General features: G+C 44.6%; 4 protein-coding genes across 4 annotated transcripts in view; all 4 read right to left on the reverse strand.

The window, feature by feature from the left end:
• Positions 1 to 11,484, reverse strand: part of LOC136168791 (pregnancy-associated glycoprotein 2-like) — a 12,764-nt gene extending 1,280 nt beyond the window's left edge. The window contains exons 1-8 of the mRNA XM_065936493.1: positions 11,399 to 11,484; positions 9,943 to 10,084; positions 8,870 to 8,987; positions 8,651 to 8,769; positions 3,497 to 3,690; positions 2,457 to 2,573; positions 776 to 917; positions 592 to 690 (exon numbers count right to left, since the gene is read on the reverse strand). Coding sequence (XP_065792565.1) covers positions 592 to 690; positions 776 to 917; positions 2,457 to 2,573; positions 3,497 to 3,690; positions 8,651 to 8,769; positions 8,870 to 8,987; positions 9,943 to 10,084; positions 11,399 to 11,451 — 984 coding nt within the window. The 5' untranslated portion in view covers positions 11,452 to 11,484. The remainder of the gene's footprint in view (positions 1 to 591; positions 691 to 775; positions 918 to 2,456; positions 2,574 to 3,496; positions 3,691 to 8,650; positions 8,770 to 8,869; positions 8,988 to 9,942; positions 10,085 to 11,398) is intronic.
• Positions 11,485 to 16,975: 5,491 nt separating this feature from the next.
• Positions 16,976 to 24,828, reverse strand: LOC136169271 (pregnancy-associated glycoprotein 1-like). The gene is made up of 7 exons (XM_065937064.1): positions 24,664 to 24,828; positions 23,595 to 23,712; positions 23,377 to 23,495; positions 22,013 to 22,206; positions 19,043 to 19,184; positions 18,857 to 18,955; positions 16,976 to 17,128 (listed from the first exon to the last, which is right to left on the reverse strand). The coding sequence occupies exons 1-7, from the start codon at positions 24,826 to 24,828 to the stop codon at positions 16,976 to 16,978; spliced, it is 990 nt and encodes a 329-aa protein (XP_065793136.1).
• Positions 24,829 to 50,943: 26,115 nt separating this feature from the next.
• Positions 50,944 to 59,935, reverse strand: LOC136168792 (pregnancy-associated glycoprotein 2-like). Its single transcript, XM_065936494.1, has 9 exons — positions 59,847 to 59,935; positions 58,390 to 58,531; positions 57,319 to 57,436; positions 57,100 to 57,218; positions 55,704 to 55,897; positions 54,672 to 54,788; positions 52,996 to 53,137; positions 52,812 to 52,910; positions 50,944 to 51,090 (listed from the first exon to the last, which is right to left on the reverse strand). Exons 1-9 carry the CDS (start codon positions 59,897 to 59,899, stop codon positions 50,944 to 50,946), a joined length of 1,131 nt encoding a protein of 376 aa, XP_065792566.1. The 5' UTR covers positions 59,900 to 59,935.
• Positions 59,936 to 65,767: 5,832 nt separating this feature from the next.
• LOC136169272 (pregnancy-associated glycoprotein 1-like) overlaps positions 65,768 to 70,849 on the reverse strand; it is a 7,774-nt gene continuing 2,692 nt past the window's right edge. Inside the window, exons 4-8 of the mRNA XM_065937065.1 lie at positions 70,757 to 70,849; positions 69,741 to 69,854; positions 67,836 to 67,980; positions 67,652 to 67,750; positions 65,768 to 65,920 (exon numbers count right to left, since the gene is read on the reverse strand). The exon at positions 70,757 to 70,849 is cut by the window's right edge and continues 101 nt beyond it. Of these exons, the coding sequence (XP_065793137.1) occupies positions 65,768 to 65,920; positions 67,652 to 67,750; positions 67,836 to 67,980; positions 69,741 to 69,854; positions 70,757 to 70,849 (604 nt within the window). The remainder of the gene's footprint in view (positions 65,921 to 67,651; positions 67,751 to 67,835; positions 67,981 to 69,740; positions 69,855 to 70,756) is intronic.

Raw genomic sequence — 70,849 nt, forward strand, 5'->3', positions numbered from 1 at the left:
GGCTGAGCAGTCACTGTTCACCCTTTATTCACCTTCGTATCCAACCACCCCACAGAAGGGTTGGGTAACCCGACTCACAGAGGGGGAACTGGGACTTAGCAAGGGGAAGTTGCAGGCAAGGTCTAAGGTAGCCATGGAATTTATTGTAACTGGGAAAATTTCAAGAAGGAAAGGGAGACTGTTAGTCATTATGGTGGGAAAGCACACAGCGCCGCCACCAACCAAGCCCCCTTGTCACATGTCCTATTTTAGGGATCACTAGAGCTGACTTTCCATGTTCCTGCATCTGAGGGCTCTAGTTGAACTGAAGATCGATGAGGGCAGAAGACCTTAGTGTTCCCCTCTCCCTGTGACTCCCACCATGCCAGCACCGAGTGGTGTCTCCACATTTACTTCAGGAGGATGGATACCCCAGACTGTCCTCTACTCTCAAGTGGTTGATTTTGTGGGAGGTGCTGGCCCAGCCACAGGGGCTCAGCGGCATCTGCAGTGGTGTGGCTTGGCCTGCAGAGGGTGCCCTCCTCCCAGCAGTAGCCCAGGGTTCCTGCAAACCCCAATTTAGAGAACCAACCCTCAGGGGTGGCCACTCACCTTAATGATGTAGGCTTGAGGGGGCAGTGGATAGTCGATGCCATTGATGTTGAAGATGACAGGAGGCAGGGTGTTGACTGCATCACATGAAACCACATACTGTTAGAGAGAAGGAGAGAGGTTGGCCCAGAGGATCCTTATTATGTGGGGAGACTGGGAATGACCCTGTGGCATGAACCTTCACCTCAGAACCCTTGGGCCTGGCGTTCATGAGCTTGTGGATGTTGGTGACCATTTCTGTTGAGCCATAGATCGATGCTGATCCGGTGTCCACAAAGGCCTGACATCCACGAGAACAAGCAACAACTTCCCCGTTCATGGTGGTGCTGAGACAGTAGGGCAAAGCGGGCATCAGGGTCATGCAGAAGGCTCCCTCCTTGAGGGAACTGAGCTCCCTCCCTCACAGCTGCCCCCTCCCTGACAGTGTCCAGAATAGTGCGTGATCTCTTGCCCTGACTTTTCTTTTTCTCTGATCACAGCACCTTTCGTGATATCCTTGAGCAGTACTTGAATACACCAGGCTCTTTTGTACCTTGACACAAGCTGGTCTTCCTTCCTAGAAGAGCACCCTCCCCTTTGACTAGATGATTTCTTCACATCTTCCAGATTCCAGCTTAGCTGTCATGGTTTCAGGGAAGTCTTTCCCCCGGTGTGTATGAGTCTCCTTTCTTGGTCGCTCTCTGTAGACCCTTGCTCATGTCTAGCGTGTACCAAAGTGACAATTCACTGTGTGTGTGTGTCATTTCTTGCAATTTGCCTTCTTAGATGTGAGGGCGAGTTTTATTCTCATTGTATCCCTAAAGTGCCTGGCACACAGTGGATGCAGAATATTTGTCTGGTGGATGCGTGAAAGAAGACTGTGAAAATAATGAATGGAGATCATCCAGAGAGGTATATCTGATGTCTCACCAACAATGGGTCAAACACACAGTGAAGATGGAGGTTCCTGCAGCAGCAGATTCTCATAGGGGTTGGAGAGACTGGCTGCCCTGTGAGAGGGTGTCTCTGAGCAGCACCCCCTCCCTGGGCTCAGACGCTGAGACCCTGACCAGCCAATACCTGACTAGACACAGAAACTCAAAGGACAGGTAAGATTTTATCTGAGGGTAAAACACAGAATCTCATCAATTATTGCCTCTTGTTCTCAATCCATTCCTGGATCCCACCTTCCAGATTCTCTCAGTTATAGCCCCTGCCCCACCGTGTGCCCTGGGATGTGGCATGTCTCTTTTTATGAGTGGCTTTCAGGTCCCAAGACTGTGGCCATCCTCTCTTTACTGCTGGCTAGCTTCTCCCTAAGGAGACCAGTTTTCTCCATTTCTTCAGGCCTTTCCCTGTTTTTAAACGACATTTCTCTGTAATGAGAACTTCCTTGGTCCCTTGTAGCCCTGGACAGTTGGTCATCTTATCACAACTCTGTTCAGGCTGAGGAAATTCTTCCTGATCCTGTTTTCACCACACTGAAAAGTCCTGTAACCATGCTCCCCACCTCACACTCAGGGGTGCAGTCCTCCCGCAGCTGCACAGGCCTCTCTGGACCCTGTGAGGGACCCTGTTCTGAGGCCTGGCCAGGAGGCCTGGGGCGATTACAAACCCATGTGTGGTTTGTGTATCTATGAGTTTCTGTGTTTGTTTACGTGTGTGTTAATACGTGGCTCTGTGTGTACTTGTGCCTCTAGCTGGGTATGCATGTTTATCTGTGCCTGTTGTATCTTTGCATGAGTGTCTGTGTGTCTGTCTGTGTCCTTGTGGGTGGTGTGTATGCCTGTTGACTGTGTGTCTGGGAGTGCATTTGTGTGTCTGCCTGTGTCTGTGCACAGATAGGGGAGCATCACTTGAGGTGACCCTCACGGGGAGAGGCTTACCGGTTCATGCTTATCTGCCAGCGGCGAGTTTGTGACACTGGTACCCAGTTGAGCTCTCCCTTGTAGTAGCGATGGTCCACCCCACCAAACATCACCACACTGGCCTCCGGCTTGCTTCTTCAAAGAGAAGGGAGGGGGATCCTTGGAGGAGAGTAACAACAGCACTGCCTGGGAGCTGTGCTTGTCCACCCATCGAGGCCCTAATAAGATCCCCATCTACACATGCAGAAATCGAGGCTTGGAACAATTGAGAACCAGACCAAGGTCAGTCGCTGGCTAATGAGTGGCACAGAGGAGCTGGGCCACCTGGCTGGGCTCCACCCACTCAGTGTTCAGACGAGGCCCTGGACCTCCTGTGACCTGAGTGCTCAGAGATACCCTCAGAAGACAGAGTGCTGAAGGGTTTTGGCTTCCCCCTTGTCCAGCCTGTAGTTTTTCAGAAACATCAAGGCCTGAAGCACTAAGGGTGTGGCTTCAAGTCACAAAGGGTTGGCTTCACTGGCCTGTGACCTGTGCTGTCCTTTGGGCCCCACACTCAACAGGGCCCCCACCTCTGCTCTCGTTGTCTTGAAATTCCCAATACTTGTTTGAACAAGTGGAGTCCCACACTTTTGTTTTGGATCCCACACTTTCTTTTTGCACTGGCTCCTGCAAATTGTGTAGCTGGTCCTGGGTGCTCAGTGAAATGTTAGTGAGGAAGGAAAGATTTCCACCATCCCTCTCTTTCCTTCCATGTCAAATTCATCAGCATATCCTGTTGCCTTTTCTTCCAACTCGTATCCTGACACCTTGCATTAGTCTTCCTTTTCACTCAAGCCCTACACCAAGCCCTGGCTCTTGCACCCAGGAGCATGGTTGTGTTCCAATAAAACCTTATTTATAAAAGCCAGTGGTGAAGCCAGGTGGGGCCCTGGGGCCATAGTTATCCTGGATTAGTCTATCTCTCAGGATACTTCTGTATCAATTGTTGCATCATTTTCATACAACTGAAAGGATCTGACAACTAATTTGGAGAGAGGGATTGTCCAGCTCAGACTTACTTGCTCAAGTAGAAGGCAAAGACAGGCTCCAAAAAGGCACCTTGGGACCACAAGTTGTCAAAGATGGGCCTGGCACCTGTGAGGCTGATGGAGGGGAAGGCCAAGCCCAGGATGCCATCAAAGGGCATACCATCAAACCCGAATTCCTTCACGCTTAGGCCAAACGACTGATTAAGGCTAATGAAGTTCCCGATCTGTGGGCGAGAAGAGTGTTCCCACATAAAAGCTTGTTAAGTGAGTCTAGGCTTGGGCTGATGAAGAAATGTGTTAGCTCTGCAGAGAAGAACTGAGGACGTCCTGTGTCCTTGGTAGAACTCAGATGGTTAGAGCGAGCAGGGAGGGGAATTTGGGTTCCATTTATGTGGGTCCGTGGATTTTAAAACTTCTGCCCCTCTGAAAAACACCTTCTGAGTGAGTCAAATTGACCTCAAGGCTTCTGTACCGGTGGGACAAATTCAGGCCAGGACCCAATGGTGCCCCCTTATGGACAAAATGAGTAAAGAGCAAGAGAACATTCTCTGGCATCTCTATGAAATGATGACAGAAATGGACTGGATTGATGGTAACATATTTTGGATTCTGCATCTGGCCAGAAATACAGAAGTCCGTTGTACAATGTTTCTGGCAGGGTTCTTATGAAATTCCTGCCTGGGAAATACCCTTTTGGGGGTATCTGTGTGTTTGTGTGACTGTGTATGAGAGAGAGAGAATAAGAGAGAGAGGCGAACTACTCAGGTACTTTGGGGGAGGAGCCATAGGTTTTATCAGACTCCCAAAGGCTCCATATTTTGAGAACACACTTATCAGGCCCCCCTACGTTTCTGGCCTCCTGCTTACTGCACTGGATATCTGAAGTTCCTGACTTCACCCAGGGTCCCCGATCAGTTTTTTCCTTTCCCCAAATACCCACCACCAGCTTCGGTCGTGACAAGCCAGCCCAGCTCCACCGCTTACCACAGGTGTGACCTCACCAAAGCTCTTGCTGTCTGCACCTCAGTTTCCTCATCTGTATCATTAGCTAATCAATGCATCTGCTGTGTGGGGTGGTTGCAGCTTTAAGGAAGTTATTACCACGGCAGTGCCTGGCACAGTCTGAGAATATAAAATCCGGTGCTTTCTTAGCAGAAGAAAAGAAATCTTAAAAATTAGGGCAGAAATAAATGCAAAAGAAACTAAAGAGACCATAGCAAAAATCAACAAAGCTAAAAGCTGGTTTTTTGAAAAAATAAACAAAATTGACAAACCACTAGCAAGACTCATTAAGAAACAAAGAGAGAAGAACCAAATTAACAAAATTAGAAATGAAAATGGAGAGATCACAACAGATAACACTGAAATACAAAGGATCATAAGAGACTACTACCAGCAGCTCTATGCCAACAAAATGGACAACTTGGATGAAATGGACAAATTCTTAGAAAAGTATAACTTTCCAAAACTGAACCAGGAAGAAATAGAAGATCTTAACAGAACCATCACAAGCAAGGAAATCGAAACTGTAATCAAAAATCTTCCAGGAAACAAAAGCCCAGGACCAGATGGCTTCACAGCTGAATTCTACCAAAAATTTAGAGAAGAGCTAACACCTATCTTACTCAAACTCTTCCAGAAAATTGCAGAAGAAGGTAAACTTCCAAACTCATTCCATGAGGCCACCATCACCCTAATTCCAAAACCAGACAAAGATGCCACAAAAATAGAAAACTACAGGCCAATATCACTGATGAACATAGATGCAAAAATCCTTAACAAAATTCTAGCAAACAGAATCCAACAACATATTAAAAAAATCATACACCATGACCAACTGGGCTTTATCCCAGGAATGCAAGGATTCTTCAATATCCGCAAGTCAATCAATGTAATACACCACATTAACAAATTGAAAGATAAAAACCATATAATTATCTCAATAGATGCAGAGAAAGCCTTTGACAAAATTCAGCACTCATTTATGATTAAAACTCTCCAGAAAGCAGTAATAGAGGGAACATACCTCAACATAATAAAAGCTATATATGACAAACCCACAGCAAGCATCACCCTCAATGGTGAAAAATTGAAAGCATTTCACCTGAAATCAGGAACAAGACAAGGATGCCCACTCTCACCACTACTATTCAACATAGTGTTGGAAGTTTTGGCCACAGCAATCAGAGCAGAAAAAGAAGTAAAAGGAATCCAGATAGGAAAAGAAGAAGTGAAACTCTCGCTGTTTGCAGATGACATGATCCTCTACATAGAAAACCCTAAAGACTCTTCCAGAAAATTACTAGAGCTAATCAATGAATATAGTAAAGTTGCAGGATATAAAATTAACACACAGAAATCCCTTGCATTCCTATATACTAACAATGAAAAAACAGAAAGAGAAATTAAGGAAACAATACCATTCCCCATTGCAACAAAAAGAATAAAATACTTAGGAGTATATCTACCTACAGAAACAAAAGACCTGTACATAGAAAACTATAAAACACTGATGAAAGAAATCACAGAGGACACAAACAGATGGAAAAACATATCGTGTTCATGGGTTGGAAGAATCAATATTGTCAAAATGTCTATTCTACCCAAAGCAATCTATAGATTCAATGCAATCCCTATCAAGCTACCAACGGTATTTTTCACAGAACTAGAACAAATAATTTCACAATTTGTATGGAAATACAAAAAACCTCAAATAGCCAAAGTAATCTTGAGAAAGAAGGATAGAACTGGAGGAATCAACCTGCCTGACTTCAGACTCTACTACAAAGCCACAGTCATCAAGACAGTATGGTACTGGCACAAAGACAGAAATATAGATCAATGGAACAGAATAGAAAGCCCAGAGATAAATCCACGAACCTATGGACACCTTATCTTTGACAAAGGAGGCAAGGATATACAATGAAAAAAAGACAACCTCTTTAACAAGTGGTGCTGGCAGCCTAGATGCCCATCCGCAGATGAATGGATAAGGAAGCTGTGGTACATATACACCATGGAATATTACTCAGCCATTAAAAAGAATTCATTTGAATCAGTTCTAATGAGATGGACGAAACTGGAGCCCATTATACAGAGTGAAGTAAGCCAGAAAGATAAAGAACATTACAGCATACTAACACATATATACGGAATTTAGAAAGATGGTAACGATAACCCTATATGCAAAACAGAAAAAGAAACACAGAAGTACAGAACAGACTTTTGAACTCCATGGGAGAAGGTGAGGGTGGGATGTTTCAAAAGAACAGCATGTATATTATCTATGGTGAATCAGATCACTAGCCCAGGTGGGATGCATGAGACGAGTGCTCGGGCCTGGTGCACTGGGAGGACCCAGAGGAGTTGGGTGGAGAGGGAGGTGGGAGGGGGGATCGGGATGGGGAATACGTGTAACTCAATGGCTGATTCGTGTCAATGTATGACAAAACCCACTGAAATGTTGTGAAGTAATTGGCCTCCAACTAATAAAATAAAATGTAAAAAAAAAACAAACAAAAAAAAAACAAGTGGTGCTGGGAAAACTGGTCAACCACTTGTAAAAGAATGAAACTAGATCACCTTCTAACACCATACACAAAAATAAACTCAAAATGGATTAAAGATCTAAATGTAAGAGCAGAAACTATAAAACTCCTAGAGGAGAACATAGGCAAAACACTCTCCGACATAAATCTCAGCAGGGTCCTCTATGACCCACCTCCCAGAATATTGGAAATAAAAGCAAAATTAAACAAATGGGACCTAATGAAACTTAAAAGCTTCTGCACTACAAAGGAAACTATAAGTAAGGTGAAAAGACAGCCCTCAGATTGGGAGAAAAAATAATAGCAAATGAAGAAACAGACAAAGGATTAATCTCAAAAATATACAAGCAACTCCTGAAGCTCAATTCCAGAAAAATAAATGACCCAATCAAAAAAATGGGTCAAAGAACTAAACAGACATTTTTCCAAAGAAGACATACAGATGGCTAACAAACACATGAAAAGATGCTCAACATCACTCATTATTAGAGAAATGCAAATCAAAACCACAATGAGGTATCATTACACGCCAGTCAGGATGGCTGCTATCCAAAAGTCTACAAGCAATAAATGCTGGAGAGGGTGTGGAGAAAAGGGAAGCCTCTTGCACTGTTGGTGGGAATGCAAACTAGTACAGCCACTATGGAAAACAGTGTGGAGATTTCTTAAAAAACTGGAAATAGAACTGCCATATGACCCAGCAATACCACTTCTGGGCATACACACCGAGGAAACCAGATCAGGAAGAGACACATGTACCCCAATGTTCATCGCAGCACTGTTTATAATAGCCAGGACATGGAAGCAACCTAGATGCCCATCAGCAGATGAATGGATAAGGAAGCTGTGGTACATATACACCATGGAATATTACTCAGCCGTTAAAAAGAATGCATTTGAATCAGTTCTAATGAGATGGACGAAAGTGGAGCCCATTATACAGAGTGAAGTAAGCCAGAAAGATAAAGAACATTACAGCATACTAACACATATATATGGAATTTAGAAAGATGTTAATGATAACCCTATATGCAAAACAGAAAAAGAGACACAGAAGTACAGAACAGACTTTTGAACTCTGTGGGAGAAGGTGAGGGTGGGATGTTTCAAAAGAACAGCATGTATACTATCTATGGTGAAACAGATCACTAGCCCAGGTGAGACGCATGAGACGAGTGCTCAGGCCTGGTGCACTGGGAGGACCCAGAGGAGTCGGGTGGAGAGGGACCTGGGAGGGGGGATCGGGATGGGGAATACGTGTAACTCTATGGCTAATTCGTGTCAATGTATGACAAAACCCACTGAAATGCTGTGAAGTAATTGGCCTCCAACTAATAAAATAAAATTAAAAAAAAAAAAAAATCCGGTGCTTTCTCTCCCCCTCTTCTGGCTCCCAGCAAAATGAGCCCTGAGCTGCTCATGGGCAGAGGAGCTGTAAGTCCACAACCCAAGCCACTCTCTGGGTTAGCTAATCCATTTGTTTTTGTGTCATTACGGAGACGTCTCCCCAGGGACAGGATCCTGTGGGTCAGATGGCCAGTGTCTATGGGAGTTAGGGTAGGATGGTCCTGTGTCTGTTTTGTAAGCAGCGGTCACTCCATAGTCAGTCCTGACTCAGCTTTTGTTTCCACATTACCCGAACTGTGTCAGAGCCAAGAAATCCCTGAATTAGCCCAGATCCATAGACGATGGTGACAGGCTGGCCTGCTTTCCTGAAGTTGGAAGAATTTTGAGGATTGAAGGTGTTGTGTGTTTCTGCAGACACAAGAGATGAGTGTCAGTCAGGTGCCAAGGGTGGAGAAGGGAGAGTCAGGGCAAGGAAAAGGTGGGTGGGTTGGGGGGTGTTTGTACTCACTACAGGCTGGACTTTCACAAGTGATGGAAGGCACCCACAAGTCAGCTGAGCCTGTGTCAAAGACGACCCGGAACTCCTGAGGGGGTGTTCCAATGGTGATGTTCCCCACGTAGGCAATCTATGGGGACCAGGAGGGGTGGGTTAGTGCAGATCTGGCTCCCCTCGATTCCCCCACTGCGGCCTCCCTCTGGGTGTCACATGTCTCCTGAGATCACTTTCCAACCACCATGCAGCTCACAGCCTTTGTTCTCAGAGGATTTGATATTTATCTCTGCGCTACACAGTATCTGGGACATTCTCTCTATGACCAAGGGTTGAAAAAGTACCTCCTGCATTCGAAGCCCAGACTCATAAGCACTGGACCTCCAGGGAAGTCCTGGTGCCTTCATTTGAGAAGCTCTCTAGTCTCTTCAAACCCAGCCTGAGCACCTCCTTCTCCAGGAGGTCCTCCTTGATCAATCCCAGCCACTCCCTCCAAACTCAGACCACATCCAATCAACACCACACATGTGACCCTTTCATTTGACAAATATTTACTCTTTGCCTTTCTCTCAGGCTAGCCTGCACAATCTTGAAGACAAAATATGCCCTTTTTTGTAATCTAATAAGAATAACCACATTGTCAGATTCTTATGCCTTACATGGATTAGGTAGTCAGTGACTTTTTACTGCTGTGATTCTTGCATCTGTGAAAGCTGAATTCTTTTGCCTGGGGATTCACTCTTGCTTTGCAGTTGGCTTTATCCTTTGACCAGAGATGGCTCACCCTTCATCAGTAACTGAGTGGCTCACCTATTTCCGAAGGAACAATCTCCCTCAGACTAACGACACATCTTTGACACAGAAATGAATGCTTACCTGCCACCTGGCCATTGCTGGGCCAGTCACCACAGACCAAGAGTTGAGGATGAGAATGCCTTCTCCTCTGGAGTGGGGTCTCTGTTGCCCAGTGTTTCTGCCTCCTGCAGGAGCCCCAGCCCCAACTTCCCCCCTGCCACCACCAGAAGAGGTAGCAGTGCCTGCCCAGAGCACCAGGGGGGCGATGAGGAGAACCATCCTCCCAACAAACTCACATCCAGAAAGTTCCTCAGGGGGTGAGTGGCTATGTTGGTGTCTCTCTTGGACAGTCTGTAAGCTTGTTCCTCCAGGAAATTGTTCAGTAAGTTTTTTTCCCTCAGGGTTTCTCGCAAGGTCTTCACTTTCCTTAGAGGCAAACTTTCACCGAGGATTAGGAAAGAAACAAAGGAGAAGATGCGATTAGCTGTCCGTGTTAAGGTATAACTGTCATTGTCATGGCACTGTGGATTTTCTAGCTTTTTAATGAGTGTCACCTTATTATCGGAATGCATTGCAAATGCCATTTCAAAGATGTAGGTTTGAATACAGGTTGTGTTGTGTAACATTGTGTAAGACCATTTGGACTCTCAGCTTACTCCTGGGTAAAAGGGTGGAATGTAATGATTACCACCCTCCAGATAGAAAATCTGGGAGATAAGTGAAGTGATGGATATAATGTACCTGATGTATTGTAAATGCCAACAATGACAGCCATTAGTATTACTATTGCCAAACCACTGTATCCTTCTCAAGGTAGCTCAGGGAGGAAAGTTCTAGAAGAGGATTATTATCCTATTTTTACGGGGAAGGAATCTGAAATTCAAGGAGTTTGTGACTTGGCTCTGGTCACACTGCTTGTCAGATGTACAACAGCGTAGAAGTAGCTCTCCCAATCTTTCTCCAAGTAGAAACAGAACAGAGGGTTAAGAGAAGAATCCAGGAGATAGGAAACAATTTAGAGAAATTAAGAGGCTAAAGAAGCAAGGATGAGTCAAATTGAAAAACTAAAAGAAGAGAAAACAACACGGAGAGATCTGCACTCACAGAGACTTCCAAAGAGATGGAGAGATAAGTGAGAGAGACACAGAGATGCAGACATAGACATATACACACTGAAGTAGAGAGAGAACAGAGAGGAGACCTAGAATAAAATGTAGAAAAACGCTATTCCACAGGACCACACATACATCTGTACAAGTTGTGCACTAAACAATTGCAATGAGTTCCATTTTCAGCAGGTCACCACATGATGGGGTCCCAAGAGTTGTGCAACCATGCAAAGCTACACCTTGACCCTTGGGACCCACAGTTTCTATAGCAAGGTGCATGCCTGCGTGCTAAGCTGCTTCAGTCGTGTCCAGCTCTATATGACTCTGTGGACACAGCCTGCCAGGCTCCTCTGTCCATGGGGTTGTCCAGGCAAGAATATTGGAGTGGGTTGCCATGTCCTTCTCCAGGAGATCTTCCCGACCCAGGGCTCCAACCTGCATCTCTTATATCTCCCACATTTGCACGGGGGTCCTTTACCACTAGCACCACCTGGGAAGCCCAAGGCTAAATAAGCAAGGGTAAGTACCTATAGCAAGATATTTATCAATAAGTAAGGGTTGCACTTTAAGAGTATCAGGGAAATGTTCCATTTCTTTCTAACCCAGAAAGGAAGATGATGCGGCTTACAGTCCCCATACTTACATGACTATGCACTCTGAGAGGGCCACCAGCCCGAGGAGCACAAGCCACTTCATGCCTCTTTCCTGGCTCCAAGTACTCAGGGAAGCTTTCGTTGTTTAGCATGCAGTGGCTTCTGGTTATATGTGCTCTAACCTGCCCTAACTCTATATGTGCTCTATATGTGGTTATATGTGCTCTAACTGTCCCCTTTAGGCCACTAATGGATCTGATAAAAATACAAAGCTCTTGATAAAATTTTTATCTTCATTCTTGACCTTGGGGAATGGTCTTAGAAAATTCTCAGAATTCAGAGAATTCTACTGTGATCTCTTCCTTGAAGCTTGGCTGGAAAACCAAAGTGAACCGCATGGACATCTAAGGCATGGAGAAACTTGCCATCGTGGAGAAAATAACGCTAAGAACACCATAAAAATCAATACTAGGGGCCATGCTAGACATTCATGATCTCCTGTGGTCTGCCTAGCAACTTCATGAGGTATGGTTTGCTGTCCTCATTGGAGAACTGATTGCTATAGGAAAAGAGGTCAAATGGACAAGTGAAGTCTTCAGAGGCAGCCCAGGGACATATGAGTGACTTTAGGTAGTGGGTCTACGAAAAGTTTACAAATCCACATGGAGAAGCGAAAACTGGGGTAATTTTAGCAGTCCACTCTTTAATTAGAACAAATTAAATGTATAAAAAGTATATAAAACAGAAAAAGAGACACAGATGTACACAACAGACTTTTGGACTCTGGGAGAAGGGGAGCATGGGATGTCCTGAGAGAATAGCACTGAAACAAGTATGCTACCAAGTGTGAAACAGATCACCAGCCCAGGTTGGAGGCGTGAGACAAGTGCTCAGGGCTGGTGCACTGGGAAGACCCAGAGGGATGGGATGGGGAGGGAGGTGGGAGGGGGGATCGGGATGGGGAAGACATGTAAATCCATGGCTGATTCATGTCAATGTATGGCAAAAACCACTACAATATTGTAAAGTAATTAGTCTCCAAGTAATAAAAACAAATTAAAAAAAAAAAAAAGAAAAAAAGAGTCAGAAATTCAAACTACTAATAGAGAACATTTCATTTGTCACTGTGACAGATTGCTAGGGTACTAACACCATTCTGAGAGCTGAGAAAGGAAAATAATCATCAATATTTATGCCATATTTTGGTATGTAGCATATTCCATGTAACCAGAAGTAGTTTGAAGAATCTTAATTTTATTGAAGAGTTCCAGAAATTAAAACAGAAGGAGTGGTAGAAACGGGAAAGCACTATTTTGCAGCATCCTCATGAAACAGTGGAACTGGCAAAGGTCATCAATGGATGCTAAAACCATGCGTGAAAGGTAGAAAAGGGAGTATACAATGGATGCGTGAGGGTGGCATCATCAGAATCCACTGCATTTCAGCATCTGTCAAAGTGAGGCATCTAGAAATACTGAGACTCCTTAAGTATCACCTTAAGATATATATATCTGCATATGGAATATTGCAATAAAAAATTTTGAACTGAAGTCTAGATCTGCCTACCAGTCTCCAGGGATAAACACAGATCAAGATACAGAGAAGCAATCCTCTAAACCTACAATCCCCCACCTTTTGTCACAAGGGGCTGGTTTCCTGGAAGACAATTTTTCCACAAAAATTGGTAGGGAAATGATTTCGGGATGATTGAAGGATATTTCACTTATTGTGCACTTTATTTCTTTTATTACTACATTGTGATATGTAATGAAATAATTATACAGAGCATCATAATGCAGGATCAGTGGGAGCCCTGAGCTTGTTTTCCTAAAGCGAGAGTGTCCCGTCTCTGGGTGATGGGAGAGCGATGGGGAGCAGCTGTAAATACACATGAAGACCCACTCACTGGCCTGCTGTTCACCTCCTGCTCTGCAACCCGATTCTCAATAGACCAAGGGATGGTATTGATCCTGGTGCCAGTGTTGTGGATCTCTGCTCTAAACCCTATTCTTGGGACATTCTGTAAGACCACCCATGTCACTTCCTCCCAGTTGTTGAACAAATAAATGGCTTTAAAATCAGGAGAGAGAGAGTTATTTAGTCTTAAAAGAGAACAACTTAAAAGTGAAACATATGAGTACATTCTTTCAATAAACTGTGAAAAGACACCTGCTTTTAGAGAATAAGGGAAATTTGAACATGGGCTGGATATTAGATGTTAATTTTATTTGGAACAAAATACATTGTGGTTATCTATATTTTGTGAGATGGTAACCTTTTCCTTAAAATACTTCAGCAGAGATGGATAAATAGCAAAAAAAAAAAAAAAAAAAAAAAAAAAGAAATTAAATGATGGTCTGTCTTGATTTGAAAAGAGATCTGCATAGTTGCTATAGTTTGAATTCTGTTGCCCACAATTCAGACGCTGAATCCTTAAGTACAGATGTGATGGTATTAGGAGGTAGGGTCTTTGGGAGTTAATTAAGTTGATATGGGTTTTTGATGGTGGGGCCATCATGATGGCATTAAACACTTCCCCCCTTTTTCTCTCTTATTCTCCCTCTTCCTCCATCCCCTCCCCTACCACACATAAGAACATAGAAAGAAGAGAACTGATGCAAGTCAAGAAGTGTATCTTCACCAGAAACCTGACTGTCCACCACCTTGACTTGCACTTCTACTCTCTGCTCTATGACAACCTGTGGGACTCAGAAGTTAGTTCTGTAGTTATTGATCCCAAATGATGAAATACAGGGTTCATGATACTACTCTTTCTTATTTACATTATGTTTGACATCATTTTGTAATAAATTCCCAAAAGGTGCATTTTGAAGGCTCTGTCTTAATGGTACTTTGCAGTGCCCAAGAAAAGCAGATTCAGGCAGGCCCCCCAGTGAATGAGTGGTTGGAGACCCACCTGCTCTTTATCCAGCTCTTCGGTCATCTGTTCCCCATCCTCCACACCCGACAACCCCACCCACACCCCCATCTGCACACCACTGCTAACCTGCTTGTTCATCCAGCTGGAGATTCTAATGAGCCAGGTCAGGGCCTGGAAGTGGAAGGAATGGGGACGTTTTTAGAAAGAATGAACTGGGCAGCCCCCTTCCTGGTTTTCTCTTCTTTAGTGTCATCTGCCTCCCTTTAGTGAGGGAGAGGGCCTGGGTATGGAGGGAGCCACTAGTGGGGCTCTGGGGACATTAGGAAGGAAAGGGAGGAGGAGTTCATAACCCAGGAACCAAGACGTGGGCAGATTGCTCAGCATCCAGGAGGGAGGAAAGAAGCACTGGGAAAAGAATATTGTCAACCAGAGGGCCAAATCCACCCAAGTGTTCTGGTTAACCTTACGGGAGGTCATGTTCTTGCTGGAATTGCTGCTCTGGACACGAAGCGGGTAGAGCCGTACTCACTGTTAATGAGTCATGGGGAGAGGGACAGATTCCCCCAAGGGCCCTTTGATTCCACTCTAACTATGGGCATCATCCCAAGCTGGGCAGCAAAATGGCAGCTCATCCAAGCATTTAAAATACTTCCTAATTTATCTAAGCGTCCTGGCAGGTCTTGTGCCCAGAGATCCTTTCAGAGAGCCAATTCATCAGCACAACTCGGGTTTCTGCAGAGGAATCTACAACCTTCCCAGCTGGTAACTCCTGACTTATAGCTACCTGATCTCATCCCACAGAACCCAAATGGTGGCAAGTTCCAGGGGGCAAGGCCTCTAAGGTCCTCCATCTCACAGCAGCTGTGTGGTAAATAGTCTTCCACTCCCAGTCCTGAGTCCAGGATCCATGGATATCACCAGGCAGTCATGGCCCCCTGCCCACTAGATGCAGCCTCAGAATCCTTGGCAACACGTACCTCTGAGCCACTTGTCCACTGATTGACATTGAACTTCAGTCTGGAACACGTGTTCTGGAGCAAGTCCAGTCTCCCTCATCCAAGAGATGGGAAACTGAATCCTGGGGTGTATGAATCACTCTAAAGCTGCAGGTAAGTTAGTGAAGACCTGGCAACCAGGACCTCTGGTTCTCAGGCTAGGAGACCTCCAGGAAGGGAAAGATGAGAGAAAGCTCAATTGCATCCACTGCTAGGCAGCTCTCAGAGGTCTACAGGCACCAGAGTGGAAGTTCCTTTCCCACTGTCCCTCAAGTCTGGTTGTGATTCTATCAGAAGACCTGCCTTCTTGTAGCAGCGGGAATGCACTATTGGGAGCTGGTTCTGCTAGGTTCCAGGCACAGTGGGGAGGCCCTAGCTGGAGTGTCCCCAGGAAGCAGTCATGCAGATGGTGCCTGACTCACTCCCAGCTCTGCAGGCCCAGAGCTTCCCCTCCTCATTCACACAACACCAACCCTTGGGACACTGGGGCACATAGACCTGCATTCACAGCAAGCAGCATTCCATGTTCAGCTCTCTGAGAACTTAGACGCAGTGTCTTACTCCTTCCTTAGGGAACCCCTGGCTGAGTGTGGTTTGGATTGAGACAAGCCTGTAATCAAGGAGCTTGTTCCCTCTTTGATGCTCAAAAAGATCTTGGAGGTTTGAATGTCTTGAGAGGGGGTGAACCAGTCATGTTCTTGGGGGATTTTGCTTTATGGAACTGGCTTGAGAAAAAGGACAGACACTCAGGACAAGGCTGGACATCTCTGGGTCTCAGGTGGTTGTGAGTTGAGTTCCAGCCACCAGACTTCAGGGTCAGGTGTTGATGTTATCCACAAGCCACCTTCGGAGAAGGAACAGGAGAAAGATTTTGCCCAGAGAGCAGTGTAGTCTGCCGACTAGAGGATCACACAGGGCAAGATGGGACAAGAGGTTTTGTTTGTCTCTTGGCTCTATCAGTTCCCTGGAGTATCCACCCCTGAGGACAAGCACACAGAGATAACCAGAGTCACTGGTGATGCCCCTGGGAACAGATGCCCCTGGTGATAACCAGCCTGTGTAATTAGCCCTGGGCCCAGGGCTGACTCAGCGCTCTGACAGCACCAGGGTCTCCCTTCTGGGGAGCATGAGATGGTTCATTGCTGGTAACTCACAAGCGAAGTATGTAATGAGGTCCTGGTTGGTGACTTGTGCCCAAGTTCCAAGGATTAAAGCTATATTGGAAGTGGAAAAGTAGCCATTCATTAAGCTTGATTACCTTTGGCCTTTACAATGACTATTTCTCACATCTAGAATGTTTTTCTCCCAGCTTTTTGCATTGCTGGCTTCTTCTCAACATTTAGCATCATCTCAAATATGTCTCCCTCAGGCAGGCCTTTCCTGGCCACTCTTATCTCACAAGCACAGAGCCTGATCCGTTCAAAGAGCCCATAGACACTGACTGCATCTCCCTCTGCTTTTCATAGGCACCTTTAGAGCTTGCAATTATTGAAAGCATTTGGAGTTGGGCTCCTCTCACTAGTGGTTCAGACCTGGTTCTAGATTCTCCCTGATTATTATGCACCTCCTAGACCCAAACAGAGACACCCATTTGTTTTAGCACCACTAAGAGTGAAATTTTTATTCTTTACTGAGATTAGGGTTTGCAGAGCACCAAGCACATTTTACCTGCATCGCTGAGCAGGAGTGCCCTAGTGAGAGTGAGTATGTGTTAGCTGAGGCCTGACTGATTTCTGAACCAGTCCAAGCATTTACAATGCTGGAGTCAGGCCAATCCTGTCATTTCCTTGATCATAAACAGAGAAATACAGCCACAGGAAGACATCACCCAGGATCCAGGTCTCTGAGTTGTTATCTTCCTCTGTGCCCCCTTGAAAGGTGCTAAAACAGTGGCCTCGAGAATCCTGGGGGAGTCAGAGACACACACCAGTCAGCCTGAGCCCTTACCTGCAGTTGCTCTCGATATCCAGACTCAGCACACTTCTTGGTTTTATTGCCCTCTTTTGGTAAAGTATCTGGTGATTTTCTCAGCAGCTGGGGATGTGAGGGTTCATCCAAAAACGAAAAGAGCCAAGACATGTGGTTGCCATATAGCCCGGGAGTTGGGGATGGGAGGATGGGAAATTTGGGATTATCAGAAGCAAAGCAATACACAGAGGACTCATAAACGACAAAGTCCAAGTGTATAGCACAAGGAGCTATATTCAATATTCATTGATAGAACTGTAATGAAAAGAAAAGAAAAAGAATATATATTTTTGTATGTGTGTAACTGAGTCAGTTTGCTGTGCAACAGAAGTGAAGGCAACACTGAAGATCAGCCACACTCAATCCAATTGTTTAGAAAAGAACAAGAGTGTCCCAGAATCCTCCTCACTCTGTTTCTTTCCTTCTGACCCTGGCCTATGCTTTCTCTGTAGAGAAGGCTGGTTCTTCTCCTGCATCCCCACAATATTTTTTTGTTTCACTTTTACTTTTGTTTTGGAGTATAGCTAATTAACAATATTTTGAGTTTCAGGTGGACAGGAAAGGGACTCAGTCATACATATCCATGGATTCTTGTTCCAAAGACACCCCTCCCATGCAGGCTGCCACATAGCATTGAGCAGAGTTCTCTGTACTACTCAGTAGCTTGTGACTTGTTATCCATCTTAAATACATTCATAGCAGTGCTCACAACTCATTCTTAAAGACTTTGCTCAGGCCCTCTGGGGAGATTCCTTGGACCCGCACTCACCCTCTTGGCCACTCCAGGCTTGGATGGGTGAATTACTCTGGTGCTCCACCCCCACTGGTTGCTCCGTAGCCCTCATCACCACTGATCTGCTCCCAAGGCCCATTTGAGAAGACCTTGGGATGCCATTTCTATGGAATGCAGTGTAAATTAGCCTAGACCCAAGCAGGTCTCCTTATGGCTCCATGAACTGCGGGGTTAGAATTACTAGAATTCCCTCTCTTCCTCAAAGCCCTCTTTGAGCCCATCAGCTGCTCTGAACTCTCATTGGGAGCTGACATGAAGCCACCGTCCTGTGCTGGGGCTGAACAGTCTCTGTGCACCCGTTATTCACCTTAGCATCCAATTTTCCACCGAGGGGACTTGTACTCTAACTCTCAGAGGGGGAACTGGCTTAGCAAGGGGAAGTTGCACCAGGAAATAGGGTAACCAGGCAACTTATCATTAAAACCAGGAAAACTTTGCGGAGGGAAGGGAGACTGTTAATTTATGCTGGGACAGCACACTGGGACTGTCTCCAGCCATTCTCCTTGTCACATGGCTTATTTCAGGGACTGCTAGGGCTGACATTCCGTGTTCATGCATCTGAGGGCTTTGATTGAACTGAAGCTCTCTGAGGACTGAGGACCTCAGTGATCCCCTCTCCTTATGACTCCCACCATGCCAGCATGGTGTGGCGCCTCCACATTTATTTCAGGATGATCAGTGTCCCAGACGGGTCTTTACTCTCAAGTGGTTGGTGTTGCGGGAGGCTCTGGCCCAGCCGCAGGGGCTCAGGGACTCAGCAGCATCTGCAGTAGTGCGAGATGGCCTGCAGAGGGCGCCATCCCCCCAGCAGCAGCCCAAGGGTTCCTGCAAGTTCCAATTTGAGAATCACCCCTCAGGGTTGTCCCCTCACCTTGAGGATGTAGGCTCGAGCTGGCCCTGGGTACTTGATGCCGTTGATGGTGAAGATAAGAGAGGGCAGGGTAATGACCGCAAAGCATGAAACACAGTGCTGTTAGAGAGAGGGGGAGAGAGGTTGGCCCTGGAGATCCTTGTTGTGTGTGGAGTCTGGGAGTGACCCTTTGGCATAACCCTTCACCTTGGAAGCCCATGGTGTGGCCCCGATGAGCTTCTGGATGTTATTGACCAGCATTGTTGGGCCAAGGATCAGTGATGTCCCAGTGTCCACAATGGCATGACGTCCACAAGAACAAGCAATGGCCTTTCTTTTCATGGAGAGGCCGAGACATCAAGACAAAGCAGGTGTCAAGGTTACTCTGAATCTCCCCAGAATTGCCCCCTACCCTACTGTCTGTTTCCTGAACAACTCTTCATCTCTTGCCCTGACTTTTCCTTTGCTCTGATCACAGCACCTTCCCTAACATCCTTGATGCAGTACTTGAATACACCAGGCTCTCTTGTACCTTGACACAAGCTGGTCTTCCTTCCTGGAAGACCCTCCTCCTCTTTGAGTAGCTAATTTCTTCTCATCTTCCAGATTCCAGCTTAACTGTCATGGTTTCCGGGAAGTCTTTCTCCCAGTGTGCATCACTCTCCTATCTTGCTCACTCTCTGTAGACCCTTCCTCATGTCTGGCATGTACCAAAGTGACCGTTCACTATGTGACTGAGTCATTTCTTGTACATCTGCCTTCTTAGTTGTGAGGGAAAGGTTTATTCTCATTGCCTCACTAGAGTGCCTGGCACATAGTGGATGCACAATGTTTATCTGTTCAATAAGTGAATGAAGACTGTGAAGAAAATGAATGAGGATCATCCAGAGAGCTGTATCCAGTGTCAAACAAAAATGGGTCAAACACAAAGTGAAATTGGAGGTTCCCAGGAGCAGCAGATCCTCATAGGCGAAGGGGAGACCGGCTGTCCTTGCAGAGCGTGTCTCCCAGCACGGTTCACTCTCCCAGCTCAGACACTGAGGCCCTGGCCAGGTGATAAGTGACTAGCCTAGGGGACCTCCAAAGGAAAGGTCAGCATTTTTCTGAGGGTATTGCGTTTTTTTTGGGGGGGTGGGGGGTCCGAGCTTTTAGAGTATTACGCAGAAACCCATCAATCATTGCCCCTTGTTCCCAAGTCATTCCTGTATCCCACCTTCCTGATTCTCTCAGTTACAGCACCTGCCGCACTGTGGGCCTGGGGTAGGATAGGAGGCTATGGCTGCATGGGGTGTCTTTTATTATGAGTCGCTTCCAGGTCTCAGGACTGTGACTAACCTCTCTCCATTGCTGACTAGTTTCTCCCTAAGGAGACCAGTTTTCCCCATTTGTTCAGGACTTTTCCTGTTTTTAAACTAACATTTGTATGTACTGAGAACTTCCTTGGTCCCATGTACCTCTGGATAGTTGGTCATCTTATCATAACTCTGTTCAGGCTGAGGAAATTCTCCCTAATCCTCTTTTTACCACACTGTAAAGTCCTCTAACCATGCTCCCCACCTCACACTCAGGGGTGCAGTCCTCCCCCAGCTGCAAAGGCCTCTCTGGACCCTGTGAAGCACCCTGGTCAAAGCCCTGGTGAGGAGCCTGGGGTGATTATGGATCCACGGATGGTTTGTGTATCTTTTTGTTTGTGTGTTTATTTGTGTGTATATTCCTTTGTGGCTCTGTGTGTGTGATTGTGTGTCTCTAACTGGCTATGCATGTTTATTTATGCCTGTGTGTGTTTTTATGTCAGCCAGCGTGTTGATATGTGCCTGCTTGTGTATTTGTATGTGTCTTGTGTCTGAGGGCAGGAGGAGAAGGGGGCAACGGAGGATGGGATGGACGGATGGCATCACTGACTCAATGGACATGGGTTTGGGTGGACTCCAGTAGTTGGTGATGGACAGGGAGGCCTGGCGTGCTGAGGTTCATGGGGTTGCAAAGCGTCGGACATGAATGAGCGACAGAACTGCCTGCCTGACTGTGTCTGTATGTGTTGTTGAGGGTGGTATATATGTCCGTTGACTGTATGTCTGCGAGTGCATTTGTGTGTGTCTACCTGTGTCATTGTACAGATGTGGGAGCATCGCTTGAGGTGACCCTCAAAGGGGGAGGCTTACCGGCCCATGTTTACACACCAGTCACCTGCTTGGGTCAGTGGTATCCACTTGAGCTCTCCCTGGTAGTAGCCTTTGTCCACACCACCAAACTCCACACTGCCCTACCCCTGCAGCTGTAGAGAGAAGAGAGAAGGGGATTTTGGGGGGACAGTAACAACAGCACTATCAGGGCTGTGCTTGTACACCCATCAAGGCCCTAATGAGCTCCCTATTTACAGATGCAGAGATTGAGCCTAGGAGGGATTGAGAACCAGGTTGAGGCTGGTAACTGGCTAATGAGTGGCACAGAGGTTAGAAGCTGAGTCACCTGGCCAGGTTCCACCCACCCAGGCTTCTGCAGAGACCCTGGAACTCCTGAGACCTGAGTGCTCAGATATACCCTCAGAGGACAGTGTGCTGAAGGGTATTGGCCTTCCCCTTGCCCAACTTGTCATTTTTCAGAAAAATCAAGGACTGAAAGCACTAAGAGTGTGGCTTCTGGTCACCCAGGGTTGGCTTCACTGGCCTGTGACCTGTGCTATCCATGGGGCTCCACAGTCAGGGTCCCCACCTCTGCTATCCCTGTCTTGAAATTCCCAATACTTGTTGAACAAGGGCTCCCACACTTTCATTTTTCACTGGCTCCTGAATGTTGGGCAGCCAGTATTTGCTTCCCAGTGAACTAAGAGTGAGGAAGGAAAGATTTCTGCCATCCCTCTCCTTCCTTCCATATCAAATCCACCAGCAAATCCTGCTGCCTTTTCTTCTAACTTCTATCCTGACACATTCCATTGGTCTTCCCCTTTCCTCACCCCTAGACAAAGCTGCTTCTCCTGAGCCTAGGGGCACAGTTGTGTTCCAATAAAACTTTATTTATAAAAGCCAGTGGTGAAGTCAGGTGAGGCCCTGGGGTCATAGTTATCCTGGGTTAGTTTATCTCTGAGGATACTACTTTACCAAGTGTTCTATAATTTTCATGCAACAGAAAGCATCTTACAGTTAACTTGGTGAGAGGGCTTGTCCAGCTCAGACTTACTTGCCCAAGTAGAAGGCAATGACACACTCAGAAACAGCACCTTGATTCTTCAGGTTGTCAAAGATGGGGATGGCTCCTCTGATGGACATGTTGGGGTAGTCCAAGCTCAGGAGGCCATCAGAGGGTGTATTGTCAAACCTGTTCAGCTCCAAGCTTATGCCAAATGGATGGGCAGTGCTAAAAAGGTCCCCAATCTGTGCGGACGAGAGTATTCCCACATAAAGATTTAGGAAGTGGGGCTGGGACTAGGCTGGGGTGCATTGCCATTAGATCCTCAGAGAAGACTGAGGCTAAGCTGTGTCTTCGATGGACCTCAGATGGTTAGATCATGATGGGAGGGAAAGTTGGGTTCTATTTGTGTGGGCTGTGGATTTTAAAACATCTGTTCCTCTGTCAAATTGGCCTCAAGCACTCTATCTAGGTGGGGCAGCCAAGAGGCTCAGGTCAGGACCCAATGGTGCCCCCTTCAGGACAAAGAGTAGGGAGCAGGAGAGCCTTCTACTGGCGTCACCATGACTGATGATAGAAATGGACTGAATTGATTGCAATGTATTTTGGAATCTGCATCTGCCCAGGATGACAGACACCAGTTACACAATGTTGCTGGCATGGTTCTTATGACATAAGCTCCTGGGAAATACACTTTGGGGATATGTGTGTCTTTGTGTGAGTGTGTATGTGGGAGAGAGAGTAAAAGAGGGAGGGGAACTACTGAGGTCATTTGGGGGAAGGTTTTATTAGACTCTGAAAGGCCCCTGGAGTGAGAAACCATTTATGAGGCCCCACAACCTCTCTGCCTTCCTTTCCCAGCCTGGATATCTAAAGTGTTTGACTACCCCCAGGGTGTCCAGATTAGTTTTATCCTGTCCCCAAACATCTTACACCAGCTTCAGTCCTGACAAGCCAGTCCAGCTCCACTGCTTACCTCATATGTGACCTCAGCAAGGCCCTTGCTGTCTACACCTCAGTCTCCTCATCTGTATCATGAGCTCATCAGAGTACCTGATGTGTGGGGTTGTTGCAGGATTAAATAAGTTATTACCTTGAAAGTGCCTGGAACAGTTAGAGAATATAAAAATGGGTGCTATTTTCCCCTCTTCTTGCTCCCATAAAAATGCACCTTGAGTTTCTCATGAGCAGGGGAGCTGCAAGTCCACACCCCAAGCCACTCTCTGGGTTAGCTAAGCTGGGAGTTTGTCTGTCACCACAGGCGCTGTCTCCCCAGGGACAGGATCCTGTGGGTAAGATGGCCAGTATCTATGGGAGTTAGAAAAGGATGGGTTCTGCCAGCTGGTCCTGCAACTGTTTTGTAAGCAGCAGTCACTCCGTAGTCAGTTCTGACTCAGTTTCTGTTTCCACATTACCCAAATGGAGTCATAAGCAAGAAATCCCTTCATTATCCCAGCTCCATAGATGATGCTGAAGGGCGTGTTCATATCCCAATAGGTGGAAGACTCGTAATATTTGAAGGCATTGCGTGTATCTGCAGACGTGATAGATGAGGGTCACCCAGGTGCCAAAGGTGGAGTAAGGGGTGTCAGGGAAGTAAAAGATGGGTGGATTGGGAGGTTCTTGTGCTCACAACACGATGGACTGTTGCAAAAGATGCAGGGCAACCACAAGTCAGATAAGCCTGTATCAAAGATAACCTGAAACTCCTCAGCGGGTGTTCCAATGGTGATGTTACCCAGAAAGGACAACTACGGGGACCAAAAGGGGGTTGGATAGTACAGACTTGGTTCCCTTTGATTCCCACACTGCTTCCTCCCTCTGGGTGTCACATGTCTCCTGAGATCACTTTCCAGCCACTGTGAAGCTCACAGCCTTTGTCAAGAGGTGCCTGCATTTGTTTTTCTCTGTGCTATGTGGCATACAGGATATTAGCCCTACGATCAGGCTTTGAAGCAGTACCTCCTGCATTGGAAGCCCAGAGCTACAGGCACTGGACCCCAGGGAAGTCCTAGTACCTTCATTTGAGGAGCTCTCTAGTCTCCACTTCAAATCCAGCCTGGGCACATCCTTCCCCAGGAGGTCCACCTTGATCAACCCTAGCTGCTCCCTCTAAACTCAGACCATATCCAGCATACACCACACATCTGACCCTCTCATTTGACATGTATTTACTCTTTACCTATTTCTCACGCTGGCCTGGGCATTCTTGAAGGCAAAATGAGTCCTTAAAATATCTAATAAAAATAATCACAGTGTTAGATTCCTATGGCCTTACACAGATTAAGGGTTCAGTAACATTTACTGCTGTGGTTCTTGCATTTGTGGAAGTTGAACTCTGCCTGGGGATTCACACTTGCTTTGCAGTTGGCTTTATCCTTTGACCAGAGATGGCTCACTCTTCATCTGTAACTGAGTGGCTCTCTTGGTTCAGAAGGAGTAATCTCCCTCAGACTAATGACACATCTTTGACACAGAAATGGATGTTTACCTGCCACCTGGTCATTGCTCGTCCCAGTCACCATAGACCAAGAGTTGAGGATGAGAATGCCTTCTCCTGTGGGTGGGGTCCCAGTTTCCCAGTGTTTCTGCCTCCTGAAGGAGCCCCAACCCCAACATCCCACCTGCCACCTTCAGAGAAACTCCAATGCTAGGCCACACCCCAGGGGGCATGTGGAGCACCATCCCCCCAACGCACTCACATCAAGGAAGTTCCTCATGGGTACAGAAGTTATACTTGAGTTATCAGTAGAAATCTGGGACAGTCTATAAGCATGTTCCTTCAGGTAAGTGTTCAGCAGTTTTTTTTCACTGAAAGTTTCTCCCATGGTCTTCATTTTCATTAGAGGTATTCTTTTACCAAGCATTGGGGAAAAAAACAAAGAAGAAGCAACAATCAGTTGTCTCTGTTGAGGTATAAATGTCATTGTAATGGCACTGTGTGCTTTCCAATCATTTTTATGAGTCACCTTATTATCAGAATTTTATGCATGTACCATGACAAAAACATATGTTTGAATACAGGTTCTGTTCCATAATCTTTGGTAAGCCATATGACCATGTGGTGTCTCAGTCTCTCCCTTGGTAAAAAGGTGGAGTGTAACAATTCCCACCCTCCAAATAGAATATTTGCGGGATCACTGAAGTGATGGATATAAAGTGAAGTGAAGTGAAGTCGCTCAGTCATGTCCGACTCTTTGTGATCCCGTGGACAGTAACCTACCATGCTACTTTGTCCATGAGATATTCCAGGCAAGAATACTGCAGTGGGTTGCCATTTCCTTCTCCAGGAAATCTTACCAATCCAGGGGTTGAACCCAGTTCTCCCACATTGTAGGCAGACACTTGACTCTCTGAGTCACCAGGGAAATCCGATGGATAAAAAGTACCTGATAATAGGAAGTCTCAACAATGAAAATCTTTAGCATTGCTTTTGACATCCCACTATATCCTTCTCATCCCACTATATCCTCTTTTTACAGGGGAGGAATTTGAAATGCAGGGAGATTGAGAGTTGGCTGTGTTTACACTGCTCGTCACATGTAAAACAATGTTTAAGCAGCTCTGTCCTTCTCCATGTTGAAATAGAAGAAAGGGTTGAAATAAGAATCCAGTAGATAGGGAACAAAATAAGGAATTAAGAGGCTCGAGAAGAAAGGACAAGACAAAAGAAAAATTAAAAGGAAAGGAAACAACACAAAGAGTTCTGCACTCACAGAGGCTTCCAAAGAGATGGAGACATAAGTGAGAGAGACACAGAGATGCAGACATAGACATATACACTGAAGCAGAGAGAGAACAGAGAGGACATGTAGAATAAAATGTAGAAAAGTGCTATTCCACAGGACCACACCTACATCCGCACTAGCTGTGCACTGCTCTTCCGGGGAAGGCACAAAACGCAGGTGCAACCGAGTCGGCGCTTTTGTGGAATACACGAAAACAGGAACCGCCCACAATTCAGGGCCTGCTCCATATAGAGCAGCCGGGAGCCTGAGCAGCGTAGACGGGGAGACCACACACCCGTGAGCGGGGCAAACCCAGTGTGGCCAGAACACTGTGAGAGCTCCCCACACACAGCGATATCTGCCTGCAGCGCCCCTCCCTCCCCGCAGCAGGAGTGAACCAGCGAACCTGAACAAGAGACCACCTCCGCCCGCCTGTGTCAGGGCGGAAATTAGACACTGAAGAGACCGGCAAACAGAAGCCAAATAAACAAAGGGAACCGCTTCAGAAGGGACCAGTGCAAGAGATTAAAATCCCTGTAGGTAACACCGACTACACCGGAAGGGGCCTATAGATATCGACAAGTGTAAGCTGGAACAAGGAGTTATCTGAAACTGAACTGAACCCACACTGACTGCAACAGCTCCAGAGAAATTCCAAGATCTATTTTGACCTTTATTTTTTTTTTAATTAGAAAAAAATTTTTTTCTTTTTTTTCTTTTTTTCTTTTTTTTTTTTTTGATTTTTTCTCTTCTATTATCTATTAAAATTCCCTATTACTCCCCCATTACTCCTTAAATTTCATTTTCATATATTTTTAAGATTTTTTTTAATTAGGAAAAAATATTTTTTTCTTGCTTTTTTTCTTTTCATTTTTTTCTCTTATTTTTTTAAAGTCCTCTATTACTCCTATACTGCTCCTTAACTTTCATTTTCATTTCACTATAACCTTGCATAAACAAAAAAGGGGGAACCTTATTTTTAAACCAAACTTCATGTATATTTCCAAAATTTTTTGTGTTTTAGTTTTTAATATTGTAGTTTTAAGAGTCTAACCTCACTCTAGATTTTTAATCTTTGTTTTTCAGTATGTGATATAAATTTTGGACATTTAAGAATCCAATATTCAGTTCCCACTTTTATTCAGGAGTGTGTTGATTACTCTCTCCCAATTTTAACTCTCTGTTTTCTACCTCAGAACACCTCTATTCCCCCCTCTCTCCTTCTCTTCCCAATCCAATTCTGTGACTCTTTGTGGGTGTCTGGGCTACGGAGAACACTTTGGGAATAAACAACTGCGTAGATGTGTCTCTCACCTCTTGATTCCCCCTTTCTCTCCTCCTGCTCATCCCTATGTCCCTCCTCCCTCTCCTCTTTCTCATGTAACTCTGTGAACCTCTCTAGGTGTCCCTCACAGTGGAGCATCTTTTCACCATTAACCTAGAAGTTTTATTATCAGTGCAGTATAGTTGGAGAAGTCTTGAGACTACTGGAAGAATAAAACTGAAATCCAAAGGCAGGAGACTTAAGCCCAAAATGTGAGAATACCAGAAAACAACTGACTACAGGGAACATTAAGTAATAAGAGATCATCCAAAAGCCTCCATACCTACACTGAAACCAACCACCACCCAACAGTCAGTAAGTTTCAGAGGAAGACATACCATGCAAATTCTCCAGCAATGCAGGAACATAGCCCTGAGAGTCAACATACAGGCTGCCCAAAGGCACACCTAACACATAGACCCATCTCAAAACTCATGACTGGGCACTCCATTGCACTCCAGAGAGAAGAAATCCAGTTCCACCCACCAGAACACTGACGAAAGCTTCCCTAACCAGGAAACCTTGACAAGCCAATCATCCAACCCCATCCACTAGGTGAAACCTCCACAATGAAAAGGAACCACAGACATCCAGAATACAGAAAGCCCACTCCAGACACAGCAATGTAAACAAGATGAAAAGGCCGAGAAATACCCAACAGGTAAAGGAACATGATAAATGCCCACCAAGTCAAACAAAAGAGGAAGAGATAGGGACTCTACCAGAAAAAGAATTTAGAATAAAGATAATAAAAAAAGATCCAAAATCTTGGAAACAGAATGGAGTTACAGATAAATAGCCTGGAGACAAAGATTGAGAAGATGCAAGAAATGTTTAATAAGGACCTAAAAGAAATAAAAAAGAGTCAATTAAAAATGAATAATGCAACAAATGAGATCAAAAACACTCTGGAGGGAACCAAGAGTAGAATAACGGAGACAGAAGAGAGGATAAGTGAGGTAGAAGATAAGATGGTGGAAATAAATGAAGCAGAGAGGAAAAAAGAAAAAAAGAATCAAAAGAAATGAGGACAACCTCAAGGATCTCTGGGACAATGTGAAATGCCCCAAGATTTGAATCATAGGAGTCCCAGAAAAAGAAGACAAAAAGAAAGGCCATGAGAAAATACTCAAGGAGATAATTGCTGAAAATGTCCGTAAAATGGGGAAGGAAATAGCCACCCAAGTCCAAGAAACCCAGAGTCCCAAACAGGATAAACCCAAGGTGAAACACTCCAAGACACATTAATCAAATTAACAAAGATTAAACACAAAGAACAAATATAAAAAGCAGCAAGGGACAAAACAACAAATAACACACAAAGGGATTACCATAAGGGTAACAGCTGATCTATCAATAGAAATCCTTCAGGTCAGAAGGGAATGATAGGACATACTTAAAGTAATGAAAGAGAATCACCTACAACCTAGATTACTGTACCCAGCAAGGATCTCATTCAGATATGAAGGAGAATTCAAAAGGTTTACAGACAAGCAAAAGCTGAGAGAATTCAGCACCACAAAATCAGCTCTTCAACAAATGCTAAGGGATCTTCTCTAGACAGGAAACACAGAATGGTTGTATAAACGTGAACCCAAAACAACAAAGTAAATGGCAATGTGAACATACCTATCAATAATTACCTTAAATGTAAACCGGCTGAATGCTCCAACCAAAAGACAAAGACAGGCTGAATGGATACAAAAACAAGACCATTATATATGCTGTCTACAAGAGACCCACATTAAAACAAGGGACATATACAGACTAAAAGTGAAGGACTGGAAGAAAATATTTCAAGCAAAAAGAGACCAAAAGAAAGCAGGAGTTCCAATACTCATATCAGATAATATAGACTTTCAAATAAAAGCTGTGAAGAGAGACAAAGAAGGGCACTACACAATGATCAAAGGATCAATCCAAGAATAAGATATGACAAGTACAAATGTATATGCACCCAACATAGGAGCACCACAAGATGTAAGGCAAATGCTAACGAGTATGAAAGAGGAAATTAATAGTAACACAAGAATAGTGGGAGACTTTAATACCCCACACAGACTGGTTTTTATTTTTGTTGCAAAACCTCCTATATGTCCTGGCTCCTCTTTGATCTCTTCAGAGCAGTCCCTTAGAGCTATGAGAGGTGACCACCACCCCCCGAGGTTTGAAGTTCTCAGAAAGTTTGCTGCATCAAACAGAGTTGCTGACTTTTAGGTTGCACATTTTTTCAGTTGACACTATCAAAGCATTTGCCGGGAGTGAGCTCTGTCACTGCTACCTGTGTAATGTGGGTGTAAACAAGCCACGGGCCCCAGTGAATTTTGAGGGAATATGGACGTATAAGCCAGCGTGAGTTTAGGACAAAGTCTTGAAAACTGTGACAACAGCACTAATGAATGATACACAGAGGACAGAGTAGAAAACTGCAACGAAGGTCAGGACCCAGGATGGTTCAAGCCAATGTTCAAGATCATGAGATTTATCCGGTGGGCAGTGGGAATCTTTGAGTAGATGAGTAAGACTATGGAGATTGAAGGAGAAAAATGGAAAGTGAGGCTAAAACAGAAGAAGGAGTTTAAACAGGTTAAGAGAACCAAGAAGCTGTAGCAACAGAATGGGAAAACCTTTGGACACCGAGTGAAGGTCATGGCCAACAGCTTCCAAAATTCCATTTCATTAGGAAGTGGGAGTGTGGACAGGTATTGTGGAGGGTTGTTTACACTGAAGAATCAAGACTTTAGCAGGGGCATAAAGACCAACTTCAAGTCTCTAAGAGTTTTCAACTTAAAGAAAACCTACATTTACTCTATGGCAAATTTTCAGAGTAGAACAATGAAAAGGTTAAATGGGATACAGGTAGATTTCACTTTAATTTGCTAACAGCTTCTGTTATTAACTTACCCTTCTCATTTGCTCTTTTTCAGCATCTTGCTCAGACTGGGGCAGGCGTGTGATATTTGAAAATGTTAATTACCTTCCAGTTTTCAGAGCCTATGGAAGAAGGAATCAAAAGATAATACTGTAGATTAGGAAGGGGTGGGAGTGAATAGCTTTGTGGCATTCTAGAACTCCATTGAAGAAAGCTCCCAGCTCTCTGCTCCCTACTTGTGTTTCAAAGGCAAAGTTAAATGAAGTTAAAAGGGAAAGTGGGCAAAGGAGTAAGTGCCTGGATGAAAAGGAGGAGGAAGCTACTCTGGGTTAAGATGGGTGGTCCACGCTGAGGCTGGTTCTCCTCCTGTCACGTCTGCAGGAAGAGGCAGAACTTCTGACTGGAGGTCCGTGGGTGCTGTGGTCTGATCCCTGAGCACATGTCCTTCATAGATGCTGGTGTGATCCCCTAAGACTGACCTTTGTTCCACCTGGGGCTTGGGAGGGGCACCTCTGTGACTTTCCCAGAGACAGTGGGCCCTGGCATATCACCTTGTGGCTGGGGGAGCTGGGATATAATGGTGACATCATGGTATCTCCACAAACACCACCCCCCTTCATTTTCCTTTTGACACCACAATAGTTTCTAAAATTCAGAGCAGTCTATGGAGGACAAAAAATAGTGGGATATGTGTTCTTTCTGACCTTGAGGGGAGAAATTGAACTTGAATTAAATGCATATGACATGATGCACAATATGAGAGTGAGCAGAACATAACCGATACAAAAACAGTGTCTGAGAGCGATGCTGCTGCTGCTGCAGCTAAGTCGCTTCAGTTGTGTCTGACTTTGTGTGACCCCATAGATGGCAGCCCATCAGGCTCCCCAACCCCTGGGATTTTCCAGGCAAGAGTACTGGAGTGGGGTGCGATTGATTCCTACACTGAGAGCGATGACTTTGGTTCAAATCCCAGTCTATCCATCTACCAGCTCTGTGACCTTCGACAAGTCACTTGCTCTTTCTGTGTCTCATGTTTCCCCTCTTTAAATAGGGAATAATAATAACAGAACTCCGATGAGTGAATATGTGTAGGGTGTTTTGTTTGATGATGAATGCTAATAGAGTTTTGCCAAGAGAACACAATGGTCATAGCAAACACTCTCTTCCAAAAACACAAGAGGAGACTCAACACATGGACATCACCAGATGGTCAAAAGCAAAATCAGATTGATTACATTCTTTGCAGCCAAAGATGGAGAAGTTCTATACAGTCAACCAAAGCATGACTGGGAGCTAACTGTGGCTCAGATTATGAACTCCTTATTGCCAAATTCAGATTTAAATGGAAGAAAGCGGGGAAAACCACTAGACCATTCAGGTATGACCTAAGTCAAATCCTTTATGACTATACAGTGGAAGTGAGAAATAGATTTAAGGGACTAGATCTGATAGACAGAGTGGCTGATGAACTATGGACGGAGGTTCGTGACATTGTAGACGAGTCAGGGATCAAGACCATCCCTGAGAAAAAGAAATGCAGAAAAGCAAAATGGCTGTCTTAGGAGGTTTTACAAATAGCTGTGAAAAGAAGAGATGTGATAAGCAAAGGAGAAAAGGAAAGATATATCCCTTTGAATTCAGAGTTCCAAGGAATAGTAAGGAGAGATAAGAAGTCCTTCCTCAGAGATCAATGCAAAGAAATAGAGGAAAACAACACAATAGGAACGACTAGAAATATCTTCAAGAAAATTAGAGTGTTTTTTTTTTTTTTTTTACCAAGGGAATATTTCACAGAAAGATGGGCTCAATAAAGGATAGAAATATATGGACCTAACAGGAGCAGAAGATGTTAAGAAGAGGTGGCAAGAAAACAGAAGAACTATACAAAAGAGATCTTCATGGCCCTGATAATCACAATGGTGAGATCACTCACCTAGAGCCAGACATCCTGGAATGTGAAGTCAAGTGGGCCTCAGGAAGTATCACTACAAACAAAGCTAGTGGAGGTGATAGATTTCCACTTGAGCTATTTCAAATCCTGAAAGATGATTCGGTGAAAGTGTTGCACTCAATATGTCAGCAAATCTGGAAAATTCAGCAGTGGCTACAGGACTCGAAAAGTTCAGTTTTCATTCCAATCCCAAAAAATGCTCAAACTCCCACACAATTACATTCATCTCACAGGCTGGTAAAGTAATGCTCAAAATTCTTCAAGCCAGGCTTCACCAATAGGTGAACTGTGAACTTGCAGATGTTCAAGCTGGTTTTACAAAAGGCAGAGGAACCAGAGATCAAATTGCCAACATTCGCTGGACCATTAAAAAAAAAAAGAGAGTTCCAGAAAAACATCTATTTCTACTTTATTGACTATGCCAAAGACTTTGACTGTGTGGATCACAATAAAGTGTGGAAAATTCTGAAAGAGATGGGAATACCAGACCACCAGACCGGCCTCTTGAGAAACCTGTATGCAGGTCCGGATGCAACAGTCAAAACTAGACATGGAAAAACAGACTGGTTCCAAAAAGGAAAATGAGTACATGAAGGCTGTATATTGCCACCCTGCTTATTTAACTTATATGCAGAGGACATCATGAGAAACGCTGGGCTGGATGAAGCAAAAGCTGGAATCAAAATTGCTGTGAGAAATATCAATAACCTCAGATATGCAGATGACACCACCCTTATGGCAGAAATGAAGAAGAACTAAAGAGCCTCTTGATGAAAGTGAAAGAGGAGAGTAAAAATGTTGGCTTAAAGCACAACATTCAAGATCATGGCATGTGGTCCCATCTCTTCATGGCAAATAGTTTGGGAAACAGTGGAAACAGTGACAGAATTTATTTTTGGGGGCTCCAAGATCACTGCAGATGGTGATTGCAGCCATGACATTAAAAGATGCTTACCTCTTGGAAGGAAAGTTATGACCAACTTAGACAGTATCTTAGAAAGCAGAGACATTACTATGTCAACAAGATCTGTCGAGTCAAGGCTATCGTTTCTCCAGTAGTCATGTCTGGATGTGAGTGTTGGACTATAAAGAAAGATTGAAACAAGAAAGAAAACTAAACACAGTAGAATTGATGCTTTTGAACTGTAGTGTTGGAGCTTCCTTTGGACTGCAAGGAGATCCAACCATTCCATCTTAAAGGAAATCAGTCCTGGATGTTCATTGGAAGGGCTGATGTTAAAGCTGAAATTCCAATATTTTGGCCACCTGATGTGAAGAGCCGACTCATTGCAAAAGACCTTGATGCTGGGAAAGAATGAAGGCAGAAGGAGAAGGGGATGACAGAGGATGAGTTGGTTATGTGGCATCATAGACTCAATGGACATGAGTTTGGGTAAACTCTGGAATTAGTGACGGACAGGAAGGCTGGGGGTGCTGTGGTTCATGGGGCCACAAAGAGTCAGACATGACTGAGTGACTGAACTGACTGACTGACTGACATGCTATTTAAGTTTTATATAAAGTTGTTGAGAGGAGCACAATGTGAGAGTTAAGATTTGTTTGGGGTTAAGTGGAGGACTGTAGTTTGGAGACAGCTTCTCACAAAGCTCTGTTGAACATTGCCTAAGCAGTGTCTAAGAGGTGTGTGTGGGAGTTCAGTGCACCCATGATTTGGTGAAGGGGTACATGCAGCCAAGCACATGTTTTGGCAGAAGCTTGCTGCTGGTTACGAGGTGAAGATGTCTCTCTCAATGATGCTTCTCTAGATATGAGATACAAAATCCTTTGAAACTATTTCTCTGATGGAATGTTCTGCCAGTTTTCTCAGAGCACCAAGGGCCTCATTCCTGACCTCTACCCTAAACTCTTCACAGGCTGTGTTGAAATGCAGTGACGTACGTTGCTAGTGATTCCATCCTGGTAGTGTCAGATGGTGAGGGGCAATGCTTAGTTGGCAAAGTCAATCAGGTATTTTGGACTCAAGTTCATACCTGTTCCACCTGCTGTATGTGAGGAGCTTATCTCGGCCTTGAGAGTTGCCTCAGGGTCATTTCAAGATTTGAGGAATCATCTAGTTCCTTCTTTGACTTTGCCAATGAAGAATCAAGGCCAAGAGAGCAGAAGGTGCTTGGCTGATGTTTCTGTGGACAAAGGGATGTGAGTGACAAATCAGGGACTGGATTCTGGCAAGTCTGAGTCCTGAGTCAACCTCTCAAAAGCTGTGTGACTGCTATAGAGGGCTGTCCAACCTGGAGCCTTTGTGGGCCTCTAGGCCTGAGTGAGGTGAATGGAGACTGTCTGGCCTCCAGCTGCTCTGGGGACTGCCTCAGGACTGCTGCCTGGAGGAGAGGCAGGTTTTTCTTTCTCATGTCTAGTTGACCCTAGGTGTTGGAGAGCTTTGTTTGACCTCGAGGAGTCTTTTCACAGGCAATGCCAAGGTCAATGGTGGTGCAAGTGTGAGGGTCTGTGGTGTGACATGAATGTGGCCCAACCTAGAGACAGCCTGGCTTGTCTTGATGGAGCACTTGATCAAAAATTACACCTGGCCCTGCTCTTCCCTTAAGAAGTGTGTGTACGTCTCTGTTTGGAAGAATGAAGACTTAAGTGCTATGCTGAATTTCGCTCCACTTCGGTGAAAGTGCTCTTGCCTCTGGATGATGGCCTATCCCTGTTCATCAGAAACAATATCTTGAAAACAGATCCCCAGTCTTCAAAAGCAAACTTATGATTACGAATGGAAACATAGGGGAAGAGGGGTAGACTGAGAGTTAGGGATTAATGTACATACACTAGTAAATATAAAAAATATAAACCACTAGCACCTACTATACAGCACAGGGAACTCTACTCAATATTCTGTAATAACTGATATGGGAAAAGAAGCTAAGAAAGAACGGGTATATGTATATGTATGTGTGTGTGTGTGTGTGTGTGAGTGTGTAATGGTGAGAATAATTCTGGAGTGGGTTGCTATTTCCTACACCAGGGGATCTGCCTGACCCAGTGATCAAACCCACATCTCTTGCATCTACTGGACTAGCAGGTGGAAATCAGCTACACCGCAATAAAAACAAAATTAAATTAAAAAAGAGAAAGTTACCTCTAGAGGCCAGAGGAGCTCTTTCCCCTACTGTGGTGTGATCTAATGTGATGCTGGAAAGGGCAGAGGCAGTGCAGAGCACCTCAACATTATCTAGGTCGCATTTTCCTTGACTCTCATGTACTTTTGAGTGTAGGGTCACATTTGAGTTGTCTTTGGAGGATCTAGTACAAGGGGCCATAGACACCAGGTGGCCATTAGTTGAAGGCTGACAGGTGCTGGTGGGAGTGTGAGATCCCAGCTCCCCTGCCTTGTGTTGGGGTGCTTTTGAGTCACAGTTTACATTCCAGAGTTCCCTGTGGGAGCAGACTGAAACTTCCCTCTCTGAAACTTGCATGAAATCACACCCAGGCTTGGTTTCATCCTTTTCCCAGTCCTTCCAGTCCTGCTTCTCCTGTGCCTTCACTGGCCGCGTTTGGAGGAGTTTTGTTTGTTTTTTTTTAATTTTGACTGTGCTAGCCTTCCGTGCTGCACGAGCCCTCTCTGGTTTCAGTGAGTGAGAACTATTCTCTAGATGTGAAAAGAAGCCTTCTTATTGCAGTGGCTTCTTCTATTGCAGCTCATGAGCCCTGGTGTGTAACGGTTCAGTACTTACGACACACAGGCTTAGTGCCTCCAAGCATGTGGAATCTTTCCAAACCAGGGATCCAGCCCATATCCTCAGTACCAGCATGCAGACTCCTAACCACTGGGCAACCAGGCAAGTCCCTCTGGAGTTCCTCTGGGAATAACTTTAAATCTCTTGTACATGAAACCTTGGGTCATGGGCTATTTCTGGGGAGGAGAACCCAAAGTTGGACCCTACTCCAGTGGTCTCGTGAAACTGGGACTGATAAAGTTTCCCCTCCCAAGCTTTGCTACAGCACCATGAAGCTATCTGGGCCATTTGAATTTGCCCTTGATTGAGTTTCTGAATATAATCAATCTGATTTCAGTATTGACCATCTGGTGACGCCCATGTGTAGAGTCTCTTCTTGTGTTGTTGTAAGAGGGTGTTTGCTATGACCAACAACACAAGAGAAGACTCTACACGTGGACATCAGCAGATGGTCAAAATGAAAATCAGATTGATTATATTCCTTGCAGTCAAAGATGGAGAAGCTCTATACAGTCAGCAAAAACAAGACCCGGAGCTGATTGTGGCTCAGATCATGAACTCCTTTTGTGAAATTCAGACTTAAATTGAGGAAAATAGGGAAAACCACTAGACCATTCAGGTATGACCTAAATCAAATCCCTTATGACTATACAGTGGAAGCTGAGAAATAGATTTAAGGGAGTAGATCTGACAGACAGAGTGCCTGATGAACTATGGATGGAGTATCGTGACATTGTACAGGAGACAAGGATCAAGGCCATCCCCAAGAAAAAGAAGTGCAGAAAAGCAAATGGCTCTCTGAGTACACCTTACAAATATCTGTGAAAAGGAGAGAAGTAAAAAGCAAAGGAGAAATGGAAAGTTACACCCATTTAAATGCTGAGTTCCAAATAAGAGAAAGGAGAGATAAGAAAGTCTTCCTCAGTGATCAATGCAAAGAAATATAGGAAAACAATAGAAAAGGAAAGACTAGAGACCTCTTCAAGAAAATTAGAGATATCAAGGGAACATTTCATGGAAAGATGGGCTCAATAAAGGAAAGAAATAGAATGGACCTAACAGACGCAGAAGATGTTTAGAAGAGGTGGCAGGAATACATGGAAGAACTATACAAAAAAGATCTTCACAACCCAGATAATCACGATGGTGTGTTTCTTCACCTGGAACAAGACATCCTGGAATGTGAAGTCAAATGGGCCTTAGGAAGTATCACTACCAACAAAGCTAGTGGAAGTGATGGAATTCCAGTTGAGCTATAGCAAATCCTGAAAGATCATTTGGTGAAAGTGCTGCACTCAATATGCCAACAAATCGGGAAAACTCAGCAGTGGCCACAGGACTGCAAACGGTTAGTATTCATTCCAATCCTAAGAAAGGCAATGCCAAAGAATGCTGAAGTTACTGCACAATTGCACTCATCTCACACGTTATGAGTAATGCTCAAAATTCTCCAAGCCAGGCTTCACCAATACATCAACCGTGAACTTCCAGATGTTCAAGCTGGTTTTAGAAAAGGCAGAGGAACAAGAGATCAAATTTCTAACAAATGCTGGGTCATTGAGAAAGCAACAGAGCCCAGAAAAACATCTATTTCTACTTTATTGACTATGACAAAGCCTTTGACTATGTGGATCACCATAAACTGTGGAAAATTCTGAAAGAGATGGGAATACCAGACCACCAGACCGGCCTCTTGAGAAACCTGTATGCAGGTCAGGACACACCAATTAGAAGTGGGCATGAAGCAACAGATTGGTTCCAAAAAGGAAAAGGAGTACATGCAGTCTGTATATTGCCACCCTGCTTATTTAACTTATATGCAGAGTACATCATGAGAAATGCTGGGCTGGAAGAAGCACAAGCTGGTATCAAGATTGCTGGGAGAAATACCAATAAGCTCAGATATGCAGGTAACATTACCCTTATAGCAGAATGGGAAGAAGAACTAAAAAGCCTCTTGATGAAAGTGACAGAGAACAGTGAAACAGTTGGCTTAAAGCACAACATTCAGAAAACTAGGATCATGGCATCCGGTCCCATCACTTCATGGTGAATAGATGTGGAAACAGAGGCTGACTACTTTTTGGGACTCCAAAATCACTGCAGATGGTCATTGCAACCATGAAATTAAACACACTTAGTCCTTAGAAGGAAAGTTATGACCAACCTAGACAGGATATTAAAGAGCAAAGACATTACTTTGTCAACAAAGCTCCCTCTAGTCAAGGCTTTGGTTTTTCCAGTAGTCATGTATGGATGTGAGAGTTGAACTATAAAGAAAGCTGAGCATGAGGAATTGATACTTTTTAACTGAGGTGTTGAAGAAGACTCTTGAGAGTTCCTTGGACTGTAAGGAGATCCAACCAGTCCATCCTAAAGGAGAACAGTCCTGGGTATTCATTGGAAAAACTGATGCTGAGGCTGAAACTGCAATACTTTGGCCACCTGATGAGAAGAACCAATTCATTGGAAAAGACCCTGATGCTGGGAAAGATTGAAGGTGGGAGGAGAAGCTGACAAAAGAGGATGAGATGGTTAGATGGCATCACCGACTCAATGGACATGAGTTTGGTTAAACTCTGGAAGTTGGTGAAGGACAGGGAGGCCTGGCGTGCTGCAATTCATGGAGTCCCAAAGAGTCAGACATGACTGAGTGACTGAACTAAACTTAACTGAGTTTCTGAAGCCCTGGTGGACCTCAGGTTCTGGAGGACATGGCTCTCACTTAACCCACTTGTAGTCCATGTGAGTAGATCTAGTGTCTATCTGTGTGGTGTGTTAAGTTTCTTCAGTTGTATCTGATTTTTTGTGACCCCATGGACTGTCACACTTGCAGGCTCCTCTGTCCTCGGGATTCTCCAAGCAAAATACTGGAGTGAGTCGCCATGCCCTACCCCAGGTGATGTTCCAGACCTGGGGGTTGACTCACAACTCTTGTTTCCAGCACTGGACAGGCACGTTCTCTATCACTATTGCCATCTGAGAATGCCTGTCTGTATCCACCAACTCTGATGTCAAAACAAGGTGAACACACAGATTTGTTACTAGCCTGTGGGTGCTAGGATACAGGCTCAACTTCTGTACTCAAAATCTAAATAACCTTGTCTTAAATACATTTACATTTCTTTTCATGTAATAATAGTAGAGGTTGCTCCACAGTGATGGAGACTCAATTTTTCCTTGTTACTTTGCCTTCATGAATATGTGATACTCACCTCTGGTCTCACATGGCTGCCTGAACTCCTGCCATTACATCTGCATCCCAGCTAAGGGAGACCCAAGGGGAATCTGGATATGTCCCTTTCCTTTATGGGCATAACCGGAAGTTATAAAATTACTTTCACTCATTTCTCACTGGCTACAATGAAGTCAGAGAGGCATTTTTAAGTGAAAGATAAGCTAGGAAATGAACAATAAGCTGGGTGGTTCTAGACTAGAAATTTAGTTATAGTTTTGTTACTAAACGAAGAAGGAGACAATTAAGAGTTCTTGTTATATTCCCCTCTTTCAGTGAAGAGAAAGTTACTTACAGTATGAAAACATAAAATGCCCAAATCTCAATGTCTTAATAACTAAGATTTATTTCTCACTTACATCTGAGTTTAGTAGATGTTCACCACTTACTTTCAGGGACATAAGTAGATGGAGGTCCCCTCCGGACGCAGGGGAAGGGAGTGTGAGGCCAATTAAACTCTGGTTCTTAAAGACTTCCATTTTGAATTGACACGTCACCTCTACTCAAACTCCACTGACCAATGTAACTTCCATGGTCATAACAAACCTGCGGATGATGGGTATACAGAAGGGCAAGAGAACGTGATCCTACTGCAGAATATTCATGGTAACGAGGGCCACCACCCTTCACTCATGTCCCTGTGCTTTGCTCTTCTTTGGTTCTCCCCAGCCTGTTCCTTCATCACCTTTGCCCTGTTAATAGGGACTCAGACGAGATTAAAAGAGAGGACGTATACTAGGCTACACAAATGTGGGGAAAACCAGGAAGGAAAGAAGAAAAGAAAGAATAAAAGTTCAAAATCTGTGAGAATATTTTTTAAAAAATAACTTTGCATTTATACTACTTAGGTATATGTGCACTTTATGAACCAATCCTTAAAATAAAAACTAAGACAAATTTAAAATATACATGTAATCACTAAACCCAACAAAATAATAAGGCTAAACATACTAGCATCAGGATTAAGTTTGGATGCACACTGCAAAAATCTAGAAAAACCATACCTTTAACAAGATAAACTTGATTTTCTTTTCTCCCACTGAAATAAATTGGGAGATGGACCAGCCAGACCTTGAGTGGTATCCATCTTCAAGGTTACCTATTTGTCCAAAGCAGCTTCAAGAGTTCCAGCCATCACATCTGGAAACAAGACAGCCTTTAGCAAGAAGGTAGGGAAGGAAAGAGGCTCGTCTCCCAGCTGAATCAGCTCCTTGAAAAAGCAGCCTTCCAAGAAATCGCTCTTAGAAGTCTGCTATATCACCAAGTCACCAGTCATGACTAAGGGCACTGGCAGGTAGGAAATGCAGTCTTTTAGCTACTGGGCACATTGCCTAATAACAAAATACACTTGGTTTTGAAAGAAAAGCAGACAATAGAGCATTTTGTAGGCAGTTACAGTTAGGCAGTTTTTAGGCTCCTGCCTAAAAGAACAAAACCTTTCTGGATGGATCAGCCTGAACTGTTGGGCATAATGTGGGAGCCAAGAGGAAGGAGCAGCAGTGAGAAACTGCTTGATGATCCAAGCAGCATTCCAGGAAAAAAAAAAAAAGACAAACTCGTCACTAGAGCTCTTCTAAGGATTGAATTGGGTATTATACATATCACATGACCCAATTTGTTTTGAAAACTGCTTTTCCAACTCAGGGCCAAACCTCTCTCAATTCTTCAGCTTCTGAAATATATTGCCTTTGTTACCTCACATTCTGACCGACCTTCTCGCACCTTCCTTACTCCTGTTCACATCACTTTGCCATCCAGTCCACCAGCCTAACAAATCCAGGACTGAGCAGCTAAACAACACTTTTTAGAAGCAGGTAAGAACAAGATGATTATTACTATTTTAATATTTTTTTGTTCCTGATCAAGGTCATCTGAAGGACTGATATGCATTGGAGTAGGGAGAGTTCATATTTCTTCTAATCTGCCAACCAAGAATGTGACTTCCTTGGACCTGGAAATGGTGTGTTCACTTTTGTATCCACACGTCTTACAGAACAGCAAGTCCCCTATTTATGAACAAGTTCTGTTTCAAAGGTGTTCAAAACTGGCCTTTCAGACACTGTAGGTTTGAAAGAATGATACTGTACTACTCTACTCCATATAGTTATATGCAGTAAAGTACATAAAAGCACACTATCTTGTCAGGGATGTAACCAAAATGATGTGTGTGAGACCTGTGAACTAACTGATGTGTTTGGACATGCAAATGCACTTTTACGTCTTTGAAAGTTCTCAACTTGAAGGTGTGTAAATAACAGACTTGCTACACATGTTTTCAGTGAATGTCTGTCATGAAGGAACAAGAGAAGAGAGTAAGGAACTGCCTGGTCTTTCTCCTTTTGCACGTATGATGGCCACTCTGAAAAGGAATGCCATTGGGTGTAATCGAGGCCTGGTGTATAGGAACATAGCTGCAAGTGACAGAGACCAGGGTCCCAGGAGGTGGAACAAGAGCCAGGGTTGGCAGAAAAGAACCAGAAGTACAAAATGGGAAGAAATAAGGTTTACTGGTTTATGGGAGACTCAGCAATCACCATACAGATTTGTATGGAGTGACTTAGCTGTGGCTGAGAAGAGTAGCCCCTGCGGCTTAAGATGGGGCAGACAGGAGAGGATATGGGAGACTGAAACATGAAAATCAAACAAATAACGCCAGTCAGGTATGTCTAGTACTGAAGACGTGTAAGTTCTGCCAATTTACCTGCTCCCTCTTGGGCAGAACTAGGGTAGTAAAAGAGGGAAGGTCGGCACTATGCTGTCACCTTATTCTTCTGCTGTCCAGCGGACATTGATATCTAATTTAAGTTCTTTATAAACAGAGAATATTCTGTGTATGATAGAATTCTTCTAACATACTGTTCCATATCAACTTTTTCTGCTGTTATGTGCCCAGGCACATGGGCCTTGGTATCTGGCAGGTTCTGTTTCTGCTGTAGAGTGCAGTGTATGGGGATCAGCTGTCATCTGGAGCCTGATTTATGTCTTCAATCTGCATTCGCATCTATGGGGTTAACTTTCGATGGGTTTAATTCTATCATCTTGCTGTTAGTTTTCAATCAGTCCCATGTTCTTTCTTCCCATTTTTCATTTTCAACTGACTTCTTTGCTTTGAGTAGTTTTTATGATTCCCTTTCATATCACTTGTCAGTTTATTAGCTGTAACTCTTCTTTATGAAGCGGCTGTATTAAGATTCATGGTATGCATCTCTACCTTGCAAGTCGATCATCAAGTGGTCTTCTATCGCTTTACTTGTAGAATAAGAACGTAATCATGCTATACTCTCATTCCCTCCGTCCTGGCCTTTTTGCTGTTGTTGTCACACATTTCATTACTACGTCCATTATAAATCACATGATATATTGTTACAATTTTTGCTTTAAACAGTCAATTATTTTCTAAAGAAACTAAAAAGAATGGAAATGAGGTTCCTGTGGGGCTCCAGTTACATGTAGTTTAGTATTCTTCAAATTATCTCAAAGCTCTATTGACACATAATTAATTTTTCAACCAGTCAAGTTTTCTTTTAATTTAGGGTATGTTTTGCATAGTTTCTGCTGTTGCTTCTTCAACTACACTGATATTTTTCCTCTGTAGGGTCTAATCTGCTGTTCTTTCCATCCAGTCCACTTTTTATTTTCTCTTTATTTTTTAAAATGATTTTATTTATTTATTTTTTGCTTCTCGAGTTGCAATGAGCCAGGGCTACTCTTCATTGCAGTGTGCAGTCTTTTTATTGGTTTAGTTTCTCCTGTTGCAAAGCATGGGCTATATGGTATGTGGAGTCAGTCTTTCTGGAGAAACATGCTGATTCCTACATAGTAATTGGAATGTGTTTGCACCGAGGACCATCAGAGAACAGGAAGAAATCTTTAGGAAATGAGGAAGGAACATCCTGGATAGCTAACAGGGATGGGTCAGCAGGCCATTTCAACCTGAAGAAGGTACTGGGAAGAAATTCTAGGCCAAGGGCAGGGAATGGTAACAGCAAGGCAGGAGCAGTAGTGTCGGGAGTTCCAGAGGACAAGATCCCATTCCTATTCACCTTTATCCATGTTTAATATTTATCAGGTGATTGGAAACATGAGTGCTGTTTTGGGAGTTGTAGAACAATATTCAGTGGAAGGACTGATGCTGAAGATGAAGCTCCAGTGCTCTGGCCAACTGATCGAAGAGCCAGCTCATTCAAAGAGACCCTGATGCTGTGAAATATTGAGGGCAGGAGAAGGGGGTGACAGGATGAGATGGTGGGATGGCATCACCAATTCAATGGATATGAGTCTGAGGAAACTACAGGAAATAGTGAGGGACAGGGAAGCTTGGCATGCTGCAGTTCTTGCAATCACAAAGAGTTGGACACGGCTTAGTGACTGAACAACAACAATGAGAACAGAGTGTCCAGTGAAGCCTGTCGTTCGTGTGGGAGTGGAGAAAGATTTAACTGGAAGGGGAGGTTCCCAGATCTCTGGTACAGATCCTTCTGTCCTAAACCAAAGAACTCAAGATTTTGAACATGTTGCCAAAGGCTGTTTAAAAAACAAAAAACAGGGGGAATGCTTTCAATTTTTCACCATTGAGGGTGATGCTTGCTGTGGGTTTGTCATATATAGCTTTTATTATGGTGAGGTATGTTCCTTCTATTCCTGCTTTCTGGAGAGTTTTAATCATAAATGAATGCTGAATTTTGACAAAGGCTTTCTCTGCATCTATTAAGATAATCATATGGTTTTTATCTTTCAATTTGTTACTGTGGTGTATTACATTGATTGATTTGCACATATTAAGAATCTTTGCATTCCTGGGATAAAGCCCACTTGGTCATGGTGTATGATTTTTTTAATATGTGGTTGGATTCTGTTTGCTAGAATTTTGCTGAGGATTTTTGCATGTATGTTCATCAGTGATATTGGCCTGTAGTTTTCTTTTTTTGTGGCATCTTTGTCTGGTTTTGGAATTAGGGTGATGGTGGCCTCATAGAATGAGTTTGAAAGTTTACCTTCTTCTGCAATTTTCTGGAAGAGTTTGAGTAAGATAGGTGTTAGCTCTTCTCTAAATTTTTGGTACAATTCAGCTGTGAAGCCATCTGGTCCTGGGCTTTTGTTTGCTGGAAGATTTTTGATTACAGTTTTGACTTCCTTGCTTGTGATGGGTCTGTTAAGATCTTCTCTTTCTTCCTGGTTCAGTGTTGGAAAGTTATACTTTTCTAAGAATTTGTCCATTTCATCCAAGTTGTCCATTTTATTGGCATAGAGCTGCTGGTAGTAGTCTCTTATGATCCTTTGTATTTCAGTGTTGTCTGTTGTGATCTCACCCTTTTCATTTCTAATTTTGTTAATTTGGTTCTTCTCTCTTTGTTTCGTAATGAGTCTTGCTAATGGTTTGTCAACTTTGTTTATTTTTTCAAAAAACCAGCTTTAAGCTTTGTTGATTTTTGCTATGGTCTCTTTAGTTTCTTTTGCATTTATTTCTGCCCTAATTTTTAAGATTTCGTTCCTTCTGCTAACCTTGGGGTTCTTCATTTCTTCCTTCGCTAATTGCTTTAGGTGTAGAGTTAGGCTATTTATTTGGCTTTTTTCTTGTTTCCTGATGTAAGTCTCTAATGCTATGAACCTTCCCCTTAGCACTGCTTTTACAGTGTCCCATAGGTATTGGGTTGTTGTGTTTTCATTTTCATTCATTTCTATACATATTTTGATTTTTTTTTATTTCTTCTATGATTTGTTGGTTATTCAGAAGTGTGTTATTTAGCCTCCATATGTTTGAATTTTTAGCAATTTTTTTCCTGTAATTGAGATCTCATCTTACTGCACTGTGGTCAGAAAAGATGACTGGAATGATTTCAATTTTTTTGAATTTTCCAAGACCAGATTTATGGCCCAGGATATGATCTATTCTGGAGAAGGTTCCGTGTGCACTTGAGAAAAAGGTGAAGTTGATTGTTTTGGGGTGAAATGTCCTATAGATATCAATTGGGTCTAGCTGGTCCATTGTGTCATTTAAGGTTTGTGTTTCCTTGTTAATTTTCTGTTTAGTTGATCTATCCATAGTTGTGAGTGGGGTATTAAAGTCTCCCACTATTATTGTGTTACTATTAATTTCCTCTTTCATACTCGTTAGCGTTTGCCGTACATATTGTGGTGCTCCTATGTTGGGTGCATATATATTTATAATTGTTATATCTTCTTCTTGGATTGATCCTTTGATCATTATGTAGTGTCCTTCTTTGTCTCTTATCACATCCTTTATTTGAAAGTCTACTTTATCTGATATGAGTATTGCGACTCCTGCTTTCTTTAGGTCTCCGTTTGCGTGAAATATTTTTTTCCAGCCCTTCACTTTTCGTCTGTATGTTTCTCTTGTTTTGAGGTGGGTCTCTTGTAGACAGCATATATAGGGGTCTTGTTTTTGAATCCATTCAGCCTGTCTTTATCTTTTGGTTGGGGCATTCAATCCATTTACATTTAAGGTAATTATTGATAGGTGTGGTCCCGTTGCCATTTACTTTGTTGTTTTGGGTGCACGTTTATACAACCTTTCTGTATTTCCTGTCTAGAGAAGATCCTTTAGCATTTGTCGAAGAGCTGGTTTGATGGTGCTGAATTCTCTCAGCATTTGCTTGTCTGTAAAGCTTTTTAATTCTCCTTCGTATCTAAATGAGATTCTTGCTGGGTAGAGTAATCTAGGTTGCAGGTTATTCCCTTTCATTATTTTCAGTATGTCCTGCCATTCCCTTCTGTGCCCACTCTCACCACTACTATTCAACATAGTGTTGGAAGTTTTGGCCACAGCAATCAGAGCAGAAAAACACGTAAAAGGAATCCAGATAGGAAAAGAAGAAGTGAAACTCTCGCTGTTTGCAGATGACATGATCCTCTACATAGAAAACCTTAAAGACTCTACCAGAAAATTACTAGAGCTAATCAATGAATATAGTAAAGTTGCAGGATATAAAATTAACACACAGAAATCCCTTGCATTTCTATATACTAACAATGAAAAAACAGAAACAGAAATTAAGGAAACAATAACATTCCCCATTGAAACAAAAAGAATAAAATACTTAGGAGTATATCTACCTAAAGAAACAAAAGACCTATACATAGAAAACTATAAAACACCGATGAAAGAAATTAAAGAGGACACAAACAGATGGAGAAACATACCGTGTTCATGGATTGGAAGAATCAATATTGTCAAAATGCCTATTCTACCCAAAGCAATCTATAGACTCAATGCAATCCCTATCAAGCTACCAACGGTATTTTTCACAGAACTAGAACAAATAATTTCACAATTTTTAAGGAAATACAAAAAACCTCGAAGAGCCAAAGTAATCTTGAGAAAGAAGAATGGAACTTGAGAAATCAACCGGCCTGACTTCAGACTCTACTACAAAGCCACAGTCATCAAGACAGTATGGTACTGGCACAAAGACAGAAATATAGATCAATGGAACAGAATAGAAAGCCCAGAGATAAATCCACGAACCTACGGACACCTTATCTTTGACAAAGGAGGTAAGGATATACAATGGAAAAAAACAACCTCTTGAATAAGTGGTGCTGGGAAAACTGGTCAACCACTTGTAAAAGAATGAAACTAGAACACTTTCTAACACTATACACAAAAATAAACTCAAAATGGATTAAAGATCTAAATGTAAGACCAGAAACTATAAAACTCCTAGAGGAGAACATAGGCAAAACACTCTCTGACATAAATCTCAGCAAGATCCTCTATGACCACCTCCCAGAATATTGGAAATAAAAGCAAAAACAAACAAATGGGACCTAATGAAACTTAAAAGCTTCTGCACTACAAAGAAAACTATAAGTAAGGTGAAAAGACAGCCCACAGATTGGGAGAAAATAATAGCAAATGAAGAAACAGATAAAGGATTAATTTCAAAAATATACAAGCAACTCCTGAAGCACAATTCCAGAAAAATAAGTGACCCAATCAAAAAATGGCCCAAAGAATTAAACAGACATTTCACCAAAGAATACATACAGATGGCTAACAAACACATGAAAAGATGCTCAACATCACTCATTATTAGAGAAATGCAAATCAAAACCACAATGAGGTACCATTACACGCCAGTCAGGATGGCTGCTATCCAAAAGTCTACAAACAATAAAGCTGGGGAGGGTGTGGAGAAAAGGGAACCCTCTTACACTGTTGGTGGGAATGCAAACTAGTACAGCCACTATGGAAAACAGTGTGGAGATTTCTTAAAAACTGGAAATAGAACTGCCATATAACCCAGCAATACCACTTCTGGGTATACACACTGAGGAAACCAGATCTGAAAGAGACACGTGCACCCCAACGTTCATCACAGCACTGTTTATAATAGCCAGGACATGGAAGCAACCTAGATGCCCATCAACAGATGAATGGATAAGGAAGCTTTGGTAGATATACACCATGGAATATTACTCAGCTCTTAAAAAGAATTCATTTGAATCAGTTCTAATGAGATGGATGAAACTGGAGCCCATTATCAGAGTGAAGTAAGCCAGAAAGATAAAGAACATTACAGCATACTAACACATATATATGGAATTTATAAAGATGATAACAATAACCCTATATGCAAAACAGAAAAAGAAACACAGAAGTACAGAACAGACTATTGAACTCTGTGGGAGAAGGTGAGGGTGGGATGTTTCGAAAGAACAGCATGTATATCATCTATGGTGAAACAGATCACCAGCCCAGGTGGAATGCATGAGACAAGTGCTCGGGCCTGGTGCACTGGGAGGACCCAGAGGAGTTGGGTGGATAGGGAGGTGGGAGGGCAGATCAGGATGGGGAATACGTATAACTCTATGGCTGATTCATGTCAATGTATGACAAAACCCACTGAAATGTTGTGAAGTAATTAGCCTCCAACTAATTAAAAAAAAATTTTTTTAATAAAAAATAAAAAAACAAAAAGCAGCGAACAAACTGCTTACAGGAGGATATGAGAGCTTTGACTTTGTTTGTTCTCTAGACTTTACTGTGGGATGTGGAAGAGACCTGGAGAGGGCTGAGTCTGCAAAAGCCAGGCAGGCAGCTGCTGGAGGGCCTGGTGGGCATCCTGCACTAGGAAGGAAATGAATCCAGAGCTCACTGTGGCACTAAAATTGCACCGCCACCTTTCACCTGTGTGGTGAAGGCCTTTGTAGAATCCTGCCAGAGTCAAGATTAGATCTGAGGAAGCTCTGGCCTGGTTTCTTGTTTTCTGTGGTGTGATTAGTTGTTGCAAACTTCTTGGTGTCATATCTTTTGTTCTTGAGCTCAGGTCTTGGGCAGGTAATGATGTCCCTGTAAATCTCTACCAAATAAATGTTCTCTGTTCTGACAAGAAAGGGCATGGTCCCAAGGCACAGTTTTCTTGTTTTAAGGTCCCGGTCTTAGTTAAGAGGAACCAGATCCTAATTTTCCTCTCCTTCAGGGTTACATCCCCATTACGTGCCCAGCTGCTATTGCTGACAGAGCCAGGCTCCCAGGACGCAAGTGGACCTCAAGCTCCACAGTCTGCCCATTTGCAGGATGGGCAAGTCCTGCAGACTGTGACCCAGGCAGACTGCCACTGCTCTTAGGTCCCCGAGACAGGAAGCGGGGAGATGGTCACCACTGTCTTGTGGCCAGACTCAGGACCAGGGGTGACTTGGTGAGAACTCTGAAGCTCTGTAGGATACCCCCAAGCTGGTTCCCTGTGTACCCCAGCTAACCCATTGGCCCAAGGCCAGGGAGGCTGGAGGGTCCCAGGTAAAGAATGGGATCCAACTCTTATCTCCCTTTAGCGTGAGACCCAACTCTCCATCCACTGTAGGCTGAATGGGCCTCTAAGTAATGATCATAGACAGCTGGTTGTTTGGAAAGGGGACACTTGCAGCACAAACCAATGGGAGACAAGATCACTAATGGTCTTGGGGTAACAGTTGCCTGGTAACACGGTGAGGGTCAATGGTGCACAGCAATGACCACCTGCTAAGGCCTGTGAAAGAGCGAATTCTGTTACAGAATTAATCCCATTTCATCACTAAGAAACAAATTAAGAGGCTGAATACTTTGTCCAAGGTCCTGTAGCTGGTAAAAGGTCAACCATGGGTTTCAATCCAGAATATGAGTTCTCAAGCCTTGAATGAGATTTTTTGTCTTTCATGCCATGTTAACTATTTAGCACTGGGGTGTGCTGAGATTTCCAATTGCAATCCCAACCCCAGAAACTCCTTAGAAAGAAAGAAATCTACAATGTCTTCCTTCTGGAGTGTACATGCCAATGTTTCAAATTGTTGCAGCAGACCATTTCAATGATGTTTTCAGGCAAGTGACAAATGCATGATGGGTACTTTGCTTTTGTAAGCCTTGTGGGTAGTTAGATAACTAAATATCTGGTTACTTCATTGAATGGTTGGAATCACCCTTGGAAAAGAAAGCTAGTTCAGGGTCACATGTATTTCCTCACTACCCAGCAGGCATTGGGAGGTTTCTAAGGTAATTGCCGGTGTTCTAGACATGAGGGGCTGAATGGGGACAGTTCCATTTAACAGGTTGAGATTGGACTTTGCAGGTTGCCAAAGTAACAGCTTCCTGTGCTACCTAGGAGATGTGGGGAACTAACAAGAGACTTAAAGCCTTTACAGCACTCGTTGCCGTGTGATTTTAGGCTAGAAGTGTTTGGCCAGGAAAGGTTGACTGGTAAGTATGAGGAGGGGAGTAAGCGAGTCAGCTCTTTAGCTCCTGGTAGAGCCAGGAAAACAGAAGTGCTGGCTCTGTCAGAGTTCCCTGTCTTCATTCAGAATAGCAGTCATTTTGCTTGACTCATATTGAGCCCTGGGCATTGCGGGAGTTGTCTCTAAACAGAAGATTGCCAGCACAAGAGGCAGCATAATTCATATTTGTTCCAGACTCAGCAATTCAAAAAGCCTTCTCACGACGACTCGCTCCTCCCAGGAACACATACAATCTCCAAGGAGGAATTATCATCATGATGGCCACTTTCCAGATGGGGAAACTGAGGTTAAGGGACTTGATCAAGGTCACAAGACTCGGGATATGAGGAGTCAAAGCGCAAACTCAGGATATCAGTTCACAAATTGTGTGGTTTTCCTCTGCTCTGACCAGGGATGGAGCACGGTGATCTGCTACTAATTGTGTAGGGAAAAGCAAGTAATATCCAGACTTAAAATGAAGAAACTAGGGAAAACAACTAGACCATTCAAGTATGAACTAAACCAAATCCCTTATGATTTTACAGTGGAGGTGACAAATAGATTCAAGGGATTAAATCTGGTAGACCGGTTGCCTGAAGAACTAATGACGGAGCTTTGTAACATTGTATTGAAGGCAGTGATCAAACAATCTCCAAGAAAAAGAAATGCAAGAAGGCAGAGTGGTTATCTGAGGATGGCTACAAATAGCTGACAAAAGAAGAGAAGTGAAAGCAAACGCAAAAGAGAAAGTTAAAACCAAAGGAATGCAGACATTCAGAGAACAGCAAGGAGAGATAAGAAAGCCTTCTTAAGTGAACAGTGCAAGAAATAGAGGAAAACAATAGGTTGCAAAGACAAGACATCTCTTCAAGAAAATGCGAGATACCATAGAAATATGTCATCTGAGGTGTCAGAGCTCTCCCTTGAACCCTCAAGTCTCTGAGCTATTTCCCTTATGGGTTAGGTGCATTTAGGGATATAAAACCTTAGGCCAGGGAGCCCTGGTCTCCTTCAGTATGTGTAGAAGAATTAAGGAAGAAAGTTGTCGGGCTAAGACAATCAAAGAAGAAAGAGGGGAAGGAGCAAGGGTGAGAGAGAACTGATGACTTCTGATTTTTTGGGTCCAGTCATTGAGATCTTTCTACTTGCTCTGGTTCCTATGCACAGGATCTCCAGTGTTCTTCCAAAAAGTCTCCCCTTTCCTTGAAACCAGCTGGGGTTGAGCTACTCTCCCTAGTGGTTCAGACTTGGTTCTAGATCCTGCCTGATTATGATGCACCTCCCAGACCCAAAAAGAGGCACCCATTTGTTTTAGCACCATTAAGAGTGAAACATTTTATTCATTACTGAGAATAGGGTTTGCAGAGCACCAAACACAGTTCACCAGCATCGCTGGACAGGAGTACCCTAGTGTGAGCGAGTGTGTGTTAGGAATAGCCTGAATGATTCCTGAACCAGACCAAGCGTTTACACTGCTGGAGCCAGGCCAATCCTTTCATTTTCTCGATCAAAAACTGAGAAGTACTGCCTCAGAAAGACATCACCCAGGACCCAGGTGTCTGGAGAGAGAGCTTCTAGACCTCCACGAAAGGCGCTAAGGCAGGAGTTTTTTACCTGGAGGAGGTAGAGACACACACCAGTCAGCCTGTGAGCTTACCTGCAACCGCCTCCTCAATATCCAGACCTAGCACACTTCTTGGTTTCATTTCCCTCTTTTGGTATGTATCGGGTGATTTTCTCAGCATCTTGGGATATGAGGGTTCATCCAAAAACAAAAAGGGCCAAGACGTGTGGTTGCCATATGGCAGGAGTGTGGGGAGGGGATTATTGGGAGTTTGGAATGATCAGATGTAAAGTAATATACAGAGGAATGATAAGCCACAAAGTCCTACCTATAGCGCAAGGAACTATATTCAATATTTATTGATTAACTAATGAAAAAGAATGTGTATATTGGTATATGTACAGCGAAAGCACTTATCTGTGCAGCAGAACTTAAGGCAACACCGATCAGCCATACTGATTTCTACGGTTTTCTAGAAAAGAATAAGAGCATTCCTGGTTCCCCTGACACTCTCTGATCCTTTCCTTCTGACTCCTGATTCTCGTTTTCTCTGCAGAGAATGCCTGTTCTTCTCCTGCGTCCCAAAAATCTGTTCTTTTTTTTTAATTAACTTTTAATTTTGCTTTGGAGTATAGCTGATTAACAATGTTCTGAGTTTCAGGTGGACAGTATAGGGACTCAGTCATACATGTACATGTATCCTTGTCCCAAAGACAGCCCTTCCATCCAGGCTGCCACCTTACATTCAGCAGAGTTCCCTGTGTTATACAGTAGCTTCCTGTTGTTTATGCCTGTTAAATATATTCAAAGCAGTGCTCACAACACGTTCTTTAAGACGTCGCTCAGGCCCTCTGAGAAGCATGTTTGGACCGACACTCACCCTTCAGCCAGTCCAGCCTTGGTTGGGTGACTTATTCAGGTCTCCATCCCCACTGGTCGGTTCAGAGCCCTCATCACCCCTAATAAGTCCCCGGGGTCCCTTTGCAGAGCACTGTGGGGTTCCGTTTGCATGGAATCCAGGGCAGATTTGCCTAGACCCAAGGAGGCCTCCCTATGGAGCCATGAATCAGGGATTTTAGAATTACTGCAATTCCCTCTCTTCCTCAAAGGCATCTTTGAGCCCAGCAGCCTGCTCTGAACTCCCACAGGGAGCTGACGTGAAGCCTCCACCCTGTGTCAGGGCTGAGCAGTCACTGTGCACCCTTTATTCACCTTAGCATCCAACCACCCCACAGAAGGGTCGGGGAGCCGGGCTCACAGAGGGGGAACGGGGACTTGGCAAGGGGAAGTTGCAGGCAAGGTCTAAGGTAGCCATGGAATTTATTGTACTTGGGAAAATTTCAAGAAGGAAGGGGAGACTGTTAATCATTATGATGGGAAAGCACACAGCGCCGCCACCAGCCAAGCCCCCTTGTCACATGTCCTATTTTAGGGATCACTAGAGCTGACTTTCCATGTTCCTGCATCTGAGGGCTCTAGTTGAACTGAAGATCGATGAGGGCAGAAGACCTTAGTGTTCCCTTCTCCCTGTGACTCCCACCATGCCAGCACCGAGTGGTGTCTCCACCTTTACTTCAGGAGGACGGATACCCCAGACCGTCGTCCACTCTGAAGTGGTTGATTTAGTGGGAGGTGCTGGCCCAGCCACAGGGGCTCAGCGGCATCTGCAATGGTGTGGCTTGGCCTGCAGAGGGTGCCGTCCTCCCAGCAGTAGCCCAGGGTTCCTGCAAACCCCAATTTAGAGAACCAACCCTCAGGGGTGGCCGCTCACCTTGATGATGTAGGCTTGAGGGGGCAGTGGATAGTCGATGCCATTGATGTTGAAGATGACAGGAGGCAGGGTGTTGACTGCATCACATGAAACCACATACTGTTAGAGAGAAGGAGAGAGGTTGGCCCAGAGGATCCTTATTATGTGGGGAGACTGGGAGTGACCCTGTGGCATGACCCTTCACCTGAGAGTCCTTGGGTTTGGCTTTCATGACTTTGTGGATGTTGGTGACCATTTCTTTTGGGCCATAGATCACTGATGTCCCGGTGTTCAAAGTGGCATGGCATCCACGAGAACAAGCAACAACTTCCCCGTTCATGGTGGTGCTGAGACAGTAGGGCAAAGCGGGCATCAGGGTCATGCAGACGGCTCCCTCCTTGAGGGAACTGAGCTGCCTCCCTCACAGCTGCCCCCTCCCTGACAGTGTCCAGAATAGCGCGTGATCTCTTGCCCTGACTTTTCTTTTTCTCTGATTACAGCACCTTTCGTGATATCCTTAAGCAGTACTTGCATACACCAGGCTCTTTTGTACCTTGACACAAGCTGGTCTTCCTTCCTAGAAGAGCACCCTCCCCTTTGATTGAATGATTTCTCCTCATCTTCCAGGTTCCAGCTTAACTGTCATGGTTTCAGGGAAGTCTTTCCCCCGGTATGTATCAGTCTCCTGTCTTTGTCACTCTCTGTAGACCCTTGCTCATGTCTAGCGTGTACCAAAGTGACAATTCACTGTGTGTGTGTGTCATTTCTTGCAATTTGCCTTCTTAGATGTGAGGGCTTTTATTCTCATCGCGTCCCTAAAGTGCTTGGCACACAGTGGATGCACAATGTTTGTCTGTTGGATGAGTGAAAGAAGACTGTGAAAATAATGAATGGAGACCATCCAGAGAGGTATATCTGATGTCTCACCAACAAGGGGTCAAACACACAGTGAAGATGGAGGTTCCTGCAGCAGCAGATTCTCATAGGGGTGGGAGAGACCGGCTGCCCTGGGAGAGGGTGTCTCTGAGCAGCATCCCCTCCCTGGGCTCAGACACTGAGACCCTGACCAGCCAAAGCTGACTAGACACAGAAACTCAAAGGACAGGTAAGATTTTATCTGAGGGTAAAACACAGAATCTCATCAATTATTGCCTCTTGTTCTCAATCCACTCCTGGATCCCACCTTCCCGATTCTCTCAGTTATATCCCCTGCCCCACCGTGTGCCCTGGGACATTGGGTGTCTCTTTTTATGTGTGGCTTTCAGGTCCCAAGACTGTGGCCATCCTCTCTCCACTGCTGGCTAGCTTCTCCCTAAGGAAATCAGTTTTCCCCATTTCTTCAGGACTTTCCCTGTTTTTAAGCTAACATTTCTCTGTACTGAGAATTTCTTTGGCCCGTGTAGCCCTGGACAGTTGGTCATCTTACCACAGCTCTGTTCAAATTGAGGAAATTCTCCCAATCCTCTTTTCACCACACTGAAAAGTCCTATAACCATGCTCCCCACCTCACACTCAGGGGTGCAGTCCTCCCGCAGCTGCACAGGCCTCTCTGGACCCTGTGAGGGACCCTGTTCTGAGCCCTGGCCAGGAGGCCTGGGGCGATTACAAACCCATGTGTGGTTTGTGTATCTATGAGTTTCTGTGTTTGTTTACGTGTGTGTTACTACGTGGCTCTGTGTGTACTTGTGCCTCTAGCTGGGTATGCATGTTTATCTGTGCCTGTTGTATCTTTGCATGAGTGTCTGTGTGTCTGTCTGTGTCCTTGTGGGTGGTGTGTATGCCTGTTGACTGTGTGTCTGGGAGTGCATTTGTGTGTCTGCCTGTGTCTGTGCACAGATAGGGGAGCATCACTTGAGGTGACCCTCAGAGGGAGAGGCTTACCGGTTCATGCTTATCTGCCAGTGGCGCTTATGGGACACTGGTACCCAGTTGAGCTCTCCCTTGTAGTAGCGGTGGTCCACCCCACCAAACATCACCACACTGCCCTCTGGCTTGCTTCTGCAGAGAGAAGGGAGGGGGATCCTTGGAGGAGAGTAACAACAGCACTGCCTGGGAACTGTGCTTATCCACCCATCAAGGCCCTAATAAGGTCCCCATCTACATATGCAGAAATTGAGGCTAGGAGCAATTGAGAACCAGACCAAGGTCGGTCGCTGGCTAATGAGTGGCACAGAGGAGCTGGGCCACCTGGCCTGACTCCACCCATTCAGTGTCCAGACGAGTCCCCGGACCTCCTGTGACCTGAATGCTCAGAGATACCCTCAGAAGACAGAGTGCTGAAGGTTCCCCCTTGTCCAGCCTTTATTTTTTCAGAAATATCAAGGCCTGAAGCACTAAGCGTGTGGCTTCAAGTCACACAGGGTTGGCTTCACTGGCCTGTGACCTGTGCTGTCCTTTGGGCCCCACACTCAGTAGGGCCCCCACCTCTGCTATCGTTGGCTTGAAATTCCCAATACTTGTTTGAACAAGTGGAGTCCCACACTTTTGTTTTGGATCCCACGCTTTCTTTTTGCACTGGCTCCTGCAAATTGTGTAGCTGGTCCTGGATGCTCAGTGAAATGTTAGTGAGGAAGGAAAGATTTCCACCATCCCTCTCTTTCCTTCCATGTCAAATTCATCAGCATATCCTGTTGCCTTTTCTTCCAACTCGTATCCTGACACCTTGCATTAGTCTTCCTTTTCACTCAAGCCCTACACCAAGCCCTGGCTCTTGCACTCAGGAGCATGGTTGTGTTCCAATAAAACCTTGTTTGTAAAAGCCAGTGGTGAAGCCAGGTGGGGCCCTGGGGCCATAGTTATCCTGGATTAGTCTATCTCTCAGGATACTTCTGTATCAATTGTTGCATCATTTTCATACAACTGAAAGGATCTCACAACTAATTTGCAGAGAGGGATTGTCCAGCTCAGACTTACTTGCTCAAGTAGAAGGCAAAGACAGGCTCCGAAAAGGCACCTTGGGACCACAAGTTGTCAAAGATGGGCCTGGCACCTGTGAGGCTGATGGAGGGGAAGGCCAAGCCCAGGACGCCATCAAAGGGCATACCATCAAACCCGAATTCCTCCACGCTTAGGCCAAACGACTGATTAAGGCTAACGAAGTTCCCGATCTGTGGGCGAGAAGAGTGTTCCCACATAAACGTTTGTTAAGTGGGTCTAGGCTTGGGCTGATGAAGAAATGTGTTAGCTCTGCAGAGAAGAACTGAGGACGTCCTGTGTCCTTGGTAGACCTCAGATGGTTAGAGCGAGCAGGGAGGGGAATTTGGGTTCCATTTATGTGGGTGCGAGGATTTTAAAACTTCTGCCCCTCTGAATAACACCTTCTGAGTGAGTCAAATTGGCCTCAAGGCTTCTGTACCGGTGGGACAAAGTCAGGCTAGGACCCAGTGGTGCCCCCTTGTGGACAAAATGAGCAAAGAGCAAGAGAGCATTCTGTGGCGTCTCTAAGAACTGATGACAGAAATGGACTGAATTGATGGTAACATATTTTGGATTCTGCATCTGGCCAGAGATACAGAAGTTCGTTATACAATCTTTCTGGCAGGGTTCTTATGAAATTACTGCCTGGGAAATACCCTTTTGGGGGGTATCTGTGTGTTTGTGTGAGTGTGTATGAGAGAGAGAATAAGAGAGAGGGGCGAACTACTCAGGTACTTTGGGGAAGGAAGGCCATAGGTTTTACCAGACTCTCAAAGGCTCCATATTTTGAGAACACACTTATCAGGCCCCCTTACATCTCTGGCCTCCTGCTTATCCGCACTAGATATCTGAAGTTCCTGACCTCACCCAGGGTCCCCCGATCAGTTTTTTCCTTTCCCCAAATACCCACCACCAGCTTTGGTCCTGACAAGCCAGCCAGGCTCCACTGCTTACCACAGGTGTGACCTCAGCAAGGCTCTTGCTGTCTGCACCTCAGTTTCCTCATCTGTATCATTAGCAAATCAATGCATCTGCTGTATGGGGTGGTTGCAGCTTTCAGCAATTTATTACCATGGCATTGCCTGGCACATTCTGAGAATATAAAAGCCGGTGCTTTTTCTCCCCCTCTTCTGGCTCCCAGCAAAATGAGCCCTGAGCTGCTCATGGGCAGAGGAGCTGTAAGTCCACAACCCAAGCCACTCTCTGGGTTAGCTAATCCATTTGTTTGTGGTTCACTATGAAGACGTCTCCCCAGGGACAGGATCCTGTGGGTCAGATAGCCAAAGTCTATGGGAGTTAGGGTAGGACGGTCCTGCCAGCTGGTCCTGTGTGTGTTTTGTAAGCAGCGGTCACTCCATAGTCATTCCTGACTCAGCTTTTGTTTCCACATTACCCGAACGGTGTCAGAGCCAAGAAATCCGCGAATAAGCCCAGATCCATAGACGAGGGTGACAGGCTGGCCTGCTTTCCTGAAGCTCGAAGAATTTTGAGGATTGAAGGTGCTGAGTGTTTCTGCAGACACAAGAGATGAGTGTCAGTCAGGTGCCAAGGGTGGAGAAGGGAGAGTCAGGGCAAGGAAAAGGTGGGTGGGTTGGGGGGTGTTTGTACTCACTACAGGCTGGACTTTCACAAGTGATGGAAGGCACCCACAAGTCAGCTGAGCCTGTGTCAAAGACGACCCGGAACTCCTGAGGGGGTGTTCCAATGGTGATGTTCCCCACGTAGACCATCTATGGGGATCAGGAGGGGTGGGTTAGTGCAGATCTGGCTCCCCTCGATTCCCCCACTGCTGCCTCCCTCTGGGTGTCACATGTCTCCTGAGATCACTTTCCAACCACCATGCAGCTCACAGCCTTTGTTCTCAGAGGACTGATATTTATCTCTGCGCTACACAGTATCTGGGATATTCTCTCTATGACCAGGGGTTGAAAAAGTACCTCCTGCATTCGGAGCCCAGAGTCATAAGCACTGGACCTCCAGGGAAGTCCTGGTGCCTTCATTTGAGAAGCTCTCTAGTCTCTTCAAACCCAGCCTGAGCATCTCCTTCTGCAGGAGGTCCTCCTTGATCAATCCCAGCCACTCCCTCCAAACTCAGACCACATCCAATCAACACCACACAGGTGACCCTTTCATTTGACATATATTTACTCTTTGCCTTTCTCTCAGGCTAGCCTGCACAATCTTGAAGACAAAATATGCCCTTTTTTGTGATCTAAGAAGAATAACCACATTGTCAGATTCTTATGCCTTACATGGATTAGGTAGTCAGTGACTTTTTACTGCTGTGATTCTTGCATCTGTGGAAGCTGAATTCTTTTGCCTGGGGATTCACTCTTGCTTTGCAGTTGGCTTTATCCGTTGACCAGAGATGGCTCACCTTTCATCTGTAACTGAGTGGCTCACCTATTTTCGAAGGTACAATCTCCCTCAGACTAACGACACATCTTTGACACAGAAATGAATGTTTACCTGCCACCTGGTCATTGCTGGGCCAGTCACCACAGACCAAGAGTTGAGGATGAGAATGCCTTCTCCTCTGGAGTGGGGTCCCTGTTGCCCAGTGTTTCTGCCTCCTGCAGGAGCCCCAGCCCCAACTTCCCCCCTGCCACCACCAGAAGAGGTAGCAGTGCCAGCCCAGAGCACCAGGGGGCGATGAGGAGAGCCATCCTCCCAACAAACTCACATCCAGAAAGTTCCTCAGGGGGTGAGTGGCTATGTTGGTGTCTCTCTTGGACAGTCTGTAAGCTTGTTCCTCCAGGAAATTGTTCAGTAATTTTTTTTCCCTCAGGGTTTCTCGCAAGGTCTTCACTTTCCTTAGAGGCAAACTTTCACCGAGGATTAGGAAAGAAACAAAGGAGAAGATGCGATTAGCTGTCCGTGTTAAGGTATAACTGTCATTGTAATGGCACTGTGGATTTTCCAGCGTTTTAATGAGTGTCACCTTATTATCGGAATGCCATCCAAATGCCATTTCAAAGATGTAGGTTTGAATACAGGTTGTGTTGTGTAACATTGTGTAAGACCATTTGGACTCTCAGCTTACTCCTGGGTAAAAGGGTGGAATGTAATGATTACCACCCTCCAGATAGAAAATTTAGGAGATAAGTGAAGTGATGGATATAATGTACCTGAGGTATAGTAAATGTCAACAATGACAGCCATTAGTATTACTATTGCCATCCCACTGTATCCTTCTCAAGGAAGCTCAGGGAGGAAGGTGCTAGAAGAGGATTATTATCCTATTTTTACAGGGAAGGAATCTGAAATTCAAGGAGTTTGTGACTTGGCTCTGGTCACACTGCTTGTCAGATGTACAACAGCGTAGAAGTAGCTCTCCCAATCTTTCTCCAAGTAGAAACAGAACAGAGGGTTAAGAGAAGAATCCAGGAGATAGGAAACAATTTAGAGAAATTAAGAGGCTAAAGAAGCAAGGATGAGTCAAATTGAAAAACTAAAAGAAGAGAAAACAACACGGAGAGATCTGCACTCACAGAGACTTCCAAAGAGATGGAGAGATAAGTGAGAGAGACACAGAGATGCAGACATAGACATATACACACTGAAGTAGAGAGAGAACAGAGAGGAGACCTAGAATAAAATGTAGAAAAACGCTACTCCACAGGACCACACATATATCTGTACAAGTTGTGCACTAAACAATTGCAATGAGTTCCATTTTCTGCAGGTCACCACATGATGGGGTCCCAAGAGTTGTGCAACCATGCAAAGCTACACCTTGACCCTTGGGACCCACAGTTTCTATAGCAAGGTGCATGCCTGTGTGCTAAGCTGCTTCAATCCTGTCCAGCTCTATATGACCCTATGGACCTCAGCCTGCCAGGCTCCTCTGTCCATGGGATTGTCCAGGCAAGAATATTGGAGTGGGTTGCCATGTCCTTCTCCAGGGGATCTTCCCGACCCAGGGCTCCAACCTGCATCTCTTACATCTCCCACATTTGCACGGGGGTCCTTTACCACTAGCACCACCTGGGAAGCCCAAGGCTAAAGAAGCAAGGGTAGGTACCTATTGCAGGGTATTTATCAATAAGTAAGAGTTGCACTTTAAGACTATCAGGGAAATGTTCCATTTCTTTCTAACCCAGAAAGGAAGATGATGCGGCTTACAGTCCCCATACTTACATGAGTATGCACTCTGAGAGGGCCACCAGCCCGAGGAGCACAAGCCACTTCATGCTTCTTTCCTGGCTCCAAGTACTCAGGGAAGCTTTCGTTCTTTAGCATGCAGTGGTGACCAGGAGCTTCTGGTTATATGTGCTCCAACCTGCCCTAATTGTCCCCTTTAGGCCACTAATGGATCTGATAAAAATACAAAGCTCTTGATAAAATTTTTATCTTCATTCTTGACCTTGGGGAATGGTCTTAGAAAATTCTCAGAATTCAGAGAATTCTACTGTGATCTCTTCCTTGAGGCTTGGCTGGAAAACCAAAGTGAACCGCATGGACATCTAAGGCATGGAGAAACTTGCCATCGTGGAGAAAATTACTGCTAAGAACACCATAAAAATCAATACTAGGGGCCATGCTAGACATTCATGATCTCCTGTGGTCTGCCTAGCAACTTCATGAGGTATGGTTTGCTGTCCTCGTTGGAGAACTGATTGCTAGAGGAAAAGAGGTCAAATGGAAAAGTGAAGACTTCAGAGGCAGCCCAGAGACATATGAGTGGCTTTAGGAAGTGGGTGTAAGAAAAGTTTAGGAATCCACATGGAGAAGCGAAAACTGGGATAATTTTAGCACTCCACTCTTTAATTAGAACAAATTAAATGTATAAAAAGTAAATGCAAAGCAGAAAAAGAGACACAGATGTACACAACAAACTTTTGGACTCTGTGGGAGAAGGGGACGGTGGGATGTTATGAGAGAATAGCATCGAAACAAGTACAGTATCAAGGGTGAAACAGATCACCAGCCCAGGTTGGAGGCATTAGACAAATGCTCAGGGCTGGTTCACTGAGAAGACCCAGAGGGATGGGATGGGAAGGGAGGTGGGGGGGTGGGGATCGGGATGGGGAAGACATGTAAATCCATGGCTGATTCATATCAATGTATGACAAAAACCACTACCCTATTACTATATTATCATTATTATATAATTGTATATATTATATTTATATATAATATATATATTATTTAATATAAATATATATTTTATATGTTATATATTATATTTATATATTATATAATATTATATATTATTATTACTATATTAATTTAATTATTAATTAACTTTAATTAAATATAACATATAATATATAGTATATAATATATATAATTGTTATATAATATTAATATTAATATATTTTATTCATATTATAGATAATAATATTATACATATTATATATAATAAATATATATTTATATATATTTATATCTATGTTTATATATTATTATGTATAATTATTATATATACTATATGCTATAATTATAATTATGGTAATATAATACTATATTGCTAATAATACTAAGTAAACTAATTAGTCTCCAACTAATAAAAACAAATAAAAAAAAGAAAAAAGAGTCAGAAATTCAAACTACTAAGAGACAACATCTCATTTGTCTCTGTGACAGATTGCTAGGGTACTAACACCATTTTGAGAGCTGAGAAAGGAAAATAATCATCAATATTTACGCCATATTTTTTGTATGTATCATATTCCATGTAGCCAGAAGTAGTTTAAAGAATCTTATTTTTATTGAAGAGTTCCAGAAGTTGAAACAGAAGGAGTGGTAGAAACAGGAAAGCACTATTTTGCAGCATCCTCGGGAAACAATGGATCTGGCAAAGGTCATCAATGGATGCTGAAACCATGCGTGAAATGTAGAAAGGGGAGCATACAATGGATGCATGAAGCTGGCAGCATCAGGATCCAATGCATTTCAGCATCTCTCAAAGTGAGGCATCTAGAAATACTGAGACTCCTTAAGTATCACCTTAAGATATATATATCTGCATATGAAATATTACAATAAAAAATTTTGAACTCGTCTAGATCTACCTACCAGTCTCCAGGGAAAAACACATCAAGATACAGAGAAGCAATCCTCTAAACCTACAATCCCCCACCTTTTGTCACAAGGGGCTGGATTCCTGGAAGACAATTTTTCCACAAAAATTGGTAGGGAAATGATTTCGGGATGATTGAAGGATCTTTCACTTATTGTGCACTTTATTTCTTTTATTACTACATTGTGATATGTAATGAAATAATTATACAGAGCATCATAATGCAGAATCAGTGGGAGCCCTGAGCTTGTTTTCCTAAAACGAGACTGTCCCATATCTGGGTGATGGGAGAGTGATTGGGAGTAGCTGTAAATACACATGAAGCCCCACTCACGGGCCTGCTGCTCACCTCCTGCTCTGCAACCCGATTCTCAATAGACCAAGAGATGGTATTGGTCCTGCTGCCAGTGTTGTGGATCCCTGCTCTAAATCCTATTCTTGGGACATTCTGTAAGACAAACCATGTCACTTCCTCCCAGTTGTTGAACAAATAAATGGCTTTAAAATCGGGAGAGAGAGAGTTATTTAGTCTTAAAAGAGAACAACTTAAAAGTGAAACATATGAGTACGTTCTTTCAATAAACTGTGAAAAGACACCAGAGAATTTAGAGAATCAGGGAAATTTGAACATGGGCTGGATATTAGATGTTAATTTTATTTGGAACAAAATACATTGTGGTTATCTATATTTTGTGAGATGGTAACCTTTTCCTTAAAATACTTCAGCAGAGATGAATAAATAGCAAAAGAAAAAGAAATTAAATGAGGGTCTGTCTTGACTTGAAAAGAGATCTGCATAGTTGCTATAGATTGAATTCTGTTGCCCACAATTCAGATGTTGAATCCTTAAGTCCAGATGTGATGATATTAGGAGGTAGGGTCTTTGGGAGGTAATTAAGTTGATATGGGTTTCTGATGGTGGGGTCCTCATGATGGCATTAAATGCTTCCCCCTTTTTCTCTCTTATTCTCCCTCTTCCTACATCCCGTCCCCTACCACACATAAGATCATAGAAAGAAGAGAAATGATGTAAGTCAAGAAGTGTATCTTCACCAGAAACCTGACTGTCCACCACCTTGACTTGCACTTCTACTCTCTGTTCTATGACAACCTGTGGGACTCAGAAGTTAGTTTTGTAGTTCTTGATGCCAAATGATGAAATACAGTGTTGGTGATACTATTCTTACTTATTTATATTATGTTTGACATCATTTTGTAATAAATTCCCAAAAGGTGCATTTTGAAGGCTCTCTCTTAGTGGTACTTTGCAGTGCCCAAGAAAAGCAGATTCAGGCAGGCCCCCCAATAAATGAGTGGTTGGAGACCCACTTGCTCTTTATCCAGCTCTTCGGTCATCTGATTCCCATCCTCCACACCCGACAACCCCACGCACAGCCCCATCTGCACACCATGGCTAACCTCCTTGTTCATCCAGCTGGAGACTCTAATGAGCCAGGTCAGGGACTGGAGGTGGAAGGAATGGGGACGTTTTTAGAAAGAATGAACTGGGCAGCCCCCTTCCTGGTTTTCTCTTCCTTAGTGTCATCTGCAGGTGAGGTAGAGGGCCTGGGTATGGAGGGAGCCACTAGTGGGGCTCTGGGGACATTAGGAAGGAAAGGGAGGAGGAGTTCATAACCCAGGAACCAAGACGTGGGCAGATTGCTCAGCATCCAGGAGGGAGGAAAGAAGCACTGGGAAAACAATGGTGTCAACCACACACAGGGCCAAATCCACCCAAGTGTTCTGGGTAACCTTACTGGAGGTCATGATCTTCTTGCTGGAATTCCTGATCTGGACATGAAGAGGGTAGAGTCGCACTCACTGTAAATGAGTCATGGGGAGAGGGACAGATTCCCCCAAGGGCCCTTTCATTCCACTCTATGGGAATCATCCCAAACTGGGCAGCAAAATGGCAGCTCATCCAAGCATTTAAAATACTTCCTAATTTATCTAAGCGTCCTGGCAGGTGTTGTGCCCAGAGTTCCTTTCAGAGAGCCAATTCATCAGCCCAACTCGGGTTTCTGCAGAGGAATCTACAACCTTCCCAGTTGGTAACTTCTGACTTATAGCTACCTGATCTCATCCCACAGAACACAAATGGTGGCAAGTTCCAGGGGGCAAGGCCTCTAAGGTCCTCCATCTCACAGCAGCTGTGTGGCAAATAGTCTTCCACTCCCAGTCCTGAGTCCAGGATCCATGGATATCACCAGGCAGTCACGGAACCCTGCCTACTAGATGCAGACTCAGAATCCTTGGCAACACGTACCTCTGAGTCACTTGTCCACTGATTGACATTGAGCTTCAGTCTGGAACAAGTGATCTGGAGCAAGTCCAGTCTCCCTCATCCAAGAGATGGGAAACTGAATCCTGGGGTGTATGAATCACTCAAAAACTGCAGGTAGGTTAGTGAAGACCAGGCAACCAGGACCTCTGGTTCTCAGGCTAGGAGACCTCCAGGAGGGGAAAGATGAGAGAAATCTCAATTGCATCCACTGCTAGGCAGCTCTCAGAGGTCTACAGGCACCAGAGTGGAAGTTCCTTTCCCACTGTCCCTCAAGTCTGGTTGTGATTCTATCAGAAGACCTGCCTTCTTGTAGCAGCGGGAATGCACTATTGGGAGCTGGTTCTGCTAGGTTCCAGGCACAGTGGGGAGGCCCTAGCTGGAGTGTCCCCAGGAAGCAGTCATGCAGATGGTGCCTGACTCACTCCCAGCTCTGCAGGCCCAGAGCTTCCGCTCCTCATTCACACAACACCAACACTTGGGACACTGGGGCACATAGACCTGCATTCACAGCAAGCAGCATTCCATGTTCAGCCCTCTGAGAACTTAGACGCAGTGTCTTACTCTTTTTTCAGGGAACCCCAGGCTGAGTGAAGTTTGGATTGAGACAAGCCTGTAATCAAGGAGCTTGTTCCCTCTTTGATGCTCAAAAAAGATCTTGGAGGTTTGAATGTCTTGAGAGGGGGTGAACCAGTCATGTTCGTGGGGGACTTTGCTTTATAGAACTGGTTGGAGAAAAAGGACAGACACTCAGGACAAGGTTGGACATCTCTGGGTCTCAGCTGGTTGTGAGTTGAGTTCCAGCCACCAGACTTCAGGGTCAGGTGTTGAAGTTATTCACAAGCCACCTTCAGAGAAGGAACAGGAGAAAGATTTTGCCCAGAGAGCCGTGTAGTCAGCTGACCAGAGGATCACACAGGGCAAGATGGGACAAGAGGTTTTGTTTGTCTCTTGGCTCTATCCGTTCCCTGGAGTTTCTACCCCTGAGGACAAGCACACAGAGATAACCAGAGTCACTGGTGATGCCCCTGGGAACGGATGCCCCTGGTGATAACCAGCCTGTGTAATTAGCCCTGGGCCCAGGGCTGACTCAGCGCTCTGACAGCACCAGGGTCTCCCTTCTGGGAAGCATGAGATGGTTCGTTGCTGCTAACTCACAAGCGAAGTATGTAACGAGGTCCTGGTTGGTGACTTGTGCCCAAGTTCCAAGGATTAAAGCTATATTGGAAGTGGAAAAGTAGCCATTCATTAAGCTTGATTACCTTGGGCCTTTACAGTGACTATTTCTCACATCTAGAATGTTTTTCTCCCAGCTTTTTGCATTGCTGGCTTCTTCTCAGCATTTAGCATCAACTCAAATGTGTCTCCCTCAGGCAGGCCTTCCCTGGGCACTCTTATCTCACAAGCACAGAGCCTGATCCATTCAAAGAGCCCATAGACACTGACTGCATCTCCCTCTGCCTTTCATGGGCACATTTAGAGCTTGCAAATATTGAAAGCAGTTGGCGTTGGGCTCCTCTCGCTAGTGGTTCAGACTTGGTTCTAGATCATCCCTGATTATATGCACCTCCAAGACCCAAACAGAGGCACCCATTTGTTTTAGCACCACTAAGAGTGAAACTTTTTATTCTTCACTGAGACTGGGGTTTGCAGAGCACCAAACACAGTTCATCAGCATCACTGTGCAGAAGTGCCCTAGTGAGAGCGAGTGTGTGTTGGGAGAGGCCTGACTGATTTCTGAACCAGTCCAAGCATTTACACTGCCGGAGCCAGGCCAATCCTGTCATTTCCTTGATCATAAACAGAGAAATGCAGCCACAGGAAGACATCACCCAGGATCCAGGTCTTTGAGTTGTTACCTTCCTCTGTGCCACCTTGAAAGGTGCTAAAACAGTTGCCTCGAGAATCCTGGGGGAGTCAGAGACACACACCAGTCAGCCTGAGCCCTTACCTACAGCTGCTCTCGATATCCAGACTCAGCACACTTCTTGGTTTTATTGTCCTCTTTTGGTAAAGTATCCGGTGATTTTCTCAGCAGCTGGGGATGTGAGGGTTCATCCAAAAACGAAAAGAGCCAAGACATGTGGTTGCCATATAGCCCGGGAGTTGGGGATGGGAGGATGGGAAATTTGGGATTATCAGAAGCAAAGCAATACACAGAGGACTCATAAACGACAAAGTCCTAGTGTATAGCACAAGGAACTATATTCAATATTCATTGATAGAACTGTAATGAAAAGAAAAGAAAAAGAATATATATTTTTGTATGTGTGTAACTGAGTCAGTTTGCTGTGCAACAGAAGTGTAGGCAACACTGAAGATCAGCCACACTTCAATCCAATTGTTCAGAAAAGAGCAAGAGTGTCCCACAGTCCTCCTCACTCTGTTTCTTTCCCTCTGAATCCTGGCCCATGCTTTCTCTGCACAGAATGCTGGTTCTTCTCCTGCATACCCACAATATGTTTTGTTTCACTTTTACTTTTGTTTTGGAGTATAGCTAATTAACAATATTTTGAGTTTTAGGTGGACAGGAAAGGGACTCAGTCATACATATCCATGGATTCTTGTTCCAAAGACACCCCTCCCATCCAGGCTGCCACATAGCATTGAGCAGAGTTCTCTGTCCTACTCAGTAGCTTGTGACTTGTTATCCATCTTAAATACATTCATAGCAGTGCTCACAACACATTCTTTAAGACTTTGCTCAGGCCCTCTGGGGAGATTCCTTGGACCCGCACTCACCCTCTTGGCCACTCCAGGCTTGGATTGGTGAATTACTCTGGTGCTCCACCCCCACTGGTTGGTCCGTAGCCCTCATCACCACTGATCTGCTCCCAACGCCCATTTGAGAGGACCTTGGGATGCCATTTCCATGGAATGCAGTGTAAATTAGCCTAGACCCAAGCAGGTCTCCTTATGGCTCCATGAACTGCGGGGTTAGAATTACTGGAATTCCCTCTCTTCCTCAAACCCCTCTTTGAGCCCATCAGCTGCTCTGAACTCTCATTGGGAGCTGACATGAAGCCACTGTCCTGTGTTGGGGCTGAGCAGTCACTGTGCACCCTTTATTCACCTTAGCATCCAATTTTCCACCGAGGGGACTTGTACTCTAACTCACAGAAGGGAAACTGGGCTTAGCAAGGGGAAGTTGCAGCCAGGAACTAGTGTAACCAGGCAACTTATCATTAAAACCAGGATAACTTTGCGGAGGGAAGGGAGACTGTTAATTTATGCTGGGACAGCACACTGGGACTGTCCCCAGCCATTCTCCTTGTCACATGGCTTATTTCAGGGACTGCTAGAGCTGACATTCCGTGTTCATGCATCTGAGGGCTCTGATTGAATTGAAGCTCTCTGAGGACTGAAGACCTCAGTGTTCCCCTCTCCTTGTGACTTTCACCATGCCAGCATGGTGTGGCGCCTCCACATTTATTTGAGGATGATCAGTGTCCCAGACAGACCTTTACTCTCAAGTGGTTGGTGTTGTGGGAGGCTCTGGCCCAGCCACAGAGGCTCAGGGGCTCAACAGCATCTGCAATAGTGCGAGATGGCCTGCAGAGGGCGGGCTCGCCCCAGCAGCAGCCCAAGAGATCCTGCAAGTTCCAATTTGAGAACCACCCCCCAGGGTTGTCCCCTCACCTTGAGGATGTAGGCTCGAGCTGGCCCTGAGTACTTGATGCCGTTGATGGTGAAGATAAGAAAGGGCAGGGTATTGACCGCAAAACATGAAACACAGTGCTATTAGAGAGGGGACGAGAGGTTGGCCCTGGAGATCCTTGTTGTTTCTGGAGACTGGGCGTGACCCTTTGGCATAAACCTTCACCTTGGAACCTCGTGGTATGGCCCCGATGAGCTTCTGGATGTTATTGACCAGCATTGTTGGGCCAATGATCAGTGATGTCCCAGTGTCCACAATGGCATGACATCCACAAGAACAAGCAATGACCTTTCTTTTCATGGAGATGCCGAGACATCAGGACAAAGCAGGTGTCAAGGTTACTCTGAATCTCCCCAGAATTGCCCCCTACCCTACTGTCTGTTTCCTGAACAGCTCTTCATCTCTTGCCCTGACTTTTCCTTTGCTCTGATCACAGCACCTTCCTTAACATCCTTGAATGCACTACTTGAATACACCAGGCTCTTTTGTACCTTGACCCAAGCTGGTCTTCCTTCCTGGAAGACCCTCCTCCCCTTTGAGTGGCTAATTTCTTCTCCTCTTCCAGATTCCAGCTTAACTGTCATAGTTTCCGGGAAGTCTTTCTCCCAGTGTGCATCAGTCTCCTGTCTTGGTCACTCTCTGTAGACCCTTCCTCATGTCTGGCATGTACCAAAGTGACCGTTCACTATGTGACTGAGTCATTTCTTGTGCATCTGCCTTCTTAGATGTGAGGGAAAGGTTTATTCTCACTGCCTCACTAGAGTGCCTGGCACATAGTGGATGCACAATGTTTATCTGTTCAATGAGTGAATGAAGACTGAAAATAATGAATGAGGATCATCCAGAGAGCTGTATCCAGTGTCGAACAAAAATGGGTCAAACACAAAGTGAAGATGGAGGTTCCCAGGAGCAGCAGATCCTCATAGGCGAAGGGGAGACCGGCTGTCCTGGCAGAAGGTGTCTCCCAGCACTGTTCACTCACCCAGCTCAGACACTGAGGCCCTGGCCACGTGATAACTGACTAGCCCAGGGGAAAAGGAAAGGCCAGCATTTTTCTGAGGGTATTACACAGAAACCCATCAGTTATTGCCCCTTGTTGCCAAGTCATTTCTGTATCCCACCTTCCTGATTCTCTCAGTTACAGCACCTGCCGCACTGTGGGCCTGGGGTAGGATAGGAGGCTATGGCTGCATGGGGTGTCTTTTATTATGAGTCACTAACAGGTCTCAGGACTGTGGCCAACCTCTCTCCACTGCTGACTAGTTTCTCCCTACGGAGACCAGTTTCCCCCATTTGTTCAGGACTTTTCCTGTTTTTAAACTAACATTTATATGCACTGAGAAATTCCTTGGTCCCATGTAGCTCTGGATAGTTGGTCATCTTATCATAACTCTGTTCAGGCTGAGGAAATTCTCCCTAATCCTCTTTTTACCACACTGTAAAGTGCTCTAACCATGCTCCCCACCTCACACTCAGGGGTGCAGTCCTCCCCCAGCTGCAAAGGCCTCTCTGGACCCTGTGAAGCACCCTGGTCAAAGCCCTGGTGAGGAGCCTGGGGTGATTATGGATCCATGCATGGTTTGTGTATCTTTGTGTTTGTGTGTTTATTTGTGTGTATATTCCTTTGTGGCTCTGTGTGTGTGCTTGTGTGTCTCTGACTGGCTATGCATGTTTATCTATGCCTGTGTGTGTTTTTATGTCAGCCAGCGTGTTGATATGTGCCTGCTTGTGTATTTATACGTGTCTTGTGTCTGAGGGCAGGAGAAGGGGGCAACGGAGGATGGGATGGTTGGATGGCATCACTGACTCAATGGACATGGGTTTGGGTGGACTCCAGTAGTTGGTGATGGACAGCGAGGCCTGGCGTGCTGAGGTTCATGGGGTTGCAAAGAGTCGGACACGCCTGAGCGACTGAACTGCCTGCCTGACTGTGTCTGTATGTGTTGTTGAGGGTGGTATATATGTCCGTTGACTGTATGTCTGCGAGTGCATTTGTGTGTGTCTACCTGTGTCATTGTACAGATGTGGGAGCATCGCTTGAGGTGACCCTCAAAGAGGGAGGCTTACCGGTCCATGTTTACACACCAGTCACCTGCTTGGGTCAATGGAATCCATTTGAGCTCTCCCTGGTAGCAGCCTTTGTCCACACCACCAAACATTTCCACACTGCCCTTCCCCGTGCATCTGTAGAGAGAAGAGAGAAGGGGATTTTGGGGGGACAGTAACAACAGCACTATCAGGGCTGTGCTTGTCCACCCATCAAGGCCCTAATGAGCTCCCTATTTACAGATGCAGAGATTGAGCCTAGGAGGGATTGAGAACCAGGTTGAGGCTGGTAACTGGCTAATGAGTGGCACAGAGGTTAGAAGCTGAGTCACCTGGCCAGGTTCCACCCACCCAGGCTTCTGCAGAGACCCTGGAACTCCTGAGACCTGAGTGCTCAGATATACCCTCAGAGGACAGTGTGCTGAAGGGTATTGGCCTTCCCCTTGCCCAACTTGTCATTTTCCAGAAAAATCAAGGACTGAAAGCACTAAGAGTGTGGCTTCTGGTCACCCAGGGTTGGCTTCACTGGCCTGTGATCTGTGCTATCCATGGGGCCCCACAGTCAGGGTCCCCAACTCTGCTATCCCTGTCTTGAAATTCCCAATACTTGTTGAACAAGGGCTCCCACACTTTCACTTTTCACTGGCTCCTGAATGTTGGGCAGCCAGTATTTGGTTCCCAGTGAACTAAGAGTGAGGAAGGAAAGATTTCTGCCATCCCTCTCCTTCCTTCCATATCAAATCCACCAGCAAATCCTGCTGCCTTTTCTTCTAACTTCTATCCTGACACATTCCATTGGTCTTCCCCTTTCCTCACCCCTAGACAAAGCTGCTTCTCCTGAGCCTAGGGGCACAGTTGTGTTCCAATAAAACTTTATTTATAAAAGCCAGTGGTGAAGTCAGGTGAGGCCCTGGGGTCATAGTTATCCTGGGTTAGTTTATCTCTGAGGATACTACTTTACCAAGTGTTCTATAATTTTCATGCAACAGAAAGCATCTTACAGTTAACTTGGTGAGAGGGCTTGTCCAGCTCAGACTTACTTGCCCAAGTAGAAGGCAATGACACACTCAGAAACAGCACCTTGATTCTTCAGGTTGTCAAAGATGGGGATGGCTCCTCTGATGGACATGTCG

The sequence above is a fragment of the Muntiacus reevesi genome, chromosome 5 (genome assembly GCF_963930625.1).
Source record: "Muntiacus reevesi chromosome 5, mMunRee1.1, whole genome shotgun sequence".
Taxonomy (NCBI): Eukaryota; Metazoa; Chordata; class Mammalia; order Artiodactyla; family Cervidae; genus Muntiacus; species Muntiacus reevesi.

Bases quoted from the DNA above. Each gene is read 5' to 3' on its own strand.
- LOC136169271 (XM_065937064.1), bottom strand. From the start codon at position 24,828: ATGCTTGGTAAAAGAATACCTCTAATGAAAATGAAGACCATGGGAGAA. The intron at 23,713-24,663 runs GTGAGTGCGTTG...TGGTCCCCGTAG, and splicing joins CCATGAGGAACTTCCTTGAT to TTGTCCTTTCTGGGTAACAT. The intron at 17,129-18,856 runs GTGAGGGGACAA...TGACTCCCCCAG, and splicing joins CTCGAGCCTACATCCTCAAG to GATTCTCGAGGCCACTGTTT.
- LOC136168792 (XM_065936494.1), bottom strand. From the start codon at position 59,899: ATGAAGTGGCTTGTGCTCCTCGGGCTGGTGGCCCTCTCAGAGTGCATA. The intron at 57,437-58,389 runs GTGAGTTTGTTG...TGATCCCCATAG, and splicing joins CCCTGAGGAACTTTCTGGAT to ATGGTCTACGTGGGGAACAT. The intron at 55,898-57,099 runs GTAATGTGGAAA...TCTCGCCCACAG, and splicing joins TTGGCTCTGACACCGTTCGG to ATCGGGAACTTCGTTAGCCT.